This window comes from Cricetulus griseus, chromosome 2, assembly GCF_003668045.3.
Source record: "Cricetulus griseus strain 17A/GY chromosome 2, alternate assembly CriGri-PICRH-1.0, whole genome shotgun sequence".
Lineage (NCBI taxonomy): Eukaryota > Metazoa > Chordata > Mammalia > Rodentia > Cricetidae > Cricetulus > Cricetulus griseus.
The window spans coordinates 19,764,856-19,835,621 of record NC_048595.1 but is presented as its reverse complement, the minus strand read 5'-3'; the positions used below and the strand labels follow the sequence as shown (position 1 = coordinate 19,835,621).

The following is a 70,766-nucleotide window of genomic DNA, read 5'->3' as shown; positions in this document are numbered from 1 at the left end:
AGCAATTTTGCCTATGAGTTCCAGAAGGCACGGAGAGATGCAGCTGGTTCCTGCTGAGCTGTGCAGTGTGTGCTCGCTCCAGTTCTCCAGCCTTAATCAATTAGGCCTGGAGACCAGTCTAACAGGCAGGTGGAGGAGGGGCAGCTGAAGACTGCAGAAGGGACCCTAGGGAATGAGCCACCTGCTCAGCAGCTCTCTGGAGCTTCTGTCCTCATCTTTGGGCCCTCTTGACGAAGAGGCTGCCAGACAAGACACACCTAACTTTGTGCCAAGGTCAAACAACACTCAGCTCTTACAGGGTCCCAGCTGCCCCATTAGACTTCCAGGCTCTCCTGGGGCCACCAACAAACAGTGGCTGATGGGTGTCGTGGCACACACCTTTAATTTCAGAATTTGGGAGGTCAAAGCTAGCCTCAGCTGTGAGTTTAAGGCCACCCTGTGCTATATGAGATCCTGTTTCAAACCACCCTGCATCTCATTTTGAGAAATACCAGTCGAATGTAGAGAGACAAGGAAGCCTGGGGGCAGATCCAAGTTCAACAATGAGTGATGGAAACCTGAAATAACAGAGACCTAAAGATGAGATAAATATGTCCATCTCCATTTAAATGTGTAGGAATACAGGTCGGGTGTGGTGGTGCACGCCTTTAATTCCAGCATTCTTGAGGCAAAGCAAGTAGAGCTCTGTGAGACTGAGATTAGCCTGGTCTACATAGTGAGCTACTATCTCAAAAAAGGGGGTGGGCTGGAGAGATGGCTCAGAAGGTTAAATGCACTGACTGCTCTTCCAGAGGTCCTGAGTTCAGTTCCCAGGAACCACATGGTGGCTCACAACCATCTGTAATGAGATCTGGTGTCACCTTCTAGAGTGCAGACCTACACAGAGGCAGAATGTTGTATATATAATAAATAAATAAATCTTTTAAAAAAGGAATTTAGACAGGCATTGGTGGCACACACCTTTAATCCCAGCACTCGGGAGGCAGAGGCAAGCGGATCTCTGTGAGTTCGAGGCCAGCCTGGTCTTCAGAGGGAGTTCAAGGACAACCTCCAAAGATACAGAGGAACCCTGTCTCGAAAAAACCAAATAAATAAATAAAGGAATTTAGTCCAGGAAGACATGATAACACAATCATTAGGGACCTCCTCTGTCTTATTCCTGAATAGCCCAGCCCAATTTGCCTTCTGTCACATGGTCCAAATTGGCTGCTCCAGCTTCAGCTCCAGCATCGAGGCTACATTTCATCCAGTGAGAAGGAAGAGAGGGAAGGAGAAAGTCTTCTGAATAAGGGAAATTCCTGAATTACACTTTGCCTTATACTCAGACTTGGTCATTTCAGCCAGATCTACTGCAGATCTATTGCAACAAAGGAGGAGTGACATGGTGTGTGTGTGTGTGTGTGTAGCGTGCATGTGTGGTGTATGTGGTGTGTGCATATGTGTGTGTGTGTGTGTGTGTGGTGTGTGTGTGTGTATGTGGTGTGTGCGTATGTGTAGTGTGTAGTGTGTGTGTGTGTGTGTGTGTGTGTTTTGCAGTTTGTGAGTGATGATTTCCAGCACAGAAAAGCATCAAAGTAGCTGAACCAGTGAAAGGAAAATGGTGGGAACCAAAGAAAATTTCCCATCAGACACAGAGAGCTGTCAGCACTCATGAGGCCAGGAGGTCAGTCCTTCCAAGGTCCCTGCAAGGCAGGCCAGACTAGTCTTTGTTTGCTAGACCCAATAGATTGAAAGATAATCTTTGAAGTCAGTGTGGGGAGCTTGTATGTAAGCCCAGCACTACAGGGGCTGAGACAGGAGAGCAGCAAGTTCAAGGTCAGACTTAGCTATATTGTAGGACCCTGACTCAAAAGAACAAATAAAAAGAGTTAATGAGATGGCTTAGTCAATAGAGTGTTTACTTGTACAAGCTCAAAGAACTGGCTAAGATCCCCAGAACCCACATAAAAAGCAGGGTCTGTCTGCAATCCCTGATTGAGGAGACAGACAGGAGGATTCCTGGAGTTTGCTGTGCAATTAGCCTAACCAAACCGGTGAGTTCCAGGCTCAGTGAGAGACTGTCTCAGGAAACCAGGTGAAGAGTGATTAAGAAAGGCACCCAACATTGACCTCTGACCTCCAAATGTATGTGCAACACAGGCACATGGAATCCCACATGTATGTAAACACAACATACACATACACAAAGATAAAGACGCACAGAAGGTTCTGGCCTTGCTGCAAGTTTCAGAGTTGGTAGCATCAGAGCCAAACTTCAAAGCTCTAAGTTAGTTCAATGCTTAGAAACCCAATACCCTCAGAATTTTCCTGTTCTACCCAAGGTGCTGTGTGAAGACCCAGGAGCCTGTGGGTCTGAGAAGTGCAGAACCTGACCATGCTGATGGCTCTGGGCTAGTGCCACAAGAGCATGCTACTGTGTGGGCTCTAAGAATTCAGCCAAGGGCTAAACACAATTATCCAGTGTCCTCTTGCCCCCAGATCTCCAATGTGCCCCTCTCCTCAATGACCCTACACAGCACAGAACAGTAGCCATTATACCCAGGAGGAGGGAGAGGGGAGTGCAGAGGACACAGGTTCAGTTTCCAGCACCTACACGGCTGTTCACCAACTGTCTGCAACTCTAATTCCAGGGGATTCAATAGCCTCTTCTGACCTTCCCAGGGACCAGGCACACACATGGTGCACACACACATGCAAAAAACTCATATAAATAAAATTAATAATTTTTTATATTAAAAAAGAAAAGCATCAAGCTGGTGGGGGTGGCACACGCCTTTAATCCCAGCACTTGAGAGGCAGAGGCAGGCAGATCTCTATGAATTCAAGACCAGCCTGGTCTACAGAGCTCATTCCAGGACAGCCAGAGCTACACAGAGAAACCCCGTATTGGAAGAAAGAAAGAAAGAAAGAAAGAAAGAAAGAAAGAAAGAAAGAAACAAAGAAAGAAGAAGAAAGGAAGAGAAGAAAAGCACCAGTGTGTTCAGTTGAGAGGTGGGCCTCCAGCTTGCCTCTTCTCCACCACGTGTCCCTGGGCCAGTGAGTGGGGACTGAAGGACAAGAAGGTTATGGAAGCTTGTCCACACTCATGCCAGCTGTGAGAACTACAGCTCTCACTAGCACTGCTGACACAGTGGCCACTGGACGCCAGTGCCCGAGGGAAGACTGAACTCTGATCCTCATGCATTTAATCAATGACAAAAGCCATTTTTAAACAGCAAATGAAACATGGTGACTACAGAAAATGAAAAATTCAGAATAAAAAAGAAGTGCACCACAGGCCAGGGGTGTAGCTCAGAGCCGGAGCCTAACCTGTGCAATCCAGGGTCCCGTCTGCAGCACTACCACCAATAAAACAATCGTTTTTCCAGTATTCGATGAACCCTTGTAGTGACTTGGTGCAGTTTGTTCTTTCCCGGAAGGGACTGGGATTTGTGACTGCCCACTCCATCAGCAACTGGCCCTGACTCACCCTGGTCCCTGTCACCAAGACTCAGTTTCCTAAGAGAGTGATGTCAAGCGTGCTGGAACACAGGTGGAAGAATGCCCCGCCCCCAAGTACATCCAGCTCATCCCTGGCCCCTGGGGAATTTTACACACAAGCGTGTCAGACATACTTGAAAGGTCAGTCAGAGCTTCCAGCCATTGCCTAAACCTTTCAACACCTTCTCGCTGTGCTTAGGGAAAACCTGAGGGCTCTCAGATACCATGCCATGCTGTTCCCCCCCCACACACACACACCTGGGTCTGAAGCCTGGCCCCTACATAGTAGCTGTCTTCCTGGACAAGTTGTTCAGGCCTGTGGCTCAGTTTCCTCCTCTGCGGAATGGGACTTTATGAGGGATGAGTATGTTCAGTGGGGTGTTTAAGAGCACAAGTTGCATGTGGACAGGCTGTGGTAAATATTAGCTGCCGTCACTTTTCTTGTGTGCTATTCTTCCCCTTGCTGTCTCCTTAGGACACACCCAGAAGCCTCTACTTTACACACACACACACCCCACACCACACAGCCCCTGATAGCACGCAAAGGCAGACAGACCAAAGCCTCCCCTCAGATGTCTTTCTTGTTTTGTTTTGTTTTTGAAGGGCTGTGCACAGAGGCTCTTTCTGGAATCTTCCTTCTGGCTCATCAGTAAAAATGGGCTTTCCCTGCACCAAATGAATATCTGGAAGAAACATTGGGAATGCCATAATTACATGATATCCAAACAAAATCCGGCTTCCTCAGCATTGACTAGCTGGTCCCCAACTGCACGTGCACCAGAATCACCTCAGAGGTTAAACCCGAACTTGTTGGTCCCTACTCCCCAACCCTAACAGGACAGGTCTGAGTGTGGGCAAGAATTTTCATTTCATGCCTGGTGTGGTAAAGTGCTTTTAATGTCAGCACTCAGGACTCAGAAATAGGTGGATCTCTGTGAGTTCGAGACTAGCCTGGTCTACATAGTGAGATACTATCTCAAAAAATAAAAATAAAATTGTATTTCTCCCAAGTGTCGTGGTCCTATTGCTGCCAGTGGTGGTCCAGGGACCACAGCTGGAGATTCTGACGTGGAAGGGGGTTAATGCTGCAACCGGGCTGTGCCCGGAGAATGTACGACAGGACACTTGCAAACCCAGCCATGGCCCCCACTCTCCGGCTCATGTTCACAGCAACCTGTTCCTGGTGCCATTGGTGTCCCACAGCCTCTGCCTTCATTTCTGTCCTGGAATTGACAGGAGTGAGGGTGAGGAGGAGGGGAGAATATTTCTCCCTGACTGAAGAGCAACAGAAGGTGCTGGGCTGTAGCCTGAGATGCAATAGAAACTGAGTGAGATGAGGTGGGAACCGAGGTGGGAGCTGAGGTGGGATCTGAGGTGGGAATCTGAGGTGGGAACAGAGGTGGGAGCTGAGGTGGAAATCTGAGGTGGGAATCTGAGGTGGGAACTGGGGTGGGAGCTGAGGTGGGATCTGAGGTGGGAACAGAGGTGGGAGCTGAGGTGGGATCTGAGGTGGGAGCTGAGGTGGGAACAGAGGTGGGATCTGAGGTGGGAATCTGAGGTGGGATCTGAGGTGGGAGCTGTGGTGGGAGCTGAGGTGGGAATCTGAGGTGGGAGCTGAGGTGGGAATCTGAGGTGGGAGCTGAGGTGGGAGCTGAGGTGGGAACAGAGGTGGGAATCTGAGGTGGGATCTGAGGTGGGAATCTGAGGAGGGAATCTGAGGTGGGAATCTGAGGTGGGAACAGAGGTGGGAATCTGAGGTGGAATCTGAGGTGGGAATCTGAGGTGGAATCTGAGGTGGGAATCTGAGGTGGGAACAGAGGTGGGATCTGAGGTGGGAATCTGAGGTGGGAGCGGAGGTGGGAATCTGAGGAGGGAATCTGAGGTGGGATCTGAGGTGGGATCTGAGGTGGGAATCTGAGGAGGGAATCTGAGGTGGAATCTGAGGTGGGAACAGAGGTGGGATCTGAGGTGGGAATCTGAGGTGGGAGCTGAGGTGGGAACAGAGGTGGGAGCTGAGGTGGGAGCTGAGGTGGGAGCTGAGGTGACAGATGAAGAAGCTGTGGCATGATAGCTGAGGCAGGGTAGACAAGTAGGGGAAATTATGTGGTCTTGGGAGGGCCCTTACCCCAGAGTCTGGTTGATGCCTCTGGCCAGTTGAGAATCAAGAATACCAACAGAATTAATACTTGCTCAGGACCCTTATTAACTCTAAACCTACAATTTCCTAGAAATCTTACCAGAAACCCCATTTACAGTAACAGGAGTCCCAGGCCCTTCACACAGCCTGAGTGTCTCCTGCCTTTATCTAACCAGATAGTAACTCCCGCCAGCACCTGAATAAAGATTGGGGCAGGGGAGGAGGGTAGAAATCCATTAAACAACAAAATTCCAAATTTTTCTAAAGCTAGTGTCACTGTCAGTCATGAGGGGACAGAGGCACAGCTCCCCACTGTCACCCTCAGCAGCCTGGGGAATTCCCGTAGACCTCAAGGGACCTCAGGCCAGGCCCAAGCAGGGTTTGTGGCTTTCACGCTGAAAGGGATTTGAGGCCAAACAGATTTTGAAGCAGATTTAGAAGTTTTATTATAGGAATTTTTTAAATCGTCTTCAGCACAAGGGGAAAGGGGAAAAGAGACGCCCAGGTGAAATAAGACACAGCCAGGGTGTGTGCTTCTCAGAGGAGAATAAGGGGGAGTTAAGCGTGCCCGAGCGAGCGTGGGCGCAGGCTCCTCAGGGAGAGCTGCCACTGATTTTCGGCCATCCGCACCATTTGATGACTCTCAGGTTACATCTCAAAGGGATGCTGAGAAACCTTCCTTTACTCTCTTTTAAGTGAGATCAGTGAAGTGGCTCTGGAGCAGCCTTAGATAGAACGGCAATCTGAGCCTGGAAAGCAAGAGCCCCTAAGGTCGCACAAGGAGCTGAAGCCTCTCCTAGCGAGGTTCCTGGGAAACTGCAGGCTCATAGCTGGGAAGAGAGAAAGGGCTCGGGCAGGGACAGCTGAAACTTCAATTGGGTTCCAGGGGGGCAGGTGCTATCTCTCTCTCTCTCTCTCTCTCTCTCTCTCTCTCTCTCTCTCTCTCTCTCTCCCCTCCCCTCATGTCTTCTCTCTTCTCTTTTTTCTCTATCATTTTGTCCTGTTCTTCACTACCAAGGTTGCTTGTTTTTTCCCCCTTTGAGAGATGGTGGCCACACTTGGGTATGTCTTTTTTTTTTTTTTTTTTTTTAGTTAGTCTTTATGTTTAATATCTTTCAGTGTGAGACATGTTGACGAACACAGGAGGCAGAAGCAGGCCGATCTCCGTGAGCTTGAAGCCAGCCTAGTCTATATAGTGATTTCTAAGACAGCCGTGGCTACAAAGAGAGACTCTGTCTCAAAAAACAAAAAACATCTTTCAATAAGCTACAAACTGCTTCATACTGGCTTCTCCTGAAAGTCTTTTCTTTGGCAAAGCCAGCTTTACCTCATTTTGAGGCTGTTAAAAAGGATGGGAACTTCTCTGGCTGCCGTGGGAGGCAGCCGTGGCTGCGCTGTGAGAGACAGGTGATGGAGGCTCAGGTGGGAACTCAGTGTCGCTCCTAGTGCAGTTAGCGTTTACCGCCTTGGGTTCTGGGAAGCTAAGTTTTTCCCTGTGATTCTGCCAAGGACTCTGAGGGGCCAGGTGCAGGAGGATGACCATCTTGGCCGTACTCATTCTGAAGTTTGAATTCCCAGAGCTTGCAGAGGGGACCTTTGTTAGCTAGGGCCACAGCTTCCTTCTGAGGGGTGGAGATCTCAAAGGTTTCTTTGTTCTGAGGCCTTGTTGGTTTTGGCAGCCTGGCCCGAGAAGTGTCAGAAGGACACTGGGGAAGAAGGCTCAGGGCTGGTGTCTCCTGTGAGAGCCGGGAGGCCTAGGGCCATGGAAGTAGCAGGCAGGTCTGCGAAGACATGGCAGGCCTGACAGTGCTGTGGGCTCCCTGTGGATGCAATGGGATGACCTTGGAGCCCAAGGATGTCCCTGTGCAGCTGTGTGCAGAACAGCTGTTACTCTTCCTGGGAACCAGAAATTCCCAGTGAAATTCTGCTCACGGAGGCTTCTTGGGAAAAGACACTGTTGCATTGTATGTGTGAGTCGACCCCAAGGCCGCAGCCATGGGGACAGCTGTTGGAATTCAGCAGAAGCCAGAGCCCTGGGCAACTGCTGAAGTCAAGAGCCAGGGATAGCTCAGCTTGCTCAGTGGGCAGGCAGACTGCAGCTAACCCTGGGTTCCCCCCATGCTGTAAGGGCAGGCAATGTCCCTGATCCCCGCCTAAAACAAGGCTCTTTTCTTCAAGTGAGAGGACCACATGCCATCCTGCCCAGGTCAGATGACCTGTCAAAGGCCATTACACTTGGTCCCAGGTTACTGTCCAGCCAATGAGACAAAAGCAAGAGTCGGTGGGGGCTTCTGGGAAGAATTCTCTGCCCTAATGAAAAGAGACATTTTAGGGCGGAGCCATACCCCATCCTTCCCTTCCGGGGAGACTGCCTCAGAACAGAGTTGAGCAATTCACACACTGGAGGCTCCCCAGCCAGACTCTGGGTTAAAAGATAGTTCTGCCTCTTCTGGCAGTGCTGTCTTCCTCAGGGTTCCTGACCTTTCCGGGCCTCATCTTCCTCACCCGGTTGCTCTACTGATCCAGTGGGCAAACACGGATAAAATGGCTGCACGGTTCAGGAACACGGTTTGCTCAGAGTGGCTGTTACAGATTTGGTCATTTGGGATGTAATGCCTAGAGCTTTCTTGATGGTCTCTCATTCATGAAGGGAGGGTGGGATGGCAGAGCTGGGGGTGTAGCTCTAAGGCACAACACTTTCTTTCACAAGGTCCCAAGTTCCATCCCCAGTACTGAAAGAGAAGAGGGAGAGGGAGAGCCTGAGGAGGGGGAGAAGGAGAGTTGATCTGAAGATGGCTTCCTCAAGACTTCTGAAGAGAGTGAAATCCCCTCACAAGGCAAAGTGTAGTTGAGTATTTTGTCTCTTTCAGCCTAACGGGTCCTAGCAATTCACATGTATTTGATTATTGTTTTACAGTAAGAAATAACACGACTGAATCCATTTGTAATCCATTTGTCTTAGGGCTTCTCTGGCTGAAACACCATGCTCAAAAGCAAGTTGGGGAGGAAAGGGTTTATTTCATCTTACAGCTTATAAGAACATCACTGAGGGGAGCCGTGTAAGAACTCATGGCAGGAACCTGGAGGCAGGAGCTGATGCAGAGGCCATGGAGGAACATTGACAACTGGTTTATTCTCATAGTTTGCTCAGCCTGCTTTCTTATTGCACTCTGGCACCACCCACAGTGACCTGGGTCCTCCCAGATCAGTTAAGAAAGCACATCGCAGGTTAGCCCGCAGGCCAGTCTAGTGGGGACATTTCTCAATTAATGTTCCCTTCTTCCCAAATGACTCTAGCCTGTGTCAAGATGACATAAAAAGTAGCCAGCAGGACTAGAGAGATGGCTCAGGGGTCAAGAGCACTGGCTGCTCTTCTAGAGGTCCTGAGTTCAATTCCCAGCAACCACATGGTGGCTCACAACCACCTATAATGAGATCTGGTGCCCTCTTCTGGCCTGCAGGTACACATGCAGGCAGAACACTATACACATAATAAAAAAATAAATCTAAAAAAAAAAAAAAAAAACTAGCCAGAATTCCATGGGATGCTCATACTTATTGATAGAATCCTTACCTAAGAGGTGGCCTTGGTGTTGACTGCTAGTTAGTCTCAAATGGTCAAATCCCTTTCTGTTTCTCTGTCTCTCTCTTTCTAATTCTCTGTGTGTTCACTTGAGTGCAAGTGTGAATTGCCATAGTGTGTATGTGTCTATGTGTGTGTCTGTCTGTCTGTGTGAGTCTGTGTTTGAGTCTCTGTGTGTGTCTTTGTGTATATAAGTCTGTGTGTGTGAATCTGTGTGTGTGTGTGTGTGTGTCTGTGTCTCTGTGTGTGTATGTCTGTGTGTATGAGTCTGTTTGTGTGTGTGTGTGTGTGTGTGTGAGTCTCTGTGTGTATGTGAGTCTGTGTGTGTGAGCCTGTGTGTGAGAGTCTGTGTGTGTATGTCTGTGTGTGTGAGCCTGTGTGTGTCTCTGTGTGTGTATGTCTGTGTGTATGAGTCTGTTTGTGTGTGTGTGTGTATGTGTGAGTCTCTCTGTGTGTGTGAGTCTGTGTGTGTGAGCCTGTGTGTGAGAGTCTGTGTGTGTGAGTCTGTGTGTGTGTGAGTCTGTGTGTGAGTCTGTCTGTGTGAGTCTGTGTGTGTGTCTGTGTGTGTGTGAGTCTGGGGGGGTGGTCTGTGTGTGTGTGTGAGAGAGTCTTTGTGTGTGTGAATCTGTGTGTGTATGCATCTGTGTGTCTGTGTCTGTGTGTGAGTCTGTTTGTGTGTGTGTCTGTCTGTGTGAGTCTGTGTGTGTGTCTGTCTGTGTGAGTCTGTGTGAGAGTCTGTGTGTGAGTCTGTGTGTGTGTGAGTCTGTGTGTGTAAGTCTGTGTGTGTGAGTCTGTGTGTGAGTCTGTGTGTGAGTCTGTGTGTGAGTCTGTGTGTGTGAGTCTGTGTGTGTGTGTGTGTGTGTGAGTCTGTGTGTGTGTGAGTCTGTGTGTGTGTGTGTGTGTGAGTCTGTGTGTGTGTGAGTCTCTGTGTGTGTGAGTCTGTGTCTGTGTCTCTGTGTGTATGTGTGTATGAGTCTGTGTGTGTGTGAGTCTGTGTGTGTGTGCATCTGTGTGTCTGTGTCTCTGTGTGTGTGTGTGTGTGTGTGAGTCTCTGTGTGTGTGTGAGTCTCTGTGTGTGTGAGTCTGTGTGGGTAAGTGTGTGTGAGTCTCTCTCTCTGTGTGAGTCTCTGTGTGTGAGTCTGTGTGTGTGTGAGTCTCTCTGTGTGTGGAAGTCTGTGTGTGTGTGTGAGTCTGTGTGTTTGTCTGTGTGTCTGTCTGTGTGAGTCTGTGTGAGTCAGTGTGTGTCTCTGTGTGTGAGTCTGTGTGTGTGTGTGAGAGAGACAGGATTTCTCTGTGTAGCTTTAGAGCCTATCCTGGAACTCGCTCTGTAGACCAGGCTGGCCTCAAACTCACAGAGATCCACCTGCCTCTGCCTCCCAAGTGCTGGGATTAAAGGCCTGTGCCACCACCGCCAGGCTCATGTATGTATTTTTTGTAGAATTTACTTATTTATTGTATGTGTGTCTTAGCTAAGTTTCTACCACTGTGGTAGTGACTGACTAGAAGCAACACCCTGAGGAAAAGCTCTCCTTCATCTTAGCTCTCAGGTCACACTCCATCCCTGAGGGATGTCGAGGTAGGAACTCAAGGCAGGAACCTGGAAGCAAGCACTGAAGCAGGAGCCGTGGAGAAACACTGTCTCAGAAACAAAAGAAAGAAACAAAGAAACAAAGAAAGAAACAAAGAAAGGGAGATGGGGAAGTAGAGAGAGAGAGAAAGAGAGAGAGAGAGAGAGAGAGAGAGAGAGAGAGAGAGAGAGAGAGAGAGAGATGTCCCACAAGTTTACCTACACTCATGCTTGAAAGCAAGCATTCTTCCAGCCAAAACACCAGCCTGGGCCTGTGGTACTGTGAGTCCTTGCTGTCAAGGTCCAGACCACCAGTCCCTGCCCTTCCTGAATCTTGGCTCTTCAGCTTCTTGGGATGAACTCTATCATCCTTCCATAAATTCCTTTAGGTGAGTTGATCCTTGTCACTGGCCTCCAGATGAATTGCACCAGGCTGGCAGTGGGAGATGAGGACAGTTGGTGGCTTTGTTGAACAGCTTGGCACCTGTGTGACAGCTGGAACTCACTGGGGCTGGGCGCAGAAGAAAGGAGATGTTGGATATTGACAGTTTCATCCCTCTTCAGAATCCCTAGCTGAAAGCAGACATGGGTCAGGTCACTCAGAGAGCTCCAGAAGGCGTAAGAAATGATATGGTTGGCCAACAAGATAGAGCAGGAATGAAGAAGGCACATGATTGTCAAGGCTGTATTATGAAAGAAACTGTGGCTCCAACCTCCCTGCCTTGGACAGTGGCCTTTCAGGGAAACCAGGCATGTCGTGAGGGCGCATAAGCCACCGTGTGGAGTTGACCATGAGGTGAGGAGTTGAGGCCATCGACCTGCCAACCCTGGGAGTGGGCTACCTTCTGTGCAGCTCCTCAGGACCAGTCAAGCCTCCAGGCAACAAGCAAGCCAACTGACATCTTGATCACAGCTTCCTGAGGGATCCCGAGCTGGAAGCACACGGGCTAAGGCTCTCCTCGAGCTCTGCAGAACCAGCCAGGAAAGCCGTGTGTCACTGTCCTCAGTGTACGGTGTGGGTAGATTGTGCCCTGGATGCATGTGACTGAGAGCTGAGGCTCACACAGTGCTGGAATCACTGGAAAGCAGTCATGGATGGGATGATGGAATAAGGTGATGTGGCTCAGCCTTGCCTCAGTGGGACTTCAAGGACCAAGGACAGCCCACACAGAAGTCACAGCTTTTCCTGCTTGGGGAGAAGCAGAGGGCGAGTCCCTCTGCACACGGAGGGAAGAGGTCCAAACCACTGAGAAAAAACGCTAGCTTCCCCCTCTTCGTCAGCTGTGCCCTGCTTCCTCCTTACAAGACCCAAAAGAAATCAACAGCCCCTTTAACAGCCACGTTCCCAGGATTTCTGACAACACCTGCACTGATGGCCAGGAACTGCCTGGCCTCCGAAGAGGTTATCCTTTGTAGTCTTTCCATGAAAAGAAAGAAACTAGAGAACAACAACAACAAAAACAAAACCAAAAAAACCCCAAGACCAGAGCCCAAAACAGAACCCAGACCAGAACCTAAGCCAGAGCCCAGACCAGAACCTAAGCCAGAGCCCAGACCAGAGCCCAGACCAGAGCCCAGATCAGACCCTCCTGCAGTTTCTTAGAGCATTTTTGAAGAAATGAAATATTATCTTTGCAAAACACCCAGGGACTCTCCTGTTGGGTGTCTGGAGTATGGCTGGGCTGTAGCTCAGTGGCAGAACACTTGCCTAGTGTGCACGAAGTCCTGGGTTCAATCCCCAGTGCTGCAAACAAAAACAAGCCACAAAGGAGCCCAGGGTTCTGGCTCAGAGCTGTCCAGGCATGCCTCTCAGGGAAGAAAGCAGAAGGCAAGCTCCCGGCTATGCTCATCATGTGGGCACTTAGGGACCAGAGCCATTTCCCTCAGGGAAAGGTAGGCACAGAGAACTTCAAGGTTGTTTGTCTCCTGCTTCCTCATCCTCCATAAATCTTTTTGGTTCTGGTGTGTGTGTGTGTGTGTGTGTGTGTGTGTGTGTGTGTGTGTGTGTGTGTGTGTTAGACAAGGTCTCAGTCTGTAGCCTAGCCTGGAACTCATTATGTAGCTCAAGTTGGCCTCAGACTACAATTCTCCTGCCCCAGCCTCCTGAGGGCTAGGATTACAGGCATGAATCATCACTGCACCTGAATTCCTTCAATCACTCTTCTACTATGTTTCCACTGGGCCTTACTTCCTCAGGCTTTAGGGACAGCACCTCCCTCCAGACCTGGGGTTCACTTCCCAAATAACCCTACTCTTTTTTCCTCAGATACTCTCCTTGGGGGACTTCCTGAGGCTTGGACACAGTACTGTGGAGACCACTGTCCTGCTACCCCAGTCGCTGGCTCTCACCCTAACTTGCTCCATCCCTGTGGTTGCAGGAAGATTTTCTTCCCCTATGTCCTAGAGTCCGGCGCTTCGAGAAGGACCAAGAAGCTGGAGAAAGCCCTGTCTAGTCCCCCGGAGAGCTCTAGGAACCCCATTCCACAGGTGCCCCCGACCCCTGTGATGACCCCAGCACAGATCTCAGACTGGAGTGGCTGCCCACCACCTCTATCGGTACCACCATCTCTGGGTGGGCTGAGGGGAAAGCATATTCACTCCAGCACTCTCTGCCTGCTGAACTGACATGGGCTAGTTGGATCAACTCTGCAGCCTTCTGGAGCTGGGCCGACCCTGGGGTGTAGGCAGAGTTTTTCATCTAGACCACTGATAAGTTCTGTCCCCTCAGCTGCTGGCCAAAAAGCCAACACCAAGACTCGACATTAATTATAAATGCTTGGCCGATAGCTCGGGCTTATTACTAACCAGCGCTTATAACTATTAATCTATGTGCTGTCGCATGGCGCATGGCACATGGCGCATGGCGCACGGCTTCGCCTGTCCTCTAGCATGTCTTGCTCCCTCTGTATCTCCTGACGATTCTTCTGGCTCCATCCTTTTTCCCAATCTCTCCAACCCAGCTATAGGCCAGTCAGCTCTTTATTAACCAACGAGAGTAATACATATTTGTAGTACAGAGACTGTACTAGGGAGCCATTATTCATGCTGTGGGGCTTTCAGGGCCAGGCCGGGGCAGACAAATGGTGAGACACAGGGGCATTCCAGCCAATCCCCTGATTTCAGTTGCGAGGTTCATGCTGGTAATCTCAGCATTCTGAAAGCTAGGCAGGAGGATTGCTGTGAGCGCAGGACCATCTGTGAGTTGGAGACCAATATCTGTGTAGCTGAGCGGTGGCATCTCCCACAGTCTGGGAAGCCTGAGGGAGAGAGAAGTGTGGGTGACACCTGCCACTGCAGGGTGACAAGAGCCTGAAGGAGGTTACAAAAGCAAAGTCCTTTAGTCAACTTCCAGTGAGGAGAATTTTCCAGAAAGAGAAACACAAAGAGGCAAACCGGAGGCTGAGTGGGTGACACCACGAGGAGGCAGAATTCAGCGAGTGGGGCAGCACAGACAGGAGCTACAGGCAGACATGTCGGGGAGAACTCAGGAGTGTGAGCGTGCATCTACAGTTTCTGGCGCTGAAAGGAATGACTGAATCCGTAACCAGACACATTTGTAGCCCTGGGTAGTCCTGCAGTAGTGCAACCAGACTCCCAGAGGTCAGCAAGGGTCAAAAGCGGGCAGGCCTGCTGGGTGCCTGTCCATGCTTTCCCTCCCCCATAGCTGAGCATTTGCCACAGCGCCACCTGCTGGCCGGCACTAACTGTGGCCAGAATTAGAGGTTGTTGCCTGAACGGGGACTGCCTTGAGATGTCCCCCTGAGAAACTGCCAGTGCCTGATTCATCTTCATCAGAACGGCCACAAACAAACAAACAAACTGGGCGTTGTGGTGCAGGCCTGTAATCATAACACTTGGGAGGCGAAATCAGGAAGGATGGTGAGTCCAAGCTCAGCCTGGGCTACATAGTGAGGCTGTTCATAATGCAAAAATAAAACAAATACGTGCTTTGGAACAGGCAAAGAGGTTTCTGGGTGCCCGTCCTCCTGGAGAAGGGCAGGATGTCATCTTCAGTACTTTTTTTTCTACCTCTTTTGTTTGTTTGTTTTCGAGGCAGGGTTTCTCTGTGAAACAGTCCTGGCTGTCTTGGAACTCACTCTGGAGACCAGGCTGGCCTGGAACTCACAGAGATCCACCTGCTTCTGCCTCCTGAGTGCTGGGATCAAAAGGAGAGATGGCTTAGCTGTTAGGAGCATTTGCTGCTCTCGCAGAAGACTAGAATTTGGTCTCCAGCACCCATGTTGGCACTGCATACATTCCTATGAGAGCACAAGACCTGGTCTACAAAACGAGTTCCAGAACAGCTAGGACTATTACAGAGAAATCTTGTCTCGGAAAGAAAGGGGGGGGGGGGGGGGGGAGAAAAAGAGAAAAAAAAGAAAACAAAAAAAGAATCGTTCTTAAAAATCATGTGGGGCCTGGAGAGATGGATCAGAGGTTAAGAGCACTGGCTGCTCTTCCAGAGGTCCTGAGTTCAATTCCTAGCAACCACATGGTGGCTCACAACTATCTCTAATGAGATCTAGCGCCCTCTTCTGGTGTGCAGGCATGTATGCAGACAGAACACTGTTTACATAATAAATAATCTTAAAAAAAAAAAAAAAAGAGTTCATAGTCTGGCCTGGAGGTGGTGGCGCACACCTTTAATCTTAGCACTTGGGAGGCAGCCGCAGGTGGATCTCTTAGTTTGAGACCAGCCTGCTCTACATTAGTGAGTTCCAGGACAGCCAGGACTACAGAGAGAAACCTTATCTAAAAAAAAAAAAAAAAAAAAAAAGCCCTCCCAAAACAACCCATAATGCAAATGACTCCTTCCCAGGATAGATCACATATAGGAAAGGTCAAACTCTCATTTAAAATTGTTTTACTGTCTAACTGGCTCCTTATTAATGACAAAGTTCACAAAAGACTTTGGCATGAGTTCACTGTTTTATTCGTATAAGGATTATGATTTGACGTTTTTGAAAATTATATTTGTTTTGAGACGGGTGTGGTGACACTCCTGTAATCCCAGCACTCGCCAGCTGAAGGCAGGAAGATCGGGAGTTCAAGGTCATCCTCAGCTAAACAGCAAATTCGAGGCAGCCTGCGATCCAGAAGGAAGACTCTGTCTCACAAAATGAGCACGGAGGAGGGGCCGGGAGGAGAGATGGCTCAGCAGTTAGCACACCGCACTTGCAGAGTTTGTTTCCCACACGTGCGGCTCACAACCAGCTGCAACTCCAGTCCCAGGGCCCCCAAGTCACCTCCAACCTCCATGGGCACCAGGCACCCACGTGGTGCCAGACACACGTGCAGGGGAAACACTCAGTGGTCCTTAAAAAGCTGGGCGTTGGAGGCGCACGCTTTTAATCCCAGCACTCGGGAGGCAGAGGCAGGTGGATCTCTGTGAGTTCGAGGCCAGCCTGGTCTCCAGAGCGAGTGCCAGGACAGCCTCCAAAGCTACACAGAGAAACCCTGTCTCGGAAAACCAAAAAACAAAAAACAAAAAAAATTAGATTAAAAGAGCATTAGTTAGTTTATGTTTATGCCACAGGCTGAAACCCTCGGTGCTGAAGAAATCTGTGGCGTGGCCACACCTTCCTGTCCCCCGGTGTGTTCAGGTGGGACAGCAATAGTCACCTCTGTACAATCCTGTAGGCAGCCCCGTGTATGTGTGTGTGAGTGTTGTGAGAGTGTAGAGTGTCTGTGGCAGACCACCACAGATGGCTGGATCACGTCTCACTACTGATACAACACAGCCCGCTGGACAGCAGGTGCAGTCAATGTACTCAGTGTAGCCCTCTGAGCCTCGGTCTCCGTTTCTGAGAAACACTGCGTGCTGGACCTGTAGATGGCAACAAAAGATCTTCTCCATTCTGTGATTCTCCTGACTCAGCGCACACACACACACACACACACACACACACACACACACACACACGCGTGCGCGCGCGCACTCACACACGTACTCATACACTCACACAGTCACACATACACACTCACACTCACATAATACACACACTCTCACACACTCACACGCACTCACACACTCACACACTCACAATACTCACATACACACTCACACTCACACTCATGCACACTCACACACTCACTCACAATACTCACATACACACTCACACACTCACACTCACGCACACTCACACACTCACACTCATGCACACTCACAATACTCACATACACACTCACACACTCACACTCACGCATACTCACACACTCACACTCATGCACACTCACAATACTCACATACACACACTCACACTCACGCACACTCACACACTCACACTCATGCACACTCACAATACTCACATACAACACTCACGCACACTCACACACTCACACTCATGCACACTCACAATACTCACATACACACTCACACACTCACACTCACGCACTCTCACACACTCACTCTCACTCACACTCACAACTCACTCACACACTCACACACTCACTCTCACTCACACTCACACACTCACACACTTGCTCACAATACTCACATACACACTCACACACTCACACTCATGCACACTCACAATACTCACATACACACTCACTCACACACACAGCACGGAGGGGGCTCTTGGGTAACTTCGGGATGCTTTTCATTTTTCCCGCTAACTTTCTGCTCTCATCTCTCACCTCGTCCTCAGGACACCAACAACAGGAAACAGGTCATTCCCTCCATCCGCAGAGTCACACACGAAGAGTTAACACTCGTGCCTGACTCATGAGTGAGAGGAATGGGGACTGCTCAGCAGAAAATGGTCCCCAACCCTGGAGGACTGACAGGGAAGTCAGGGCACTGGAGGAGAGCGGCTGGAATGACTGGACTTCCTCCTGGCCTCAGAGCAGCGCACCCCTAGCTGGATGGAGCAGGAGACCTGTTTGCTTGCTCTCTGCTTCTGCGCTGAAACCTTCTCCGCTGAGAAGGCCATACTGAGTCCCACACCACCCGGGATCTTGGCGCCACCTTGTGGTTATTTCTGGAACTGCGCATCCAGGTTGAGTCACCTAGAGATCCAAAAGCAAGAGAGTGCCAGGACAATTGTCAGGTCCTGCACCCTCCTTATGCCCATTTTTCCTCATCTCTCGTTCTCCCTTTCTTTTTACTTGTGACCTGGGTATGAAGACCAGGCCTCTTTACTTGCCAAGCAAGTGCTCTGCCACTGAGCTTGCCCCCAGACTTCTTTTCCAATTATTTAGCACTGACTATAGCACCCATGTTCACTTTAGAACAGCTTTAAAGGCCATTGAGGCTCCCACTTTACAGATGCAGAAAATGAGGCTCAGAAAGATGGATTTTTCCCAAGAGCACAAAAAAGCATTTTCTATAGCCGAGAAGGGCAGTGATCCTGCATGTCTGAGCTTGAGACACTTTGTCTCAAATCCAAGTGTTTGGGGTGCTGTAAAAGACCCTGGTCTGGACACTTGGATGTCCTGTCGTCTGGCCTCAGAGCCTGGCAATGCCTTCATTATGTGTCTGTCTCCCACTCAGGACTCTGGGCTTCCTGAGAGTCCAAAATTTATCTGTTTCCGTCAATGCTGTGTCCCCAAAACTCATAATGGATTTCAGGACACATGGTGTGTTGTCAATAAATGTTGTGAATAAACAAGTAAGATGAACAATGACAGGATGAAGAGGAGACTTATCCTTACCCAAGAGGCCTTCACAGTCTAGAAAAGGACAGATTGGTGAAGGGTACCAAATACCATATACCTAGAGTGTTTGCAAGAGGGAGGCACAGTTTTGGGAACCCAGAAGAGGCATGGTGGGGTGCAGGACCTTCAGGACAAGCTTGCTGGAGGCCATCAGAGTGGAGCAGAGACCTATAAGGAAGGGCATAGGGCTGGGGAGACAGCTCGGGTAGTAATGTACTTGCCACACAAGTCTGAGGTCCTGAGTTCGGGTCCCCAGCACCCATGAAAAACACCCGGGCAGCTGCATGCACCTGGGGAGGCAGAGACAGGAGGATCCAATCACAGCTAAATGTTCAGTAAGAGACCCTGCCTAAAAAAATAAGACGGAGCACATTGTGGCTTGCACACATTTGGGAACTGTATGAGTTACTTTTCTATTGCCGAGATAAAACACTGTGGCCAAGAAACCTATAGAAGGAAGTTTTTACTTAGGCTTAGGGTTCCAGAGGATTCAAAGTCCCTCACAGTGGGAACTGTGGCAGCAGGTGGTGGACGCAGATGCAGGGACATGAAAGCTCCCAGTTAAACCGTAAGCAAGACCAGAGCAATAAAACTGGGAATGGCTGAGCATTTAAACTCTAAGCTAACTTCTAGTGACACTTCCTCCAACAAGGCCACATTCCTATGACTGTCTGAACAGTGCCACCAACTAGGAACCAAGTATTCAAAAACCTAAGACTACAGGGCACGCCTCACTAAAACCAGCACATACACATACATTTGTGTGCACCTGCACACATGTGCACTCGAGAACACACACACTCACTGGGCGTTGGTGGCGCACGCCTTTAATCCCAGCACTTTGGAGGCTGAAGCAGGCAGATCTCTGTGAGTTCAAAGCCAGCCTGGTCTATACAGTGAGTTCCAGGATAGCCTCCAAAGCCACAGAGAAAACCTGTCAAAACAAACAAACAAACAAACAAACAAATAAATAAATAAAACAAGGTAGAGCTGGGTGATGATGGCATGCAGCTCTAATCCCAGGTCTTAGGCAGGAGATCTCTGTGAGTTTGAGGCCAGCCTGGCCTACAGAGTGAATTCCAGGACAGCCAGAGCTGCACAGAGAAACCTTGTCTCAAAAAAACAAAACAAAGTGGGAGGTAGTTCTGAAACGGTCCTCTTCCTCTGACTTACACACACACACAAACACACACACACACACACACACACACACACACACACACACACACCTGTACACAGACAGGCCTGCATGCATGTGGGCACTCAGGAACACATACACCAAACATTACAATTTTAGAATTTTAAAATTTTGTTTGATGTGTAGGGTGTTTTGCTTGCATGCCTGTCTATGTACCATGTGCATGCTTGGTTCCTGCAGAGGACGGAACCAGGCATCAGATCTCCTGCAAGTGGAATTACAGATGGTTATGAACCACCATGTGGGTTCTAGGACCTAAACCTGAGTCCTCTACCAGAGCGGACAGTGCTCTTAGCTGTAGAGCCATCTCTCCAGCCGCACTTGTTTTATTTTTAATCATGTGTCTCTTGTGTCAGTGTGTGGATATATGCAGGGGTGGATATATGCAGGTGTGTGGATATATGCAGGTGTGGATATATGCAGCTGTGTGGATATATGCAGGTGTGTGGATATTTGCAGGCGTGTGGATTATATGCAGGTGTGTGGATACATGCATGTGTGTGGATATATGCAGGCGTGTGGATATATGCAGGTGTGTGGATATATGCAGGTGTATGGATATATGCAGGTGTGGATACATGCAGGCGTATGGATACATGCAGGCGTGTGAATATATGCAGGCTGTGGATATATGCAGGTGTGTGGATATATGCAGGTGTGTGGATATATGCAGGTTGAGATATATGCAGGTGTGTGGATATTTGCAGGTGTGTGGATATATGTAGGCGTGTGGCTATTTGCAGGCATGTGGATATATGCAGGTGTGTGGATATATGTAGGTGTGTAGATATATGCAGTTGTGTGAATATATGCAGGCGTGTGGATATATGCAGGTGTGTGGATATATGCAGGTGTGTGGATACATGCAGGTGTGTGGATATATGCAGGTTGAGATATATTCAGGTGTGTGGATATTTGCAGGTGTGTGGATATATGTAGGCGTGTGGCTATTTGCAGGCATGTGGATATATGCAGGCGTGTGGATACATGCAGGTGCGTGGATATATGTAGGTGTGTGGATATATGCAGGTGTGTGGATATATGCAGGTGTGTGGATACATGCAGGCGTGTGGATACATGCAGGCGTGTGGATACATGCAGGCGTGTGGATACATGCAGGTGCGTGGATATATGTAGGTGTGTGGATATATGCAGGTGTGTGAATATATGCAAGTGTGTGGATATATGCAGGTTGAGATATATGCAGGTGTGTGGATATATGCAGGTGTGTGGATATATGCAGGTGTGTGGATATATGCAGGTGTGGATATATGCAGGGGTGGATATATGCAGGTGTGTGGATATATGCAGGTGTGTGGATACATGCAGGTGTGTGGATATATGCAGGGGTGGATATATGAAGGTGTGTGGATATATGCAGGCGTGTGGATATATGCAGGTGTGTGAATATATGCAGGCATGTGGATATTTGCAGGTGTGTGGATATATGCAGGTGTGTGGATATATGCAGGGGTGGATATATGCAGGTGTGTGGATATATGCAGGTGTGTGGATATATGCAGGTGTGTGGATATATGCAGGCGTGTGGATATATGCAGGTGTATGGATATATGCAGGTGTGTGGATATATGCAGGTTGAGATATATGCAGGTGTGTGGATATTTGCAGGTGTGTGGATATATGTAGGCGTGTGGCTATTTGCAGGCATGTGGATATATGCAGGTGTGTGGATATATGTAGGTGTGTGGATATATGCAGGTGTGTGAATATATGCAGGCGTGTGGATATATGCAGGTGTGTGGATATATGCAGGTGTGTGGATATATGCAGGTGTGTGGATATATGCAGGTGTGGATATATGCAGGTGTGTGGATAGATGCAGGTGTGGATATATGCAGGTGTGTGGATACATGCAGGTGTGTGGATATATGCAGGTTGAGATATATGCAGGTGTGTGGATATTTGCAGGTGTGTGGATATATGTAGGCGTGTGGCTATTTGCAGGTGTGTGGATGATATATGCAGGCGTGTGGATACATGCAGGTGTGTGGATACATGCAGGTGCGTGGATATATGTAGGTGTGTGGATATATGCAGGTGTGTGAATATATGCAAGTGTGTGGATATATGCAGGTTGAGATATATGCAGGTGTGTGGATATATGCAGGTGTGTGGATATATGCAGGTGTGTGGATATATGCAGGGGTGGATATATGCAGGTGTGTGGATACATGCAGGTGTGTGGATATATGTAGGCGTGTGGATATTTGCAGGTGTGTGGATGATATATGCAGGCGTGTGGATATATGCAGGTGTGTGGATATTTGCAGGCGTGTGGATATATGCAGGTTGAGATATATGCAGGTGTGTGGATACATGCAGGTGTGTGGATATATGCAGGTTGAGATATATGCAGGTGTGTGGCTATTTGCAGGTGTGTGGATATATGCAGGCGTGTGGATATATGCAGGTGTGTGGATACATGCAGGTGTGTGGATACATGCAGGCGTGTGGATACATGCAGGCGTGTGGATACATGCAGGCGTGTGGATACATGCAGGCGTGTGGATACATGCAGGTGCGTGGATATATGTAGGTGTGTGGATATATGCAGGTGTGTGAATATATGCAAGTGTGTGGATATATGCAGGTTGAGATATATGCAGGTGTGTGGATATATGCAGGTGTGTGGATATATGCAGGTGTGTGGATATATGCAGGTGTGGATATATGCAGGGGTGGATATATGCAGGTGTGTGGATATATGCAGGTGTGTGGATATATGCAGGTGTGTGGATATATGCAGGGGTGGATATATGCAGGTGTGTGGATATATGCAGGCGTGTGGATATATGCAGGTGTGTGGATATTTGCAGGTGTGTGGATATATGTAGGCGTGTGGCTATTTGCAGGTGTGTGGATGATATATGCAGGCGTGTGGATATATGCAGGCGTGTGGATACATGCAGGCGTGTGGATACATGCAGGTGCGTGGATATATGTAGGTGTGTGGATATATGCAGGTGTGTGGATATATGCAGGTGTGTGAATATATGCAAGTGTGTGGATATATGCAGGTGTGTGGATATATGCAGGTGTGGATATATGCAGGTGTGTGGATATATGCAGGTGTGGATATATGCAGGTGTGTGGATACATGCAGGTGTGTGGATATATGCAGGTTGAGATATATGCAGGTGTGTGGATATATGCAGGTGTGTGGATATATGCAGGCATGTGGATACATGCAGGCGTGTGGATACATGCAGGCATGTGGATACATGCAGGCGTGTGGATACATGCAGGTGTGTGAATATATGCAAGTGTGTGGATATATGCAGGTTGAGATATATGCAGGTGTGTGGATATATGCAGGTGTGTGGATATATGCAGGGGTGGATATATGCAGGTGTGTGGATATATGCAGGCGTGTGGATATATGCAGGTTGAGATATATGCAGGTGTGTGGATATTTGCAGGTGTGTGGATATATGCAGGTTGAGATATATGCAGGTGTGTGGATATATGTAGGCGTGTGGCTATTTGCAGGCATGTGGATATATGCAGGTGTGTGGATATATGCAGGTGTGTGGATATATGCAGCTGTGTGGATATATGCAGGTGTGTGGATATATGCAGGTGTGGATATATGCAGGTGTGTGGATACATGCAGGTGTGTGGATATATGCAGGTTGAGATATATGCAGGTGTGTGGATATTTGCAGGTGTGTGGATATATGTAGGCGTGTGGCTATTTGCAGGTGTGTGGATGATATATGCAGGCGTGTGGATATATGCAGGCGTGTGGATACATGCAGGCGTGTGGATACATGCAGGCGTGTGGATACATGCAGGCGTGTGGATACATGCAGGTGCGTGGATATATGTAGGTGTGTGGATATATGCAGGTGTGTGGATATATGCATGTGTGAATATATGCAAGTGTGTGGATATATGCAGGTGTGTGGCAGGTGTGTGATATGCAGGTGTGTGGATATATGCAGGTGTGTGGATATATGCAGGTGTGGATATATGCAGGTGTATATGCAGGTGTGTGGATATATGCAGGTGCAGGTGTGTGTGATATATGCAGGTGTGTGGATATATGCATGTGTGGATATATGCAGGGGTGGATATATGCAGGTGTGTGGATATATGCAGGCATGTGGATATATGCAGGTGTATGGATATATGCAGGTGTGTGGATATATGCAGGTGTGTGGATATATGCAGGTGTGTGGATATTTGCAGGTGTGTGGATATATGTAGGCGTGTGGCTATTTGCAGGCATGTGGATATATGCAGGTGTGTGGATATATGGTGTGTGGATATATGCAGGTGTGTGGCAGGCGTGGATATATGCAGGTGTGTGGATATATGTAGGCGTGTGGCTATTTGCAGGCATGTGGATATATGCAGGTGTGTGGATATATGCAGGTGTGTGGATATATGCAGGTGTGTGGATATATGCAGGTGTGTGGATATATGCAGGTGTGTGGATATATGCAGGTGTATGGATATATGCAGGGGTGGATATATGCAGGTGTGTGGATATATGCAGGTGTGTGGATATATGCAGGTGTGTGGATATATGCAGGTGTGTGGATATATGCAGGGGTGGATATATGCAGGTGTGTGGATATATGCAGGTGTGTGGATATATGCAGGTGTGTGGATATATGCAGGGGTGGATATATGCAGGTGTGTGGATATATGCAGGTGTGTGGATATATGCAGGTGTATGGATATATGCAGGTGTGTGGATATATGCAGGTGTGAGATATATGCAGGTGTGTGGATATATGCAGGTGTGTGATATATGCAGGTGTGTGGATATATGCAGGTGTGGATATATGCAGGGGTGGATATATGCAGGTGTGTGGATATATGCAGTGTGGATATATGCAGGCGTGTGGATATATGCAGGTGTGTGGATATATGCAGGTGTGGATATATGCAGGTGTGTGGATACATGCAGGTGTGTGGATATATGTAGGCGTGTGGATAATTGCAGGTGTGTGGATGATATATGCAGGCGTGTGGATATATGCAGGTGTGTGGATATTTGCAGGCGTGTGGATATATGCAGGTGTGGATACATGCAGGTGTGTGGATATATGCAGGCCTGTGGATATTTGCAGGCATGTGGATATGTGCAGGTGTGTGCCAAGGCCAGAAGAGGGTGCCAGATTCCCCAGAGCTAGAGAGACAGACAGTTGTGAGTCACCAGCATGGGTGCTGGAAAATGACCTCAGGACTTCTGCACAAACAGTAAACACTCTTTGTTTGATTTTTTTGTTCTTTTATTTTGGTTTGGTTTTTCTTTTTTCCTTTTCTTTTATTTTTTCAATCCAGGGTTTCTTTGTGTAGCCCTCCTGGAACTCGCTCTGTAGACCAGGCTGGCACCCAGAGATCCACCTGCCTCTGCCTCCGAAGTGCTGGTACTAAAGGTGTGCACCACCACCACCGGGCTTGGTTTACTTTTTCAAGACAGGGTTTCTCTGTGTAGTTCTGGCTGTCCTGGCATTTGCTTTATAGACCAGGCTGGTCTCAAACTCACAGAGATCCACCTGCCTCTGCCTTGAGTGCTGGGATTAAAGGTGTGCACTTCCGCACCCGGCTTTACACTCTTAACTGCTGAGCCATTTCTCCACACATACACCCACCCACACACCCACCCACACACCCACACACACACACACACACACACACACACACACACACACACACACGAGTAATAAATGAAATAAAAATGAAAAGTGGGGGACTCCAGGGAAAGGCATGAACCTGGAGAGATGTCCATCATGATTCCCGAGTCAATGAAGAAACAGGGGGAGGGAAGACCAACAAGGGATTTGATCTAGAAAGCCACAAAATCAAAGTCTTCCTCTGCCGAAGCCAGGACTCCTCCTGTCCAGGTAAGAATGCTGGGAAGATGAGATAGATCCATAGCACCGAAAACCTGAGACTGAGCACAGAAACCGCATGCATTTCCAAGGCATGGCCATCAGGGGCCAGTAGAGGGCCCCGGAGAAGGCATTGAGACTTTTGCTAAAGTGTAACTCATTCTTTCCCCCCAGCAAGTGCATTTTAAGCACCTACTATGATCCAACAGTCAGGAGCATGGGAGCCGCAGCAGATGACAACCTAACCATTTGCATACAAGGGCATGCACTCTCATTGTGTGTTCGTAATGTAAGAATTCCAGACATGTTCTTTTTTGAGAAATACAGCCTGATGTTTTCATTTATTTTAAATCCCACATTGCTTGTTTTGTGCATGCAGAGGAGAGGGGCATATGTGCCACTCACTGATGTGGGAGGCCACAGGACAACTTTCCGGAGCTGGTTCTCTCCACTATGCAAGTTGTGGGACTCAAACTCAGACTGTGAGGCTTGGAGGCACCTAACCTAATGAGCCAGCCTGCTTGTCTGTATTTCTGACAATTCTTAGAGCTGCAGGAGGACCAGCTAGACATGAAAATGCACAAAGCAGGAGAATTGTGAGTTTGAGGCCTGGGCTTCCTATCAGGAGCTTGTGTGTGTGTGAAAGAGAAGAAAGAAGAGAAGGGGACGGGAGATAGTTTGCAATTTCAAATAGGATCAAGTGGAAGACATATTGCAAAGTGACCTTTGTCCACGTGTGTGACACACACCTTAAATCCCAGCACTTGGAAGTCAGAAGCAGCTGGAGCTCTGTGAGTTTGAGGCCAGCCTGGTCTACATACCAGGGTTCCAGGCCAGCCTTTTTTGTTTTGTTTTGTTTTTTGTTTTGTTTTTCAAGACAGGGTTTCTCTGTGTAGCTTTGGAGCCTGTCCTGGCACTCACTCTGGAGACCAGGCTGGCCTCGAACTCCCAGAGATCCGCCTGCCTCTACCTCCCGAGTGCTGGGATTAAAGGTGTGAGCCACCAATGCCCGGCAAAGAAGTGTTATTTCTTTGCTGCAATTGTGTTTTATTTTTATTTTTTTTAATTAATTTATTAATTTTTGCATATGGTGCCCTATCTGCATTTTCACCTGCAGGCCAGAAGAGGCATCAGATCCCACTACAGATGGTTGTGAGCCACCATGTGGTTGCTGGGGATTGAACTCAGGACCTCTGGAAGAGCAGTCAGTGCTCTTAACCTCTGAGCCATCTCTCCAGCTCCCAGGCCTGCCTTAGCTACATAGTGAGACCCTGTCTCAAAGACAGAGACCCTTGTGGTTAGTTAGTGGCAAGCTCCATCCTCTGACCTTCAGACAGGCTTTATTTGTATAAGCAAGACATCACCACACTTTGAACAGGAATTTCAAAGGATGGGGGGTGCAGGTCTGAGGAGCTCTGAGGAAGGGGTGTCTCAGGAAGAGAGGAGGGCAAACACAAAGACCCGTGGCTACATGGGATGCCAGTGGCAAAGTTTTTCAGTGGGTGGAGGGGGTCAGCAGGACAGGGAGGACCAGATGTGGGACGGCCAGTGATGCCAGCAGGAAGCAGTGGCATGGGAAAGAGGAGGCGCAGGACCGCCCATTGCCAGCTTTGAGTTTGTGTTCCATTCCCCGACCACACCCCCCTGTGGTGCAGAGGAATTAATATTTTCTATAAATCCTGTAATTATCCTGTGAATAGCACAATTATGGTGCATTACATTGTGTGCTCGTTCAGAGTGTTCATTTGTTACATGTAAACATTCCAAATGTGCTGTGTTCTCGGCAGTCTTTTTACTCTTTTGTTTAATATGAGGGAAACCTAAAATGAGAAGCAATGGGGGGCTTTTCTTGACCTCCAAGAAGCCCTGGAGGGGGAAGGCTGGCACTCACACCCACACACAAACACACAGCTTCCCACCCTCACCATATCCCTCACTCATACACAGAGCCCAGCCAGAGCCGAGGACTGAGACCTACCTAGTCCCCTGCCTGCTCAAGGTGACCTAGGGCAAGTCACAACATCATTTTCCGCTTTCTCTCTCTCCCAGCCCTTGACACTTTAACACAACTCATTTGGCGTTTGTGATCCTTAACTACAAAATGGGGCAGAGATTAGTGTGCCCATTTCTCAGACAGGTAAACTGAGGCTCCAAGAGGTATCTGCTCAAGGCTGCTGAGCTTCAAGTCTGAAGGAGTCAGGACAGGGATTAGGAAGCCTCTGTGGCTTAAAGGAGAACAGAAAGGAGGTGAAATGGGGACTCGGTGGTGTAAGGCTTGCAGAGCCCAGGGTTGTCCTCAGCAAGACAAGAGAATGAAGTAGAGAAGGGCAGAAAAAAGCTGTCACCAACTCTCTGGGGCGCTGAGGTCTCAGGCCAGCCTGGGTTTAAGTCTCCTCACCCCCACATTTATTTATCTTGACTCAAGGAGGAAACCTGGAGCCTGGGCACAGTGTCCACAGTGGGAGTGAAACTGGCTCCTTCCTACCTTGTGATGCTGTCTGTAGCGCTGAGAGGTCCAGGTGAAACCACTGCCCTTGTTATTAGTATTGTTATTATTATTATTATTCTGTCTTACCGAGTCTTGTGATCCTGGAGAAGGGCAGACAGGATGGGAGGTGGCCCCTCAGGTCGGACCAGCCTGGCCACAGCTGGCTGTTGGCAGCTACTTGTGCCTGCTCTTTCCCTCACTCCTGCAGGTGTTTTGTCTCTTTGGTTTGGTTCTCTGTCTTGGAACCAGCGATGAACTTGAGTTCCTGATCCTGTTGCCTCCATCTCCGGGGTGCTGGGGTTACGGGCAGGCGTGTACCTCCATGCTTGGTTGAGGGTGTGCAGGGCATTGAACCGGGGCTTTGTACCAGACAAGCGCTCTAGGAACCGGATCACCACAATCCTGCTGTGGTTTGCAGGAGCAAACTCATCCTCTACCATTTCCTGAGGTCTCCTGAGTGAAGCCAGCATGGGGCTTGGTTCCCACGCTCTCCTTGAGAGCATGGCAAGTACTTTCCCCACACCAGAGGGCTGACAGGCACTCATAACACACATAGAAATTAGGCAAAGAGCAGAGGGGTGGCACACACGGTTTGAGCCTAGCACTCTGGAGGCAGAGGCTGGTGGCTTTCTAAGTTTGAGGCCGACCTGGTCTACAGTGTGAGTTCCAGGACAGCCAGGACTACACAGGGAAACCTTGTCTCAACTTCTCCTGGCCCCACCCCATCCAAAAAAAAATAGAAAAAAAATAAAGAAATTAGGCAAAGGGCCAGTGGAGAAAACCAGAGGCAGTCCCAGAAAGGCGCTCTGAAGGGATCCAAGTTTAACCTATGCTGGCCTGCCCAGCAGCAGCCATGGAGAGCTCACCCCACTGCAGCTTATGGAGACCCCCAATCTCACACTGGCCAGGCTTTTGCTCCAGAAAGATCTGCAGGAAGTACGTGAACCTGCTTGGAGTTCTGTGTCCCTCATTTGTGGCTCCTGGGGGTGGGGCAGGGTTACTGTACCCTCCCATGGGCACCAACCTGGGCACCCATGCCTACCTTTGCCCTTGGCCATCACTGCACTAAGTATCAGCTCCCTCTGATATCCCAGCCTCACCCAGAGCAGCGGACCTTGTCTCTCGTTAGCTAATGGGCCAGAGCCTGAGCACACCTGGACACAGGAGGCGCCCCATAGAGATGACTGAGAAAGCAAATGAAGCCCATACTGAGTGAGAGCTGTGGAGGACAGGACAGGAAGCCCCCAGGAACAGGACAGGAAGCCCCCAGGAACAGGACAGGAAGCCCCCAGGAACAGGACAGGAAGCCCCCCACCCAGGCAGCAGACCTCCGTTACTGAGCACAAACTTCTTACTTGGATTCTCTGAAGAGCTAGGCAGCCCTCTAGAGTTGACCCAAACTAAGGCAAGGCATGAAGCCTCTGAGCCTCCCCACTTATCAGCCATGCTGTCTTTGGGGAAGAGAGCATGTCCTTGTCCCTGAGAAAGGGACACTGAAATAAAGACTAAAGATAAAGGATGAGAAAGAACTTTGCAGGAAGAGGGAGGCCTGGGACAACAGTGACAGAAGCCAGCTAAGAAAGGCCAGGTAACAGGAGTTGGGAGCCTAGTTAGTTTATCCTCAAATCAATCCAAAGCCTTGAGCGGCTTCCTTTGGGAGGGGCGCATCAGCTTGGCATCCCCAGGAGAGAAGGGTTGTGGTGACAGCTGAGAGACAAGGCACTTACTGTGTGAGCCTGAGGCCCGGAGTTCAGGTTCCCAGAATCTGCAGAGGACCAGATGCTGTGGTACACATCTGCCATCCCAGGGCTCCCATGGACAGATGGGACAGAGACAGGAGAATTCCTGGGAGCTCAAGGCCCAGCAGCCTCCTGTAAGCAGTGGTGAATCAGAACCCTGTCTGAAATAAAGTGGAAGTCGGGGACCGACATCTGAGGTGGTCACTTCTGCCCTCCACCTGCACACCATGACACACATGTATCAAATATGAACAATCATGAATCGTATGCATGCAAGTTACATGGATAGTTTAGTTTAGTTTAGTTTAGTTTAGTTTAGTTTAGTTTGAGGCAGGGTCTCACTGTGCAGTCCTGGCTGGCCTGGGACTTACTGTAGACCAGACTGGCCTTGAACTCAGATATCCGCCTGCCTCTGCCTCCCGAGTGCTGGGTTTAAAGGCGTGCGCCACCACCGCCCAGTGCACTTTTATTTTCAAGAGGGAGAAGAGCTGGCTGAGGCGAGTGGGGAGCCCACAGTGAAGCGTGGGAGATTCAGCTGCAGGATGAATGTGTGGCTTGAGTTGCTTCCTGAAGAAATGGAAGGGAAGAAGCAGAAAGCAGGACATTGGGGCCTTGAGACATCCTCAGTGCCAAACCGGGACCTCTACACACTAAAAGGCAGAGCCAGACCCACAGGGGGCCAGACATTCCTACAGAGCCTGTGCCTGCGCCCAGGGATCCCTGCTGGGAGGGTGAACTGGAAAGGATCCCCCACAGCAGGAGCTGTGAGGCCGAAGTGACTCTTAGTAGTGACCCCAATGGAGATATGGAAGCCAGATCTGCAAACCTTAAGACTGGGGGAGGGGTGGTGGTGGTAATCTTTTGAAATTACGACACGCTGTTGTCATCTACAAAGGGGCTAGGACATGTTCATAGCTATCCTGGGACATATGTGGCCCAGGATATTTGGACACTCTTTCTAGACTTATTTTGAAATGCTCTGCCTGTCCCATCCCCACCCCCCCACCCCCGTGTTTGTGGGATATTCATGGAAATCAGGCATGTCGAGGAACTGCCCTGGGCAGCCTCAGCTGTGCATGCTACTCAGCCTGGTACACAGTGAGCACCCACCGAACGCCAGCTGCCTGGGGCAGGGGGAGGTGGGAAAGGGACCAGTCTCAGGAGAGTCTCTGCTTTCTTGGGGCCCCTGGCCAAGATAGAAACCAAGTCAGAGAGAGAAGATGGGGTGGGCTTGGGACATGCCCAGGCTGTGGGTCTGATGTCAGCTCCCAAAGAGTCTCCAGGACCAAGGGAGAGCGGTCAAAGAGCAAAGAGAGTGGGGAGTTAGAAAGGGGTGCTTTAGGACCTCGGAAACTGCCTGTGAGAACCAAAACATGAGGACCAGGAAGGACTCAGAGAACAGCAGTCCTGAGCTGCCTGGGTGGGGCGTGCTGACAGGAGAGGAGATTCCTGAGGGTTGAGACTCTGCTGGGTAGTCAAGGAGGGGTTAGGAACAAGCCCTCTGTGGAACAGCCAACCATGTGTCCTGCCCTTGTACCAATGTCTGGAACCCCTTTCCACTCTGAGTGCCCAGGTTCACACCTATAAGCCCTGACACCCCACAACCCAGTCTCCTGAGGCCCCTTTCCCCTGAGGAGCTTCCTCCCTGGAAACTGCTCTTCAGCCCACATTCAAATCAGACGACAGGAAAGACTTCCTTACGGGGAGAGGCAGGAGACCTGGATACATCAACTGTTCCGAGAAAAGGAACTGGGTGCGGAGAGGCAGGAGACCTGGATACATCAACTGTTCCGAGAAAAGGAACTGGGTGCGATGACTTCTGAAGGCTGTCCTCTAGACAGAAGCTGGCTGGGAAGAGCTGAGCAGGATGCCTAGGCAGGACAGGAAGGGCAAAGTCACAGAGAGGAGGTAGGTACCTGCTGGTAAACAGAGCCACAGTCTGGAACCAGACTCAAGTTAAAATCAAAGTAAAAAAATTAATTAGCCAGGCAGTGGTGGCACACACCTTTAATCCCAGTGTTTGAGAGGCAGAGGCAGGTGGATCTCTGTGAGTTCAAGGCCAGCCTGGCCTACAGAGTGAGTTCCAGGACAGTCAGGGCTACATTGTGAGACTTTGTCCCAAAAACAAAATAAACCAAAAATCTAAATATTTGACAAAAGAAAGTTACAGAAGCAGACTCTGCCTGAGGGCTTCTTGTCACAAGACATGGCCAGGTTCTCACTTATGAGGCCCCTATGACAGCTCTTTGAGTCCCCATTTTACAGATGAGCTAACTGAGGCTGGGTTTCTGGTTTCAGCGTTGGGGTCACTTGCTAGACTAGAACAACTCAACCAGTACTACTATGTTTCTGTTGTTTTGGTTTTGGTTTTAGTTTTTGAGACAGGGCCCTACACTATAGACCAAGTTAACCTGGAACTCACAGTAATCCTCTTGCCTCAGACTCACAAGTGCTAGGATTAGGCTTCTGCTAACGCTCTTAACTGTTCCAGGATGTTGTTTTCCTCTACTACAAAAACAAAGAGATAGTGAGGCAGGAGGATAGACAGAATGACCTCCTAGGGGCTCTTGGGATCCTTGAAGTCATAGTCACATCCACTGAACCCAGAGCCTGTGAAGATTCCCACCGAGTAAGCGTGCTGGGGCACAACCAGCATCTTAAGTAATTACATGTGAGTGCCAGGAAGTGACCTCACTGCCAGCTGGATACCACCACTGCTGTGAAGAGACACGACAGGAACAATCATGGCGGCAGCAATGGTGACATCAACAGTGATGTGAGCCAGGGGTGGAAAGGTGATGGCTGTTAGATCTTGCTTCAGTAGGAGAAGGGACAAAGCTGGTAATGAGGAGGTGGCGGTTCTGGCGATGGTAAATGGTGGTGGCACATCCTAGCCTCCTTGGACAGATGACGTGTGGCGGGCACTGTGGCTCAGTGTTTAAACTCCTGAGACACCCTCCCGGCTGGAGAGTTGGACAGATGACCACTCCATTTCCTCCCCTGCAATGGATCAATCCAAACAAGAAGCAGAGGGCAGAAGCGGGGCGCTAGCCTTCAGGTACTTTCTTTGTTGTAAAATAGGGATAGTTGGTTAGTAGAGGTCTAGACTTCTTGCCTGAGCATGCATGACGCCTTAGACTCTATCCCCAGCACAACAGAAAACGTGTGTGGCAATCCCACCACTCAGGAGGTGGAAGCCGAAGGGTCAGGAGTTCAGGGTCATCTTCAACTACATAGCGAGTTTGAGGCTGGCCTCAAACATCAACAGGATGAGGACGGCCACCAAACACAACCGGCTCTTAGAAAGTCGGATCACTCTTGGCTGCCGCTGCCATTGGGATTTTATCTTCTATTATTTCCTGTCTCCCTCCAGCTGTTTACCAGCCAGCAAGTGCAGGCTTTTCTGCAGAGCCACCCCGCGGCTACTAGTGACGTCAGTGGTGGCATTTAGGAGTTCAGCTTCCTGCCTGCCCAACTCCAGGTACAGTGGGGAAAGCCGTGGTGGGTAGGTATCTTGGAGTCCCAGCTTTCAGGGCCCTGGAGTGAAGTTTCCAGGTCAGCTCGTAGCTCTGGTGTTATTTGTGGCTTTCTTGGTGGGTCAGCGCTGTGCAGTCTAGAGTTCACTGCTGGGGGTCTGGTTTGTTCATGTGTGAATTCCGGCTTCTCTGTATTAAATAGCTGTCTACCCCGAGCGTCTAGAATTGCAGGTCTTCAGAAAGCTGAAGCAGGAGGAGCAGAAGCTGGCGGTCAGCCTGGGCTATAGAGGTAGATCTTGTCTCTAAAACAGCAGTAAATGGAGGGACCAGGCAGTGTGCCTAGGCTAGGAAGTGATGCTGAGCCAGCAGTCCTGGGCTACTGAGGTGGGTGGGAGGGGCTGGGGAGCCCTGTGGAGAGGGTGGGGTTGAAAAGTTGGCCTTTCTAAGCTAAGGGTTTTTTGTTTTGGTTTGTTTTGATTTTGGTTTGGGGGGTATTTTTTTGGGGGGTTTCAAGACCTGGTTTCTCTGTGGTTTTGGAGGCTGTCCTGGAACTAGCTCTTGTAGACCAGGCTGGTCTAGAACTCACAGATATCTGCCTGCCTGTGCCTCCCGAGTGCTGGGACTAAAGGCATGAGACACCACCACTGCCCGACTCTAAGCTAAGGTTGAGAGAATGAAGAACTAGACAGGTGGGAAGACTAGGGGCAGGTGTGTCTCAAAGTCCCCAAAGCAGGAACAAGCTTGCTGCATTTGCAGATTAGAAACATGGTAGCAGAATCCAGAGCATAAGGAGACAGGAACAGGAGGAGAGGAAGACAAAGACAGCCAGGGGAAGACCTAGCATTCTGTTCTTGTCCACTGGAAGCCAGTCAGTAAGGGTGTCCTTTGATAAAACGAAGGACACATCCTCAGGAATGACTGGATAGAGAAGGGGAGCAGACTAAGGTGGGGTCCTGCCACACAGGTGGGCTGCTGTCTCTTCAGGACACCACTGACTAGAATGGGAGGGGAGACGGGTACCGTTAGGGTAATATCCAACTGTCTTATCCGGAGATGCGGTGTAGTCCTAAGTGACCTGGTTTCCAATTGGCCTTTATGTTCTTGGACATTGTCAGCTGAGGAACTGACACTTCTTGTCTCTGAGACTAGAAAGGGGAGTCTCAAGTGCCACAACCGGAAGAGCAACTAAAGCCCAGTAAAGTGGTTACAACTACCTTCCCACTAACAAGCACCCTAACCCGGCCGGTCACCAAGGGACCCAGCCCCTCCCAGAGCTGTTCTTGGGACACAGCAGGGGGCATGCTGGGATGTGATGGCAGAAATCAGCTGTGTCAGGGACTTTCAGTTACTGTCTTCAACCAGGGGTTTCTCAGGATACATAACTCTGAACAGGGTCCTGTAGACCGTGGCAGAACTGACCCACACTTGTCCAGCTGTCCCTAGGCGGAGCCAGAATGATGTCACTGGTCTCTGTAAGCAGCAGAAGCAAATGAAGATGGCAACGACAGTCCTGAGTCCCTGGCAGGTGTGTTCTGGGGTGGGTGCTTAGGGAGAGGAAGAGGTTCCTAACTCTCGCCTGATGTGAGCCACCCCTCCCCCACTGCCCTCCAGCCTATTCACCAGGAGCTTGCACTCCAGCCCAGGAGCTCCAAGCCACTGCCTGACTCGATCTTCTGGAGCAGGAATCCTGGGCTGGATCTGGGCAGGGAGGGACCAAGCAAGATTGAGTCTCCCTGTTGCCTTATCCTAGCCTAGGATGAGCCCTGACCGTGGTCTCTGAGCCTGAGTATGTTAGAAGGGATCTTTCGAGGCCCAGACATAAACTCTTCTGTTCCAGGCTGGGGCCTGATGGGTCTAGAGAAAATGTTCCTACCTCCATCTGAGCCAAAAGCACACCCCAAGCTCAACTTTAAAATCATGACAAACCTGGCCCATGACTGCAAACAAGCCCCAAGGGTGGCTGGCTCAGCATCTCACCTCTGCAGTTGAGGCCTGAGCCTTCTGCCTGGAAAACCAAATATGGAAAACTAAAGCCAATTAAAACCATGTATGGTGTCATACACCTGCACTCCCGGCACTGTGGAGACCCAGGCAGGAGGATTAGTAGTTAGAGACTAGCTTGAGCTACATAGTAAACCTATGTCTGAGGAAGAAAGAACAAGGCTGGGGGTGTAGTTTACTGGCCAAGTGCTTGCCTGCCCCAAATGTGTTAAAGCCAAGTTTGTTCCCCAGTACCACAAAATAAACAGACAAATAAGGACCAATAAACCCCTTATGCCTCGTCTCCTTCTTTATGACACGTTTGTCTTAGGAAGGAAAGCCTAAAGGTCAAGTACACTTTCTGAGGCATTGGGTCCCTTCCCTCCCAGCCAGGCTCCTGGGAGCATTCTTACCCTAACCTCCTGACCTCCTGTACACACACTGCCCCCTGGGAGCTGGTAGGAGACAGACTGATGACATAGAGGTTGTCTGAGAGTCTAAGGAGTGGGGTGTGGCACCTTACCTGACTGACAGGAGAGCAATGTCTTCTCCTCTCAGGCCTCCAGCTCTGACATCCAAAGCTAAAGGTCTCATGCCATCAGAGCCCCACCTAAGCATGACAAGGCTTTGACAGTGCAGGTCCAGGACACCCAGGAAACATTTTGGTGCACTCCAGCATGTAAGGTTCAAACTCAGACCCACTTCCTAGCTCAGAAACTGTGTGTTCGTGACTTGGTGTCTCTGGGCCTCAGCTTTGCTGTCTGTCAAATGACAGTAACAGGAAATTGGTGAAGACAAAATGTGATGGAAGCAAGAAAGCCCTTTGGGGCCAGCAAAATGGCTCAGCGGGGTGAAGCGTCTGGTTATACAACCCTGAGGACCCAGGTTCTGTGGCTGGAAGTCAAGTAAGAGATAAAGATGGAGTTGAACTGAACAGTCATCCTTGGACCTCCACATGCTAGCATGGCAAGCACTTACCCATCATGCAGACTATTACTATCTTTTATTATTTATTTAGTTGTTTTTTGAGCCATTCCCTGGTTCAGACACAATTTAAAAAAACAAAATATTCTAAATAAAAGGTTTCAAATTATACGTGTTGTGTTGACAGTGTGGGTGTTTGCATGTGTGTTAGCGGGTATCTTCGACTGTCTTGGATCCCTTAGATCTGTAGTCATAGGTTGTTGTAAGTTGCCTACTGTGGATGCTGGAAACTGGACTCGGGTCCTCTGAAAGAACAGTAGGTGCTCTTTCTTCTTCTTCTTCTTCTTCTTCTTCTTCTTCTTCTTCTTCTTCTTCTTCTTCTTCTTCTTCTTTTCTTCTTCTTCTTTTTCTTCTGAGACAGGGTTTCTCTGTAGCTTTGGAGCCTCTCCTGACACTCGCTCTGTAGACCAAGCTGGCCTCGAACTCAAGAAGATCAGCCTGCCTCTGCCTCCCGAGTGCTGGGATTAAAAGGGTGCACCACCACTGCCCGGCAACAGTAAGTGCTCTTAACCACTAAGCCATCTCTCCAGCCCCCTTGAAATTTTTTATAATTAAAACAAAGACTTTGTAAACTGTAGAGTGTAATACTCCTGGGAACGTCAGCAGCTGGTTGCTGAATGGACGAAAATTTCATTCGCCAGCACAGTTCAGGGCAGGGACCATACTTCTCCAGCCACACACTGTGCGCAGAGCCTCCCCAGGACCAGCTCTTCGCGGCTGCCTTCCTGCAAGGAGATCAGGATGGGGACATCTGGGTCTCCTCGGACTTCCCACTGCGGGGACCTAGACCAGACAGTGCAGACGATGAGCAGAGGAAGGAGAGACCGGAGAAGAGAGCCAAGAGAATCCATGCTAGCTCCGGGATTTACCAACCCAAACTGGGACCAGGCAGAGGGTGGAGCGGTTGGGTGGGGCGCTGAGGCCCCGCCCCTATGACGTCAATGCCCGGATCTTCCTCGCCCGCGGTGCGTTCCTAGCATCCACGACTCCCGTGGGAACTGCTGTGTCTGCAGCTGGTGCCCAGCCATGTAGGTGCGGGGAATGAGGCTGGAGCGGCAGGGCAGGCCCAGGACGGAACTGCCCCTCACTCTGGGAGGGGATGGCTCTGGCCAGAGAGTCTTACAGGGGATTGGACGCCCTCAGCGCCGCGCCACCCGCTGCAGCAGTGAGGCTGGCGGATGGGGTGAGGTGGGGTAGAGTGGGGTGGGGTGGGGGGGGTGGGGGGGTGGGGTAGGTGGAGTGGGGTGGGGTGGGGTGGGGGGCTCTGCCTCCAGCTAGCGGAGCAGCAGCCGGGCAGCCACCAGTGGAAATGTGCTCTCAGCTCCCTCCGCAGGCTGCGAACTTCAGAATCCGCGTTAATCGGTCCCCATGTGACTCTTAGGCATGCCTGTGACAAAAGCCAGCCTGCCTCATACAGATCTGAGACAGAGGGACACTGTAATTACTTTCCAGTATTTCTTTACATTTCAGTTAAGACATGATCTCTCTGCCTCCACCCTCTCCTTCCTCTTCCTCTTCTCATCCTCCCCCCCACCCCCACATGGAGCCTGGTGTGGTGACACAAGCCTGAGATCCTAGTAGTTGGGAGAGGGTCAGAGTTGTGTCCTCCTGAGACCCTGCCTCCTCCAAGCCCACACCCCAAACTGAGAGCGCATTCATGGGCTCTTGGGTATGAATTTAGTTCTACTCTTGAAAGATGGGTTGCAACGTTTTTGTTAGAGGGGCGGTGGAGCCCCGGGAAGGCGGAGGCAGCCTGGTCTACAAAGCAAGTTCCAAGACAGCAAGGGCTGTTACACAGAGAAACCCTGTCGGGGGCCGGGGGAGGGGGGCAAAAGTAGAGGAGCCGTGGGATCACCGAGACCAGAGAACCCATTCCTGAGCACTGGCTCCTATTTTCAGTCCAGGAGATAGGTGCCAATTGTCACCTTCAGGTGCCTCGGTTTCCTCATCTTACTCACCTAGTCTCTCTACCTGCTTCCTCTGCTTGGATGGCCCGAGAAGCGCTCATGGGAAGGAGGGCCTTCACTAGTTGCCCAACTGACAGAAGTGAGATCAGGCTCCTTCCTGGACCCTGCCAGCCACTGTCTAGTCTTCATTCCTCCTGTGCTCCCTCAGGGCCTGCCTTTCCCTCTTATCTCCATCTCCCTACTTTCTCTTCTTCTCCACCAAAATGAACAGACATACCACACCTGTCTGAAACTTGACCCAGATTAGCAAATTGATGCTGTCTGGAGATTGTGGGCAGGTCTTGAGTGCTGAAACACTGATGTCTCACACCAGCCCCTTGAATGGTGGTACACGGATGTCCCACGCCACTCCTGGGAGTAGCTAGCAATCCCATGCAGAGAGAAAAACCCAGTCATAGCAATGGGGAGTGATCTGCACCCAGGCCACAGAGCCCACTGCACCAGCCTTCCCTGACTGGAGAACAGGTGTGAGCGTTCTGACTTTAAGAAGGGCCCCATCTCAGGAGATCTGGTTAAGACCACACTTCACGATTCCCTGCAAGGTCTGGTTTCTTCTGGGGTTAAGGAACAGAGCTCAGTTGGTAGAGTGTTTGCCTAGCATAGGTGAGGTCCTGGGTTCCATCCCTAGCATCACATGAACCACAAGCCTGTAGTCTGAGCACACCCAGAAGTAGAGGCAGAAGGATCAGAAATTCAAGGCTGTCTGTAAATTCAAGGTCAGCATAGGCTACAAGCGACTGTCCAAAAGACAAAAGAGGAGCAAAAACAGAAAAAAATACAGTATACAAGTTCCTCAAAAAAATTTCATTGGAGAGATGGCTCCTGAGTAAGAGCCCAGCTGTGTGCTTCAAAGAACCAGGTTAGATTCTGAGCACCCAAAAGGCAGACCCCTACTGTCTGCAGCTCCCACTGTGACACCCACTTCTGGCCTCCACGGGCACCAGGCATGAAAGTATAGCACACACACACACATGCAAGCAAAACACCTATACACATAAAATAAAAGTAAAATTTAAGCCGGGCTGTGGTGACACATGCCTTTAATCCCAGCACTCCAGAGGCAGAGGCAGGCGGATCTCTGTGAGTTTGAGGCCAGCCTGGTCTACAAAGCTAGTTCCAGGACAGCTAGGGCTGTTACACAGAGAAACCCTGTCTCAAAAAACAAAAACAAACAAACAAAAATACATTTGAAAAGAATGAAAGGGGCTAGTGAGACAGCTGAGCAGATGAGAAGGATTCCTGCTACAAGCCTGACAACCGGAATTCAATCCACAGCCCAAGACCCACAAGGCAGAAGGAGAAAACCAACTCCCAAAAGTTGCCCTCTGGCCTCTACTGAAATGTGGCACACAAGCCCATATCAATGACTACACACACACACACACACACACACACACACACACACACACACACCACATACACACACACACATACACTCACACCACACACACACCACACACACACACCACATACACACACACACATACACTCACACCACACACCACACACACACACACACAAATTGTTCAAAAATCATAAATAGAATTGTAATATGATCCCACTAAGTAATGCTGGAATTGAAATGAGTGTGTCAAGAGACATCTGCACCCCATGTTATTGTAGCACTGTTCAAAGAGCCATCCACAGAATGGATAAAAAAAAACTTGGTTTTGGGGGCCGGAGAGATTGCTCAGAAGTTGAGAGAGGGCTCTTCCAGAGGCCCTGAGGTCCTGAGTTCAATTCCCAGCAACCACATGGTGGCTCACAACCATTTGTGATGAGATCTGGTGCCCTCTTCCAGCCTGCAGGCAAACATGCAGGCAAAGCATTGTATATACATAATAAATGAAAAAATCTTTTTAAAAATTGGTTTTATATACACACAGTAAAATATCATTAAAAGGTAAACTCCTGTCTTTGTCACTACATTAATAGAAAGACAAAACCACATGATCTCATGATATAGGTGAGAGATAGCTCATCGGTTCAGAGCCTAGCCTGACATTCTGGAAGACAGGAATTCACTTGGGCAGCTCACAACTTCCTGTAGCTCCCCCTCCAGGGAGTACCCTGCCCTCTTCTGGCCTCCTTGGGTAACACACACACACACACACACACACACACACACACACACACACACACACACACACAATTTTTAAAATTAAATCTTTAATCCCAGCACTTGTGAGGCAGAGGGGTCTCTGTGAATCCCAGGCCAGCCTGGTCTACAGAGTGAGTTCCAGGTCAACCAAGACTATGAAGAGAAATGCTGTCTTGAAAAGTCAAAAATAAATAAAAATTAAATAAATCTTTTTTAAAAAAAGAGCTGTTCTCATAGAAGTAGAAAATAGGGGCTGGAGAGATGGCTCAGCAGTTAAGAGTGCTGTCTGCTCTTCCAGAGGTCCTGAGTTTAATTCCCAGCAACCACATGGTGACTCACCACTATCCATAAAAATATCTGGTATTCTCTTCTGGCCTGCAGGGATATATGCAGGCAGAACACTGTATACACAATAAATACATCTTATAAAAAGAAAAGAGGTAGAAAATAGAACAGTAGTTACTAAAGAGGTTAGGAGAAGTTGAAGAAGGAAGAGAAGAGATTAGACAATGGGTACCAAAGCTAGCTCACAGCTACAGGGGGATTAAGCTCTGATGTTGTGTTTAAACAGATTTGAACCACAGTTAACAGATGTTATGTAATAGATTATTATGTATTATGATTATGTTTATTGTTGTTTGGATTGGTTTGAGTTTGGGTTTCTCTGTGTAGCCCTGGCTGTCCTGGAACTTGATCTGTAGACCAAGCTAGGTTCGAACTCGGAGATCCACCTGCCTCTGCCTCTACCTCCCAAGTGCTGGCATTAAAGGATGTGTGACACCGCTGTCCTGTCACATCATGTAGTATGTATTTCCAAATAGCTAAGAAGGGGATTTCGGCAAAAAGAAATGAGCAATGTTGCATGTGAAATTATGTGCTGATGCCCCTGATTTTATCTTTGTCTAATATAGACATATATCACTCTATAAATATGTACAATTGTATGCTGATGAGAATATTAAAAAGAGGCCAGGTGTGGTGGCTTACATCTGCAATCCCAGCACTCTGGAATTGAAAGCAGGAGGGTGAGAGCCAGCATTGGTTTCTTAGTGAGTTCAAGACCAGCCTGGGATACACATCTTAAGAAATGAAAGACAAAAGGGGGTTAAGGGAATGGCTTAGTGCCTGCTGCACAATTGTGAGTACCTGAGTTCAAACCCTAGAGTTCAAACCCCAGAGCCCATACAAAAAACTGGGCCTGTAAACCTAGCAGTGTGGCAGGCAGAGACAGGAGTAGCTTGTTGATTGTTAGAAACACAGAAAAGATGCAAAGGACCTGAAGATGTTCCTTTAGACACCACAGATGACCAATGGGCACTTGAAAAGACATTACCAGCTCCAGAAAACTGCAAATCAAAACAATCTCAAAGGTCGGTGAGGTGGCCCAGAGGGTAAAGGCAGGAGGCGGCGTTAAGTCTGACCACCTAAGTTTGATCCCTAGCTTCCACAGAATGGAAGGAGAGAACCAAGTCATACAAGTTATCCTATGGCCTCCACATGCAAAGCCTTCCTTCCCTCAATAAATAAATTTAATCAAAACACTGAAACAATGAGATACCATCTCACATGCCTAAGATGCTGTAATAAAAGAGACCCATAGCAACAAGTGCTGGCCAGGAGGTGGAGAAATCTGAGCTGTCCTACACTGCTAACCGGAAGGGAAAATGGTGAGATTGCGTTTGGAAGACAGTCTGGCAGTTTCTCAAAAGGTTTAACAACAACAACAAAAAATCCCTTAGCAATTCTATCTCTGAGAACACACCTAAAAGAAGCAAAAACAAATAGAGAAATGGCTCAGAGGTTAGGAACTTTGGCTGCTCTGCCACAGGACCCGGTTCGATTCCCAGCTCCCACATGGCAGCTCACACCTGTCTGTAACGGTCAGTTCCAGAGATCCGACACCCTCGAACAGGAAAAACACCAAGGCACATAAGGTAAAAATAATTTTTAAAAAAAGAATGAAAAAACACATTGATGCATTCACAGCTTTCTTCATAATAGCCAGGAAGTGGATCCAACCCAAATGTCCATCAACTGCTGAGTGGGTAAATAAAGCAGGCACTATCTGTATCAGAAGAATATACTTGGCGGGAAAGGGATGCAGAACCAGGGTGTAGCTGGGTGGCAGAGCAGGTGCTTGGTTTGTGTGTGGAAGAGAAGAAGTGGGAGGGCTCAACCACCTGCACTGAAGAAAAAAAAAAAAAAAAACGACTTGTTACAAGCTACATTACAAATGATTTTTTTTAAAAAAAAGTAGTGTTTTTGCTTTATTCTGCAGTTTACATATGAATCCAATACATGGTTTTCTTTTTTTGTTGTTTTGTTTTGTTTTGTTTGTTTTTCGAGACAGGGTTTCTCTGTGTAGCTTTGGAGCCTATCCTGGCACTCTCTCTGTAGACCAGGCTGGCCTCGAACTCACAGAGATCCGCCTGCCTCTGCCTCCCGAGTGCTGGGATTAAAGGCGTGTGCCACCAACGCCCGGCACCTGGCACAATTTTAAAAAGCAAAAAACACACTCTCAACAGACGACACATGAGCTTGTGTTGAGAAATATTTCTGGAAAATGCCAAAGTGGCCAAAGGAGACCCAGATTTTGTCCCTGATGCCCCTGTTGATGCCTCACAGCTGAAGCTAAAAGGAGCAGTGGAAGCTGATATCAGGTCCCCATGACTTGGGGTGTGGCATTGCTCCGTGAGGGGTCGAGGTGTCTGTTGATGTCCTCCAATCTGTGCTTGTGGGTTCTGGGTGATTCTTCAATATCTTTTCTTCATGTTACCACTGCATCCTGACATTTGCCCAGGCTGAGGCCGCTGGTCCAGGCAGCACTGCATTCTGACATTTGCCCAGGCTGAGGCTGCTGGTCCAGGTAGGACTGCCGCTCCTCTTCCTTCATCTTTTTGTTCTTTACACCACTTTGGGGGGTTTTGACTTTTTTTTTCTTCTGCATTGAAATAAAAAACTGTAATGCTAAAGAAAAAGAAAGAGAAAGAAAAAAGGAAGGGAGGGACTGGAGAGATGGCCCAGAGATTAATAGCACTGGCTGCTCTTCCAGAGGAGCTGGGTTCAATTCCCAGTACCCACATGGCGGCTCACAATTGTCTGTAACTCCAGATCTGACACCTTTACACCAATGCATATAAAATAAAGTTAAATAAATTATTTTTAAAAAAAAGAAAAGAAAAAAGGAAGGGAGATAATGTGGGAATTACCAATACGAAGTCAGGTAAAAATATAAGGGTACTTATTAGGGAGAAGCCTTACTTGCAGAGTGACCTAGACAGCTGGCGGGGCAGGAGTAAGTACAGCAAGCCGATGAAACAGAAGCAGGGCAGGAGTAAGTACAGCGTCCACAGGAGTAAGTACAGGGACCATGTGTGCGCCCCTCACTCTTAAACCTTCCCTACTTCACCTGTAGCCAGCCCCTAGCAGGCGTGGCTACCGTGTCCCCTACAGGGAGAAGAAAGAAAGGTAAAAAGGAAAAAAGGGCTGGGTGGCACATGCCTTTAATCCCAGCACTCAGAAGGCAGAGACAGTCAGATCTCTGTGAGTCAAGGCCAGACTGCTCTACAGAGTGAGTTCCAGGACAGCGAGGGCAGCACAGATAAACCTGTCTTTAAAAAAAAAAAAAAAAAGGTAAGAAAGAAAATTGAGGATTAGATTTAGCAATGCAACCTTGAATCTGACAAAGGCAGTTTAGGTGAAAGGGTGGAACCAAATGTCTCCCTTGTACTGGGATCCTGGGCATGTACTACCACACCCCAGCTCTTTGGAGATTATGTCTTAATGCAGATTAGAATGATCCAGTCAATGAGAGAGGGAAAGTCCTGCCACCAGCGAGGAGAAGGGACCCGGATGCTCAAGGGAGGGGAAAACAGGTGCATCCCTGCAGCGGGAAGGGAGGTTGAGCCCAAGCACAGAGGCTGGAATGCGCATGCACGGAGCAGGTGTTGGGGATGGAAGGAAATATCCTTCAGATTGGTCTGTTTTCCTAGGGAAAGGAGAAGAGGACACAGGAGAGAATTTGGAGTTGAGAAATGGAAGGCCTGTCCCTGTTCTCTAGGACTGGAGAGAGTAGCTGGCTGAGTCACTCGATAGGTGGTGGGCCTGATGTTACAGTGAGATCAGCAGGGCTGTGTCCCTCCGGAGCCCCAGTCAGGGTGTGGCTTTGCCAGGTGGAGGCAATTTAATGATGGTGGAACAAGGGGGTGAGGGCGAAATACAAGGGAGTGATTACAGCGATGGCCATGGACCCTGAGCCGGTTAAGGGGGAATCAAGGACATGAGGGAGTCCAGGGACAGTGAGAAAGGGGGACCCGGTGGGTGAAGCAGCCAATGGAGTTGGGGCTGTATGAGTAAGCAGAAGAGATGAGAGGTGACGCTGCTATCAACGGTATACAGGCTAGGGGTACAATTAGCAGTAATGACAATGTCCATTACCTTGGCTGTGAGGACATGGAGTAGGCTGGAGGCCAAGAGCCACAGGAAGAGGGGATGGGCGAGCGACACTGGGAAGGATCACCTGTGTGTAATTCGGCTTCCCAAAGTCACCCTCTCAGGTGAGGTCCTCTCTGGGCCTTAGGCCTGGAGTTCAGCCAGACCTAGGTATGAAGTCTCTCTAACTCTGAGGCTCCACACAAATGACTTCGTTCCTCTGGCCTTGGTTTCTCCTCCTTTGAAGTGAGCGATTTAAGTTATTGGGTCATGAGATTATGTTCTGAGATCTGATGAGGCTTGGTAAGCATACGGCAGGGAGCATGCTTGTGGTGTGGGTTTATTAAGCAGCCATTCATCAGCATTTCCAGAATGCTTTCTTCTGGGGTCCCAGAGCAGAGGTGCCAATGTAGCGATCTAGCCTCTCAGATGCTATGCATGGGAGAGCCTGCCCCTAGTTCACTCCCATCTGACAGAATAAGCAGCTGGGGTCCAGACAGGCAAAGAGATTGCTTTCTATCACTACAACTCTATTATCACGGAGAATATAGCTCCCTTTTAAGATCAGCTGGAGTCATAATTAAGATGGGAAACGTGTCCAGGCACCTAGCAGAGGCTCACCTATAACATCCCGAAGCCAGCTAGACTTAGGATGCACCCAGGGTGCATTGCCTTCACTCATTGGGATACTTTGAAGCAGGTTTTAATGGAAACAAAAGGTCTCACTGGGCACACCTGTTGTGTCCTCCCTCTCTTGGCCTCTCTACATTCCCCAAGTCACCCCTAAACCCACTGGGCAAACACGGAAGGCATCAACTTTGTGAATGGAAGTGTTGACAGAGGGTGATTCATAGAACATGTGCTGGCTAATTGCTGTGCCCAGTCCAGACACAAGGACAGAGATTTGGATTTCCTTACAAAATTTGATCGAGTATATAAGAGGGGCACTAACTACTCTGGCTTGTCCCTCAATGGTTTCCAGCCTAGCTGGTCCACCTGGGGCCTTCAGGCTTCTAATACTATGTGGTCTGGTATCTCTCTGACTGCCCGGGCTCTTCAGGGACAAACACAGAGAGGTAGGGCAGAGGGGGCCAAGCAGAGATTCGCCACGCCAAGGAGCTGCCCCTGGATGAGCCTCTCAGCTCCTGCTCCCCTTTTTAGGTGTTCTTTCCTGTGGCCCTATTTTATTTTATCTTAGCCCATCATATGAAGTGTCTTGTTTACTTCTCTATTGTCTTTCTACAGTCAAAAGTTCTAAAAGGACAAGGACATTGCCTGCCCTATCTCAGGGTTCAGCCTAGCATCTGGCACCTAATAAGTTCCTTGTGTACATAGGGAGTGTTGACTGAAGAATGAATACATGGAAGGATGGATGTTATGGGTGATGCCAGGGCTGTGCCAAGCATGACCGTGTGACCTGTGCCAACTCTGAAGAGGAGGGGCTGGAAATACAGTCAGGAGACCTGGGTTCAAACCCTATACTGCCAATTAGTGGTTGTATGACTTTGGACACATCACTTGACTTCTGGAGCCTTAATTTCTTCATCTGCATATCTAGAAAAATGATCTCACCTGCTGAGGCTTAGTTTCAGGAATGAATGGTCACAAATGTAACATGATTTGGTGCATAGTAGAGGCTTAAGAAATGTTAGTTGCCCCCCCTTCTGTTGGGGGATGAGAGGAAGTTTAAGTGACAGTGGGACTTAGGGATATTTTGGGTTGGTTTTGGTGCTTGGGGAATAGACTCCGGCACTTGCACTAGTGTGTGCTAGCATTCGGAGCCCTAGGTAGGAGAACACTATGGCTGGACCTCAAACACTTTCATCAGTGGCCCAGGGTTCTGAGATAAGTCAGCCAAAAGAGCTCTCATCTTTATTTTCCCCTTTTGTGGCCTTGAAGCCTGGGCTTCCAGCATGCTAGGCAGGCAATCAACCACTGAGCCACATCTCCAACTCCCCTTTATTATTTTTTGAAGACAGGGTCACAGGGAGGTGGTGGCATACACCTTTAATCCCAGCACTTTGTTCTCTGAGTTGGAGGCCAGCCTGGTCTATAGAGTGAGTTCCAGGACAGCCAGGGCTACACAGAAAAACTGTCTTGAAAATCAAAAAGAAAAAGAAAAGGAAGAAGAAAAAGAAAGAAAGAGGAAGAAGAAAAGGAGGAAGGGAGGGACAGAGGGAGAAGAAAAAGAAAAATAAGAAAGAAGGAAGAAGAGGAAGAGGAGCCATACTCATCCCTTTATCTGTTTGTATTCATCAAAAGTATATATAATAAAATAGTGGGCTGTCAAGATGGCTCAGGGAGCCAAGTGGTGGTGGCACATGTCTTTAATCCCACCATTTGGGAGGCAGAGGCAGGTGGCTCTCTTTGAGCTCCAGGCCAGCCCCATTCTAGAGAGTAAGTTCCAGGACAGCCAGGCTACACAGAGAAACTGTCTTGAAAATCAAAAAGAAAAAGAAAAGGAAGAAGAAAAAGAAAGAAAGAGGAAGAAGAAAAGGAGGAAGGGAGGGACAGAGGGAGAAGAAAAAGAAAAATAAGAAAGAGCTCCAGGCCGGTCCCATTCTAGAGAGTAAGTTCCAGGACAGCCAGGCTACACAGAGAAACTATCTCAAAAAAACAAAACAAAACAAAAGCAAAAAACACCAACCAAACAAACAAACAAAGATGGCTCAGGGAGTAAAGGATCTTGTCACCAAGGCTGAGAACTTAAATTTGATCCCTGGATTACACCCCCTACACACACACACACACACACACACACACACACACACACACAGAGTGAATAAATGTAAAGAATAGTAATGGTGCGTGGCGTTGATTCCAGCACATGGAATGCAGAGGCAGGTAGGTGTCTGAGTTCAAGGCCAGCCTGATCTGCATAGTGAGTTATAGATCAGCTAATGAGGCCCTGTCTCCAAAGTATAAAATAAAATAACAAAGAATAAAAATGTTAAAATAGCAACCAACGTCTCTGGGGAGAATACATGGGCATTGCTAAGGCTCACCGGGTGAGCACATGGTGCCTTCTCTCGGGGTTTCCAGGAGAGGGAAACAAGGGTAGCATGGTGCTGGGGCTGGCTTCCAGAAAGAAACGTGTGTGTTCTGCTCTGAGACAGGCTAAGCTGTGTTCTCAGATCCTGGGGTGTATAGCTGCTCCTAAGTTTTGATTCCTCTTCCACGGTCATGTTACTCCTTAGCCTGCCTTATAGATCAGGAGGATGTGGAATTTGTTATGTTATTGGGAGAATGACAAGAAAAAACACTGCAGTTATGAATCAGGGTTACGATTTTTCCTCCTCCCCACGTCACATGTATTTAAAATCTGAAAAAAAATGTAAAACTGGGCAAATTCAAAAGTAGCAATAAGTCTCAGCATCTATGATCTGTAAAGAGAGAGAAGAAAAACAGAAATATCCATTCCAGAAAGGCCCTGGATCTGCCCAGATGGAGCGGAGAGGGGATGTTGCATAGATTTTTACACCTCCATCAGGACCATAACGGGCACTCACACGCTACATGATGGTTGGTAATAATGTCCTCTCTCTGAGCAGATTGCACCTCACCTAAAATGGAACGTGTACGTCAGGCACGCTGTGGTTCGAGGGGCCAATCAAGGGAATAAATTAGAAAGCAGCCGCCTCATTAAACAAGGCGACCTAACTTCACAGAGACCTCCCTCCCTCCTGCCGCTGGAGGGCGCTGTCCCTCTAGATCCCGGCAGGCTCGGGCCAATCACAGGCCGCAGAAGTTCTTTAAAGACCAAAGGAGGGAATTCAGCCGGAGAGAGGGGGCGGGGAAGGGGCGTGCCTTTCAGCCAATCAGAATCCCTAGGAGCCGGTACTCCCGTGAAAAACTGGGTGGGCCAATAGTAGGGGCGGGACGAGAGGCGGGGCGGCTCCCGCTGTGTGACAGCTGTGCCGACCAATGGCGGTGCGGCCCGCGGCCTATAAGACTCAGCTGGGCCCCATCCACCTGGCTCTGAGGTCTGTTAGTCCTAGCCGCCGTCGGAGGTGTCCCCTGGGTTTGCCTCGCCGCCGCCGGGCTCCGCACCCCGCCCCCAGCCTCGGCCGGTGCGCAGACACTCTCACTACTCTCCTCGACTTAAGCATTCCCGGGTTTCTGCCGTCGGGGCGCCGGGGCCGGGCGGATGATGCCGTCGGAGAGTGGAGCTGAGAGCCTGGAGCGGCCAGCTGCGCAAGAGGGGACGGACGAGTCCTTGGCATTGGCCACGGCTGGGGCGGCCGGCGGCGGCCCGGACCCGGAGGCCTCCTCGGCCTCTCCGGGACGACACCAGAGCCGGCTGAGCTGGCCACAGGTGAAGCGGCTGGACGCGCTGCTGAGGGATCCGATCCCCATTCACGGACGAGGCAACTTCCCCACGCTGAGCGTGCAGCCCCGACAGATCGTGCAGGTGAAGGGGCGCTGGCGGGGGCGCGGGCGGGGCGGGGGCGGGCGAGGGGGACGGTGCTCTGCCGCCAGACACCTGGAGTCTGCGATTGGCCCGGCCACTATGAAACTAACTAACTAAGGAATGGGAACCGGGGCTGCCAGCTCTGCTCTCCCCGCACCCTATTGAGCTTTCCTGCCCACAGTCTTGGGGAGTCCTTATCCCCTGGGGACCACTCACCAAGACCCAGGCTGGGAGATGAGGAAGCACTAGATGGAGGCATCTCTCTATCTGCAAGCAAAGGCAGCCGCCAATGAGGAGTGCGTGTGCTTTGTTCCAAAATAGCTTTCTTCCTCTACTCCACATCCTTGGACCTCCTGCACCCTCAGGGTTCCAGGGGCACTGTCCTTAGGTTCCCACAGCCCTTGGCTCAAGAAACCTTGGCTAGGTGAGACAGTTCAGAAATCCTTGGGAAGATTCATGCCTCCCACGTGCTTTGGCCAGACCCGAGATCCCACCCCTGAAGATAGCATCAAATTTCCATTTTAGGTGTTCCTCCTCCTTTAAGACTGGAAATGACCCCAAAGCACTATCCACCTCCTGAGGATGTTTGGGGAAGGCTTTAGCAGCTGCTCCCTCCATCAAATTCCATCTTCCTTTTTCTTAACCCTGTATGACCTCAAACTTACTCTTTGGGGCTATAGCCCGAGCGCTTCGGTATTCTGAAATATCAAGGGGGTGCCTGTTCTCATCCCCCGCCCCCATTCCAGCTGAGGCCTCAGGTAGGAGGTGAGCTGCTGCCTAAGACTACTTTGTATGGTGGAGATAAAACTCGGGGGATTCCGGGGGTTCCCCGGGAACAGATGGTACAGGTTCCAGAGTTAGCCACCACTCCCCTGACTCCCAAGTTCAGCATCTAGATCTTAGGCGAGTCCAATAATAGAAACCAGAAAAGTCTAGTGATGCTTCCTGTGTGTTATTGCCACTCATGGACTTTACACACAAACCAGGTAAAGCTGGACATCCCCCTGCTACTCTGGCCTCCAACAGAGAGGGAGGGTGGCTGCTGGGGATTGGTCTTACCCTCCCTTCCTAGGAACAAGGAATGAGACAGAGGGGGCAGGGATGGATTCTCCTGGGCTGACTCACTGGTTGTCCCAGTGGAGCTGGCTAAAGCATTCCTTGCTTGCCCACTGTTGTCTGGATTATTAATAAGCCTGCTTTGACTTGTTTTGTTTTGAGGCAGGGTCTTCCTATGTTTTGCCTGGCCACCTTCTCAAACTTGTAGGCCCAAATGATCCACCTGCCCCAGTGTCTTGAGTAGCTGGGATTACAGGTGAATGCTTGTTTTTCTCTTGAGGAAATACCATAGTCCCAGGCATGCAGGGATGCAAAGGTGCTGCCCAGAGTGATCACACCTCAGCAGGAACAAGTATCTAAACTGACACTAAGGGCACAAATGTGACTGGGTACCAACCTCTGTCTCCTAGTCACGTGAGGGCGCCAATTTCATGGTATGGCCCCCTAAACTAGGGGTATCCCAGAACAGGGAACTGTTGGCTGTGGAGTAGGGAGGTGGCAGAGGCCTCAGGGCTAGACTGAAGTTGGGTGTCTGGGTTCATTGTTTATTCCCTCAGCTGGGCTTCATGCCCCCACCCCATCTGTGCAATGGAAGTGGATTTGACTACTCAGCAATATCCTGTCTGGTTCCAGACTCCCAAGGGAACATGGGCCTTCGCCTGCCTATGCAATCAGTCTGTCTCCTGGTGGGGATCCACAGCTAGCAGCTTTAAAAGCTGTGGGGATATTAAGGATCTGGGGAGGGAGGAACTTTCAGGGCTTCTCCCCAGTGCTTCCTGGTTCAAGAATGGAAGCCTTCTACCTTTGCACCCAACAGGGTCTTCCCTACTGCAGCAATCTGAGCAGCTAGAAAAATACATCCTTGCTTGTGCCTGGCTAAAGGGACCCCTTCTTACTGGATCCCCTTCTCTAGTTCTGGAGACCGGGTTCTAGTTCAACTCAGCCACTTACTGTGCTTGTGACCTTGAACAAGTCATTTGCTTTCTTACCCCAGAGAACTGAACTAAACGATCTGATCTCTCCAGCAGCAGCCAGAGGGCTTGCTCTTGCAAGCTTTGCAACTCTTCAGTCTTCCCAAGGTCTCAGCAGAAGCCCTGGACAGAGCAATTTGGGGAATTGGGTGCCTCAGGACAGGAGAAGGAAGCTACAGTCAGTGCCCCCTCCATGGTTGGAAAGTCTGATTTGGGAGGCTGCAAGCTGCCCTGCAGTCCTTGGGTGTGGCAGTATCTGGGGACCGCCTGTCAAACTGGCAATAGTCATACCTGGGAAAGAGACAACTGACACAACTGGCCCCATGGCCCTGACGCAGGGGATATAATGAGGGGATTGCTACGTCCTCACTCACCTGGCTAGATGCCATGCCCTGGAGTGGGCATCAGCTGGGGAGCAGGAGTTGGCACTAAGGCCCAGTCAGCTCACCTGAGACTCACGGAGGGGGATGGTCTCTCACTGGCTACCTGGGGACAGTTGCTGGGGTGTGCAATTGAAAGTTCACATGCTGGCTACAGGAACTGGCCCTATTTGGCTAAAGCCATTCCCAGCCCCCACCTTCCCACCACCACCTACTCTGGGCCTTGGTAATTTGTAGTGGTGCACCTGCATTTCCTTCCCTTAGGAGATGGAGGTACAGGGATTGGGAGTTCAAGGACAACCTCAGCTAGTTTGAAGCTAATTTGAGCTACTGAGACTCTGTCTCAAATGTGTGTGTGTGTGTGTGTGTGTGTATGTGTGTGTGTGTAATGATAGATGATAGGTAGGTAGGTTGATAGATAGATAGATAGATAGATAGATAGATAGATAGATAGATAGATAGACAGGAGTGTGGAAATTGGTTTAATTTTGACATTTGGTCTTGCTATATATATATATCCCAGGTTGGTCTCCAATTCTGAGAGATCCTCCTGTCTCAGCCTCCCAAATTCTAGGATTACAGGCATTCTCTGACATGCCCAGCTGAAGTTTTGAAAGGGCAGGATTAGAATACAAGTGTATTGTCTGCTGTTTCTGAAGCCTGGGCCTGAATGTGGCAGAGAGGAGGGTAGGCTGTGCTGGGGAGTAGGGGGCCATGTGTAGAGAGTGGGTTTAGCAGACATGACCTCCAGGTTCAATCCTCACTCGGCAGCAAAACAAAGAGACAGGCTTGGAATTGGCCATAGCTGGGTTTGATCTTAAGGATGTGACTTCACGTCTGTGAACCTGTGTCCCCACCTATACCATGGAGATCATGAAGATCTATCCCCGTAGGTTCATGTTTGGTTGATTGGTTACTTTGGTTAGGTTTTGGTGCTGGGGATGGACTCTACACACATGTCAAGCATGTCCTGTGCAGCCAAGCCGCACCCAAGTCCCCTCCCCCACCATGGATTCTGCTGAGGTCCTGCATCTGGTACTTACTAAATACCTAACCCTGGCACTCCTCCCTTTCCCACCCCCATTGCCATTGCCTTCCGGAAGTCTTCCTGGAGGGAGCCGCCCGCCTCAGATTGCCCCACTGCAGCTTGCCTCCTCAGCATTTACACGCATTCTTCCTTCACAGTAATTCCCTGGGAGGCTGGGGAACAACCTGCCCCAGAGCTGCGCTGACTTGGCAATGAGGCGGGGTTGCAGAGTCACTGAGGGCAGGAATGCTGCCTGGTCACTTTCAGGACACCCATGTGAAGGGCTTGGGGTTGCTGAGAAACCAAATGTCTGTATCCACCCCCAGCTTCACTCCTCTCCCATGAGTGACACTGCCCAGGGCTCCAGCTAAGAACCAAGTTCCAGAAGACTCACAGGTGTCCCGGTCATGTTCCCATGCCATCACCCCTGGGGCTCCAGGTGGGGTCCTCCATATCCTCCTGCCTCAGCCTCCTAAGTGGCTGGGATTACAGGCCTGCTCCGCCACTCCCAACTCAGCCCTATCATTTCTGAATGGCTTCTGCTCATGTAGTATTTGCTTCCCTGGAACCTTGTGAGGGCAAACAAACAAGCAGAAAAAAAAAAAAAAAAAAAAAAAAAGTATGTGTCATAGTCAAGAAAAGAACAGGGCTGGAGAGAAGGCTCAGCAGTTAAGAGCACTCGCAGTTCTTGCAGAGGACTGGCTTCTATTCCTAGCACCCACAGGACAACCCACAACCACTATAGCCCCAGTACCAAGACTCTGAAGCCCTCTTCTAGCCTCCATGGATGGAGTTTATGTGTACATGCAGGCAGAACACACATATACATACATTAAAAAAATTTAAAAACTGAAAACAGCTGGGTGTGGGAGAGCACCCCTTTCTCCCCAGCACTCAGGAAGCAGAGGCAGGCGGATTTCTGAGATCAAGGTCAGCCTGGTCTACAGAATGAGTTCCAGGATAGTCAGAGCTGCTACACAGTGTAGTGAGACCCAGTCTCTAAAAAAAGAAAAATAAATAAAAAGATGAATAAAATTAAGTCAAAATTTTAAAAATTCAAGGGCATACATGGACTTGTGAATCTAACCAACCTGGGTTCCAGTCTTCGGCTGCCTACGCCACAGCCTTGGCTGTGTCATTTTACACTCCTTTATCTGTCTTCTGGGATAGTAGTCCTCAAAAAAGGTTTGCATGGGAGTTGATGTGCAAAGGCAGGTGGGGTGCTAAGCAGCCCATCACGCAGTGCCTGGCGAGATACCAAGTGTTTGCCTTGCCGTGTTAGGAAGGGCAGGTAGCATGGTGGGAAAACCGAGGCTCTGTGCTGAATGCCCAGCTCTGTATTTCCCAGCTGTGTGACTTTGGACAGTTCTCAGGCTGCTCTGTGCCTCTATTTCCCAACCTGAGAAGCAGGAATATACCTTGCCTCATCAGGTTATTATGAAGATTAAGTGAGGTTGTATTTTAATGTAAAGTGCTTCGTAAGTTCTCAGCTTGCATTTGTTATTTTTATTGCTCTTCTGAGTCACTCCTTTCAACTGGGCCCTTCTCCAGATTGGCAAATCAAGGCTTTGTAAGTTAAAAGACTTCACAAAGACACAGAAGCTGGTAAGAGGTCAACAGTGATGGGTGGTAGCATGATTAATCAATCCTGGAAGTCCTTGGTGCAGACCTGAGAGGCCCAGGCACCTGACCCTTCTCTCCTCCCCACCCTCCCCTGTAGGTGGTCCGCAGCAGCCTGGAGGAACAGGGATTGCATGTACACAGTGTGCGGCTGCACGGCTCAGCCGCCAGCCACGTGCTGCACCCTGAGAGTGGCCTAGGCTACAAGGACCTGGACCTGGTGTTCCAGATGGACCTGCAGAGTGAGGCATCCTTCCAGCTGACCAAGGCAGTGGTCTTGGCTTGCCTCCTGGACTTCCTGCCAGTGGGAGTAAGCCGGGCCAAGATCACGCCAGTGACACTCAAGGAGGCCTACGTTCAGAAGCTGGTGAAAGTGTGCACAGACCTGGACCGCTGGAGCCTCATCTCACTGTCCAACAAGAGTGGTAAGAACGTGGAACTCAAGTTCGTGGACTCCGTGAGGCGCCAGTTTGAATTCAGCGTTGACTCCTTCCAGATCATCCTGGACTCCCTGCTGCTCTTTGGCCAGTGTTCTCCCACACCGATGTCAGAGGCCTTCCACCCAACTGTGACAGGCGAGAGCCTATACGGGGACTTTGCTGAGGCCTTGGAGCACCTGCAGCACCGTGTCATTGCCACACGAAGCCCCGAGGAGATCCGTGGTGGTGGCCTCCTCAAGTACTGCCACCTGCTGGTGCGGGGCTTCAGGCCAAGGCCCAGCACTGATGTTCGGGCCCTACAGAGATACATGTGTTCCCGTTTCTTCATCGACTTTCCGGACCTGGTGGAGCAGAGGCGCGTTCTGGAGCGCTACCTGGAGGCCCACTTTGGTGGAGCAGATGCATCCCGCCGCTATGCTTGCCTTGTGACACTGCACCAGGTGGTCAACGAGAGTACAGTGTGCCTCATGAGCCATGAGCGCCGCCAGACCCTAGACCTTATCACCATGCTAGCCCTCCAGGCGCTAGCTGAGCAGGGCCCCGCTGCCACGGCTGCCCTGGCCTGGCAACGTCCGGGCTCTGATGGGGTCGTGCCAGCCACGGTTAATTACTATGTGACCCCCATGCAGCCTCTGCTGCCCCGGGCTCACTCCTATCCCACCTGGCTGCCTTGCAACTGACTCTCATCCTGGCCAGGAGGGAATGTGCACCATGGGGTTGGGGCAGAGTCCTCAGGTATGTGTGGAGGATGTGACCAGACACAGCCCACCTGTGCCAGCGGGCCGGGACTATAGGTCTGGGCCTTTGAACAGATCAGATTTTCCCTGTATGAGGTTCCTATGGGCTTAAAGCCAAGTCAGGTTCTTGACAGGAGGACCCTTTGGTCATCCCACCACACTCTTGGACCTGCATGACTCGGGTCACGGACAAAGTCAGCTCTGGGGTGCGGGAGCAGTCTCCGTAGCAACACCTTCGGTTGATTTCCATGACCTAGATGGGGTCAGCCCACAGGGACCCAGAAGCTCCTTTGCTGGCTAAAATATGACGTCATGTGACAGGATACTCACTTGGGGGTCTAGCTGAATGACTCACAGAGCCTGGTGGCCCTTCACTGACCATTAGGAGGAGGTAAACTAAGGTATAAGGTAGCTCCCTGGATTTTTTGAGAGATGGGAATTCAGTCTCCTGGGACTTGCATGGGCTTCTTGAGTTGCTGAGGTATATAGTGAACAGGTTCTAAAGAGCCAGGAGAGGATGTAACCCATACACCTCCCAGTATGTCACCCTCTCCCTTCCATTGTGGCCTCCCAGGAACCCTGCTGTCTGGGCACTTAATGTTGGAGGCTGCTGGGTTCAAAGTTGCCAGTCAACTATGCCCACCCCACTTGCTTGGTTACAGGATTTTCACACAGGGGGAGGGAGGCCTGACCCATCTCTCTCCCCATCCCTCTGGACTGGTTGCTGTGTTGCACTCTTCCCACCAATAAAGATTGTCTACACCGAGCGAGCATAACTGTATGCTGTCTCCCGGGGTAAGGATCTCTATGGCATAGGGCTGGCACTACCTCCCCAGGCTGAGTCTGACCTGTATTGTGTGAGGAGCCAAGGAGTGGCTGTGGTGTGTCCCTCCTGTCCACAGCTTGACAGCTATGAACTGGGAGTGTGGCTGGTCTCCATGTTGCCTCAGCAAGTCTAGACCTCTTGTGTTAAAAGGAACGCATATCTATCTCTCCAGGTTCTGTCCTTGGAGACCTAGAGGCCTGAACCTGGCCTTTGGTGAGGAGGTGTTCCCAACTATCTCCCCAGGAAGCAAGCAGAGTGAATCTGAACTGGAATGAAAGCTGGGACTGGGGGACTTGGAGGATCCCCCAGACTCCAGGTAGGGTCTCCCCAGCAAGTAGACATGGGTATGCTCTAGCTTATTGTAAACAGGTTTCCTGGAGAGGCGCTGGGTCTCTCTGAACCCAGCTGGGGCCAGCTAAGTGGTCCAGCAGTGCCAGCTTTTTGGGGAGCTGTTCCCTCAGGGCATTGGCCACTCACCTCTGGACGCTGCCCACTGTTTACCCTGCCTCTTTGATCTGGGTATCCCAAAGCCTTGAACACATTCAGCCTCATTAGGCTGCTCTGAAGTGGTGACTTTGATGGTTCCTGTCAGGGTGGAAAAAATTAAAGCAACAGAGGCGGCCCCAGGTCATCAGAGGGAGTCCTCACCTGCTCTGTGGGTTTGGCTAGGTGCCTCAGTTCCTTCTCACTGCTCTAAACAGCTGGAAGGGGAAATGAAAAGGCTCTATCCCACCCAGCTGTGGCCACCTAACTAAGGCTCTCAGAGAGAACCTACCTCCCAGTTTGACTATGTAAGCCTGAACCTGAGCTGGAAGCAATGTAAACACAGCAGGCTCAATGGGTTGGGGTGAGGGTTCACCTGGACGCGCTTGGTTCAGATGAAAAACCCGGAGGTCCTGGTCTTTGTGTGTATGCACTGTCTGAGCTCAACCATATGCCTGTTATGGTTCTGGGTCTTAGGATCCCTACCCTTGTGACAGTTACAACCTAATAAGGTAAACTGTGGTCTTAGGAGGTCAGCAATGCATAAAAATGTATGTAACCAGGGACTTCAATTCACACAAGGTGCCCCTCATTGAAAGATGGTATTCGATTGAACAAAGGCTGACAGGTTCTGGGAAGTGAGCCATGTAGCTGTCTGGAGAAAGTGTTCTGGGCCAAGGGAACTTGTCTGTGAATGCACACGTGCCCTGGCAGGCGTGTCTGAAGGAGGGCACGTGTGCCTGAGGATGTCTGGCCGCTCCTGTGTGGGTGTGGGTACTCTCTGGAGCCAGTACACACACGTGCATGGATGGGAGGAAGTGGGGTGGTGGTGGCTGAAGTTCACAGCAACAGCTGTCTAGCATGATTTATTCCAGGCCAGATGCTATGCTTGGGTATTACGCCCAAACATCACTTGGAGCTGCATCCTTCTAACAACGCCAGAGAATAGTACTATTTCCATTTTAGAGACAAAAACAGGCCAAAGTGGTCCAAGAGGTTTGTCAGACTCACGATGTTGCACCCCACCCCTGCATTGTAATGCCACATGAATGATGGTGACAAGTTTGTCTTCTGTGCATATGTGGCAAGGCTCAGGCTATTTTCTGTATGACGGGCACAGTGTACTAATGTGCCAGGACATACATTTTCTTGATGTATCTGTGCCAGTAGTCATGGCTTGGGGTGACTGTCTGGGACCTGTTGTGGCAACAGCACACCTGTGAGCCTGTGGGTGTGGTGCGTTGTTTCCCGGTGTGAGAAAGACACTCTGTACCTGTCATTGTTCTTGTGGATGCTAGGATGTGCAGGCATCAGGAATTTGGAATCAGTCAGAGGACAGCTGAGGGGACAGAGTCGGGCCCTTCACCTTCTAACCGATGTCCCAGCAACAACCCACTTACCCCTTCCCTTCCAGTATGCAAGTCAGAGGGCTAAAGCTTCGGTGATGTAGACTTGAGAAAGGGCACCCCAGGCAGGCACATGGTATGCTTGCCCTCCAGAGCCACTGCCCACCCTTCTGCTCAGGGCCCTGGGGAAGCCGTTGGAGGGAGTCAATGGCTCCCTTGTTCTCAGCTTCCTGCTGTTTGTGACCAGGAGAGGGTGTTTACTCTTGTCCCTCCCTCCCTCCCAGGCTGTCATGGTTCACACCCTCAAGCAGCAGCAGGCAGAACCCCTGCCTCCCTCCCGCTGCAGGCCCAGCAGTGGGGAGCCACCATTCTTGGGAATTATTCTCTGAAGATCGCTCTCTGGAACCCAGGGCCTCCCACATTCTAGGCAAACACCTTATTACTGAAGTCACATCTCCAGTCCTGTTTTTTGGAGACAGGGTATCCCATGTAGCCCAGGCTAGCTTTAGATTCTTCCATCTTCCTGCCTCAGTCTCCCGAGTGCTGGGATTACAGCCATATGCCGCCAGTCCTGGCTCCCCCTTTATTGGTTTCTCAGGTGTACCCCACACCTTTAGAAAGAATCCCTTCTAAAAAAAACTCTCCCAAGTTTAAATGTGCCCGCCTCCTGAGGAGACCTCAGTGGACAGGCGGTTGTCATCCACTGCCACAGTCTCCCAGGCTCTGCAGGTGTCACCCGGTCTCTCCACATGTGTTTCTGTCTCTGGGGCATCTTCAGCACACCCTTGTTAACAGATTTCCCCAGGGTCAGCTCTGAGCCAACTCGAGGGAGAAATCTGTAAGCCAGTCCCCAGGCCCAGACTGCCAAACAAACCAAACAAGCCCTCCAGGAGCTGTCCACCGAGAGAGACGACCCACCCAGAGGACACTGGACACATGAACCTCAAAACTACATGGGTTAGCCTCACATTACTGAGATTTATTCTCCCCGAGTGTATACAATTGGGGACTGAATCGATATACAACCACATTACAGGAGCCTCTAAGTTCCGGGCGGGCGGGCGGGCGGTGTGTGAGGAGATGTGCCTCCTTCCCTCATCAGGACTTTGTGCATTAACTTTGCTTGGAAGTCTGATGTTGCCTCTACCTCATCCTGAGAAAGAGGTGTCCCCCTAGGAGGCAGCAGCTGATTGTCAGCAAGCAGCCACAGGTAATGTCCTCACTCGCATGGGGAGGACAAAGACAGTGGGTGAGGGGAAATGGGGGTTTCCTACACCAGAGATTTGCCTCCTGCAGCTATTGGACATAGTCATGATAGGGATTCCAGCTACACTATGACTTGTGGTGATGGGGACTCCTTCTGCATTGTGACTTGTGACAGGGACTCCAGCTACACTGTGACTTGTTTAAGAATGAGGACTCTGTCTTTAAGAAGAAATCCTTCTCATGGTCACACCGGCCATGTTTGCTGCACACTCGGCTAGCTGACAGTCTCTCAGGTCCCTGTATAAACAAAGTAAAATGCAGGGTATGGAAAGCAATTCAGAGTACACCAAGTCCCCAGGCCCCAGGCCCCTGCCACTGTAAAGGCTCCTGAGAGGAGGGTGCTGAGACTGGGTAGAGGCAATCCTGGAAGTCTTCCTGAGGGCGGTATCCAGAGAAGGAGCGGAATGCAGAAGTCCAGACCCAGAAAGTGGAGGCTCTGAGGAGCTGGAAGAACAATGCCAAGAGCCTTAATTACCTTTTGCAGAAGCTGCCCCACCCCACCCAAAACCGTCTACATCTGTCTCCTTGAGAAGGACTACCATGGGGAGGCAGGGCAAGAGGGTTTGCTATGGAAGGGGCTCGGCAAAGCAGAGGTTCCCCTGAGTCTCTGTCCTTGGCTGGGATCCCCATCAGTCTGAGCAGCTGGAATGGAATGTCCCTGGAATGAAGAGCCTGCCCCTCTCCCCAGGGCTGTCCCAGAGATTCCCAATATGGTGGTGCTCTAGAGCCTCAGTTCTCAACCCTCCTAATGCTGCCACCCTCATGCTGTGGTGACCCCTGACCACAGAATTAGTTTCTTTGCTACTCTATGGCTGTAATTTTACCACTGCTATGAACCGTATCTGTGTTTTCCAATAGTCTTAGGCAATTCCTATGGGAGTCTCGACCCGTAGATTGAGAACCCCTGCTCTAGAACCACCAAGGTTTGCATTGTTCCCCCAATAGAATGTTATCTTTGGTGGTCTGTCCTGGGCAGAGGGGTTCCACCATTCACAGATCCCCACTATGAGGCACTTAGTAGAACTTTTTACAACCAGAAGTTAGCTCTTTAGTGTTCAAATAGCTCAAAATAATTGATTCAAGAGTTGGGGAGAGGGGCTGAAGAGATGGCTCAGTGGTTAAGAGCACTGGCTGCTCTTCCAGAGTTCAATTCCCAGTAACCATATTGTGGCTCACAACCATCTGTAATGAGATCTGGTGCCCTCTTCTGGCCTGTAGGCATACATGCAGGCAGAACACTGTACACATAATAAATAAGTAAATCTAAAATAAAATAAAGACAGATCTAAAAAACAAAAAAAGAAAAAAGAAAAAAGAAAAGATTTAAAGCCCAGTGGTGGCACACATCTTTAATCCCACCACTTGAGGAGGCAGAGGCAGGCGGATCTCTCTGGGTTCGAGGCCAGCTTGGTCTATAGAGCAAGTTCCAGGGCAGCCACGGCTACACAGAGAAACCCTGTCTCAAAAAAAAAAAAAAAAAAAAAAAAAAAAAAAGATTTAAAAAGAGAAAGTCGCACAGTTCAATTCACCCCAAGACCAAACTTCGGGTCTGTTCTGTTCTACTTTGGGCCCTTCTGCCTGCCATAGTACATGCCATCCTAGTCTCCTGCTGCCTGGGCTCTTTGTTCCTTGGCTCCAAACAGCCCTGCCTAGGTCTTCAGGGAGGGGAGACAGCCGGAAGCAAGCCTCAGCCATGCATACAGCCCTGAACATCTTTGGCCCACCCTTGCCATAAGCCAGGTATGTTGAGTCAGCTTGACTCACCCCCCAGAACCCAGACAACCTGGCAAAGGGTGTGTCCAGTCCCGAGTGGCAGGTGTAAGACACACTTCTCACCTCCAGAATCTCATGCCTCCCTCCCCAGGACTGGGCCCACTAAGAATGAGAACTCAGAACTCCCCCAAAATGGTGTGTCATTAGCCCACTGAACTTATAGGTTCTACACCTTTGAGAAGCTATCTGTCCACCTCAGCCCTCAGACACATCGGTGGCCATGGAGTTAAAAGCCTTGCTTTGCTGAGTGTTTGAGAGAATGTGAAAAATGGGTCTAGAGTGTTTGGCACAGTACCCAGTGTGAAGGAAGTGGTTCATTTATTCCAGAACTATGGGTTCTCTGGTCTCATCACTTCTGGCCAGGGTGTAGTCAAAAGAATAATGGGGGAAGCGATAGGCTGGGAATTTCCCAGCTTTCCTAAATACTTCCCTCCCTGCCTAGAGTCTCTCCAGCTGGGAGACGCCAGGGCACCTGAGTGGTTCTCAAGGAATCAAGCTGTCAGCACAAGACACTGCCCACTGCAGGCCTGGAACACCTTAGTCTGGACCTGTCATTTCAGCCTCATGTCTAGGAACCACCTAGGTTGTTAGGTGGAGGCAGTTCCCAGTGCTGTCATCAGCGTAACAAATCTGTGAACACAGAGCCGACTCTGGTGGTGACTCGGGTCAACAGTGGAAGTCTTTTCCCAGGAAACCTTTCCTAGTACATTCTCTCCTTGAAGTCAGGGTCCCCTCTGCGTCTCTTCTAGAGTTGTGCTCCCAGGAGTGATAGATGCAGATCAGGACCCCAGCCTACTCACGCTGGAAGTCATCACTGGAATCACTCCTTCAGTAATGGGCCCCAAGGACAGCCACCTCTGCTTAGTCTGGAGACCCTTACAGCCCAAAGCCAGAAAGCCCCAGGACCACAGGGAAAGGGGATAACTGAGGACTGGACCACACCAAACAGAACACGCTCCAGGCAGGCCACGCCCCAACTCTTACTAAGCAGCTCCACACTGCCCTCTGGTGGCACTGCTAAGCTAGCTGCTGGACCAGTCAAGAAGCAAAGGGGCTTGTTTCTCTCCTGTTTACTGAGCACCCAGATTTACTGGTTGACATAACCTCCTCATTGCAAAGATCCCCAGGGTCCCTGAACTCGCCCAGGCTGCAGCCCAGGGGCCATCAAGAAAGTATTCAGCCCGAGCTACATCAGGAAGTCATGTAGGAAGAATGCTTTTGGCTCAGGGGTACAGTAATGTTAGCCAGTCTAAAACGTAATTTCTGCCTGGCGCACACCTTTAATCCCAGCACTCAGGAGGAAGAGGCAGGTGGATCTTTGTGAGTTTGAGACCAGCCAGGTCTACAAGAGCTAGTTCCAGGACAGCCTCCAAAGACACGGAGAAACCCTGTCTCGAAAAAACAATAATAATAATAATAATAATAATAATAATAATAATAATAATAATAATTTCCAGGGGCTGGGGATGTAGCTCAGTTGGTAGAGGGCCTGTCCAGCCCTGGGTCCAACACTACATAAACACAACATAGTGGGGTGTTCACCTGAAACCCCATGATTTGGTAGGTAGAGGCAAGACATCAGAAGTTCACTGTTGGGGCCAGACAGGTAATTCAGCAGGCAAAGATGCCTCCGCCACGCCTGACCACCGGAGCTCAACCTCTGGCACCCACATGATGGAAGAGAGAATGGATTCCTGCAAGTTTCCACCTGACCTCAGCACAGCACCTTGGCACATGCATGCCCCCTATGGATAAAAAGTTCAAAGTCATCCTCTGCTATTTATGGAGGTTAAGGCAAACTTGCCTCAAAAAACAAAATGATAAAATAATCTGGGCCTCAATTAGGTCTCCTGGGAGGTGACATCCAGGAAAAGCTACCTGGAAGAGGTCTGGAAAGCAAGCCCTTCAAGGTAGAGACCCTCCAGTGCGTGTTTCCTCCTGAAACCCAAGGAGTAAATGGAAATCGTCGTCTTCTGGAGGAGGAGAGAATGAGGCCAGACCTGAGAACCCTACACAGGGTCCTAGGAGGGCCAGGCAGGGTGAGGAGGTGACGTTAGCACAGCACACTAACATAACCTGAGGTTCAAGTCAGTGAGTTCTGTGTGCCTTGGCCAAGACTTTCTTTGTGTGTGTGTGGGGGGGGGCTGGCATCTGGAAGGGGAGAGGGTGGAGGGAGGGGCCACAGCTGCCTGTACCTCTCTACCTGTCCACCCACCATTCTCCAGCAAGTGTCATCTCTATGTATCCACCCACTCCACCTCTAAATCAGGTCAAAACTGATTACAACGAATCCCAGAGTCTGCCCTAACTGCGGTGGTAGAAAGCACTCTATGCCATTAGCTTCTCCAGATCTAGTGCCATCCCTGCAAACCTGAAACCAGGCAGTCCTGGCGGTAGTCCAGTACTGAAGCCTGAACGCCAACTATGTCACCTCCAGGAAGTCCTGTGTTCTCTGGGCCTCAGCACTCTAGATAACCCGAGAGGCTTCAATAAGTCCTCCCTACCCGGGGAGGCCAGGACATGCCAGAGTCCCCACAGCCCTGGCCCCGTGGTGGCTCCCTTGGAAGCTCAGCTCTCCAGCTAAGAAGGCTTCAGGAAGGCCTTTTGAGAACCCAGCCAGTAAGTCTGTGATGTGTGGAGGGGAAGGCCTGGTGGGGGTGGGGTCACCTGAGGACCCCTGTCACAATATACCTGACTACTTCAGGACAACAGCACGGCTGTGACTCGGACATCTTCCTCTTCCACAAGCCTGACAGGAGGGACACTATTCAGAGAAGGTGTGACTCCGAGAGGGGGCAGCATTGTTCAGGGTCACTGTAGACAGGGTCCAGAGGGTGGCTCTCCTTAGCTGAGATACAGTGAAAAGGGCACACACAGGCTCTCTGTGGCACGTGACCTTGAGAAGTCCCTTTTCCATTCTATAAAATGAGGGCTTTAAATCAGCTCCTGGCTCCCGGGGTGAGCCAGCACTGGGATGAGTCTCTAGTTGTGATGTAAATGATGAGTTCGGAAAAGAATCCTTCACCCCAGTTTAGCCTCCCCACACCCCTGCCAAGAAGCGGGTATACCCACTTTACCACTGACAGTGGCTGCCATCAGATGCAGGGAGCAAGGCTGCAGCCAGGCCACTGAGTGGGGACAGAGGAACGGGGCCTGAAGGGCATCTGGTCAGGAAGAAGCAGGCGGCATTTCCAGTCTGGCCCTTTAAGGCCCCCCTTTCTGGAAGCTGATGCCATGCCTGCCCCCTTGGGGCTGTTAAAGAGTATCACCTGGCTCCATCCCTGGCAGAGCCATCTAAGAGATACTTGGGGAGGGCTGCTAGTTAAGCAGGTGATAAACATTCCATTTTGGTCTTCTCCATCAGGTTACAAACACAGGTAACAAAACTATGAGGAGTAGGAGAAAAACTGTCTCCTAGAAGCAGAGAGGCCTACTATGGGGACAAATCTTCAACCTCTATGGGACTTTGTCTCCTCTACTGGGAAACAGGGGCTCAGAGGAGGAGAAGCCTGTCATACAGCCCCGAGGCAGCCCTCCTTCCATCCTGGGACCTTCTTCCCTCCCCAAGAGAGGGAGCTGGGCTGTGTAGAAACCAGCAGCTTCAAGGGCAGGACTTTACTTACAGTCCCAAGGGACCCAGGGGAACCCACACAAGCACAGGTGAGGGATGGCAGATGCTGCAAGATTGCAGCAGGCTCCAGCTGGTTAAAGTTTGCCACCAAACCCCTTCCTGAAGCCTAACACCCTCCACTAACTAGTTCTGCTCTGCAAGGGGACTTGGCACTGCCATCTAACCCAGCATGGGAGAAGAAACCACGGAAAAGGCCGGACAGTTCTATCAGGGCCCCGCAGATGCCGGACGCCCCAGAGATGGGAGATCCCGGGCACAGACACACTGTACCCCAGAGAAAGCACCAGTCAATAACACCTCACCTCTGTCTCACTTTCAGGGTCCCTTGGCCCGCGACCGTCTGCTCCGAGTAGATGATGCCGTCCATCTAGCCAGCACCCGGACCTGTCGGTCGGTCCGTCCGTCCTTCCGCGGGTCTCAGGAGCCCAGGGGTCCCGGGTTCTGAGGTCAGCGCTGGGGGGAGGCGGGGCCGCGGGGCGGGCTGCGGCGGAAGGGCGAGTCGGGCTCCGGGCAGTGACCGCGCCGCAGCCGCCCGGCGCCCCAGGGCACGCAGCTTCCCAGGCCGAGGGCGGATGCCAGCAGCGCGGGGGGACGACCCCGGCGGCCGCGGCGCGCACCCTTCTTGAGACGCGACCCGTGCGCCGCCAGGTAGAGCTCGGCCTGGGCCACTCCGCCGCTCAGGCGGCTCAGGCTCTCGGCGCGGTGCGCCAGGCGCAGCTCGGCAGCCAGAAAGACTCGGTGCAGCTGCAGCACCCGGCTCTCCAGCTCCGACACCAGGCGCCGGCGGCCCTCCACTTCCAGCAATCGCCGCCGCGCTTCTGCCAGCTCCAGCGCGCGGCCCCCGGCCCCTGCCGCCGCCGCCGCGCCCCCGCCCGCGCCCCCAGCCGAGCCCGCGCCCCCGGGACCCCCACTAGCACCCTGGCGCCAGCGCTGCAGCTCCTGCCCCTCCGCCCGTGTCTCGGCCGCCTCGGGCAACCGCGGTGACTGAGTGGGTGTCGGGGTCGAGGTCGGCGATGGGGGCGGGGGCTGGAGGGACGGCAGGGGCTCCCGGGGTGGCGGCGGGGGGGACCCCGGTTCTGCCGTCCCTTCCTGGGCCCCTGGGCCACAGGCGCTGATGCGGCAGCCCGGCATCCCCCGCCCCGCGGCGGCCCCCGGCAGTCGGTGAGCTGGGAGGAGGAGAGACGCGGGGCACGAGACGAGGGAGAGGCGGCTGCACAGCCCACACCCAGGCCGCTCGCACCGCCCAGCAACTTATAGCAGATGGGGCGGAGCGATGGGCAACACAGCCAATCGGGGCTTGCATGTCCTCAGCCGGCCACGCCCTCCACCGGGAAGCCGGTCCCCAAGCTCCTCGGGTTCCCGGCCCTTCTCCAAGGTTGGCCCTGTTTGGGTATCACCCCAAATTTGGGGTGGGTAAGTGGCGGTCACTTTCTTTGCCTGGACTCTCACAGCAGTAAACTTCATGGTGATGCTCGAAAGTCATACATTTCAGCGTCCACCCAGAGGAAGGTTCGGGCTGAGCGTCACCCCGCCCCCCTTCCCTGTCTGCTCGACAGTGAGAGCCTGGCCTAGAACTCAGCGCTCAGGACTTTCTCCTGGGCCACAAAGCTCTCTAGGACTCCCTCCCCCATCATTTTGGGGTTGTGAGGGTGATTAAGGTAGAGGGATAACTAGCATCCACAGAAGGTTGGACATGATTGGATTGTTTGAACACCAGGAAGGCACTTGCAAAGCAAACATCACAGCCGCTACGGCTGGGTCCTCCAACTTTCCTGGGGCCCTTAGAGAACCCCACGGTGTGCAAAATTATTTTCCAGTCCCAGCCCTGCCTGTGTGTGCACCTGCCAGCACACAAGACACTTTACGTGGAGGAGGAAACTCAGAAGAAGCCGCGATGCCCTGCTCAAGGTCACATTGTGGGATAGTGGACGGAAATGAATAATCCCAACCATTCATCAGAACCCTTTTGAGATACTCGGATTCCTCCCCTCCCCCAGGCGCTCGACTCTATATCTAGGATTTTAATCATCCTGGCTCTACCCAATTTCTTTCCTCCACAGCAGAAGTCCTGCTGTTCTCACATTGGCCCAGACTCCAATGTATCTACTTGAATGTGCCATCAAAGATGGGAGGGGTCCGTGGTGGGAGGGGACAAGATCCGGAGGGCAGGAAAGCAGCTTTGAACCCCAAAAGGAAGGACTGCAGCGGCCCTCGGGTTTCAGAGAATCTGCCAAAGGTGTGGCCAGCGCCTGAATCTCAAAGAATCTGAAGAGGAAAGCCTCGGTCCCTCCTTTCAGCTGACCTTCTCTAAGTGCTTACAGGCGCCTTTTGATTGAGTTACTGCGGACTTGTGGGCATGACAAGTCTCTGGAGAGGCAGCTCACCGAGCCAGGGAGGAATCGGAGTTAGATTCAGAGAAGAGAGAAGACTCAAAAGTAGAAAAGGGGTGTTTAGTGGACTGGAGTTGCTCTCAGAGGAGAGACAGACTGGGGGTGATGACTCCGCGAGAGGATGATTCTGCGAGAGGAAGAGGAAGGGGCCAGTCAGCTCAGTGAGCTCAGTTCAGTAACAGGACCAGGCTGCCAGTTAATCGATGCCTAGGTATGGGGGGGGGGCGGGGCACGACACAACACAACACAGCAAAGTGGGCAAAGGGAAGCCCAGGGCATGGGAACTCAGAGAGTCAGAGGGTTCAATGAGAATGAGGAAGGCTCAGGAATTGCTAGGTTGTCTCCACAAGAACGAATGCCCCCCTCCCCCATGATGGCATCCTAAATATGGGTAGCTCTGTTTTGAGAACAGCTTTGGGTCTCTCAGTGGGAAAGCATCTCACCCAGAGAAGCTTGACTGATATTTTCTGTGTCAGGTAAATATCTGCTGCCAACTCCCCAGATGAATGGAGGGACTGATATCCACCCCCCCACCATGCCACCGCCAAGTCCCAGCATCCCTCCCATTCCTTTATGGTGGGTGGCACAAGTCGGTTTCCAGCATTTCCAAGGTGGAGGCAGGAGGATCAAGAGATGAAGACCAACCTGAGCTACATGAAACCCTGGTTAAAGAGAGAAAGGCCAGGAATGGCAGCCCATGCTCTTCCTTCTAGCACTGGCAAGCAGAGGCAGAAGGATCTCGGTGAGTTTGAGGCCAGCCTGGTCTACATAGTGAACTCCAGGGCAATCAGAACAAAACAGAGAAACTCTATCTCAAACAAACAGTAAAGATGGAGAGAGAGTGAGGAGGGTACAATAATGGTAAGGCTATCAAAAAAAATAGTAATAAGGAATCATTATCTAAAATGACATATAAGTCTATCTGTATACACATACATACATAGTTTAATTAAAAATTTCCTGCCTGGTCTGACAATGCTATACCCAAGAGCCATAGAACATCTAACAAAACCCCCAGTACTAAGCTTCAGAAGCCCCCTTTGAAGTTGCTGGTCAGGGTAGTCCAAAAGACTCCTAAAACATTATAGGCTATGGCTATTGCCCTTGGTTGCTTCCAGGGATTGAAGGTGAGTCACTATTGCCAAAGGCACTACACACTTTGGACACAGGACCCAAAGTATCCAAGCTAAATCTGACCCGAAATCCTCCTCTCTGAGGATGGTACCATGCAAGCTCCCAAGGGAGGGAAGCAACCAATAGTCCTATCCAGCTATGATGCCTATGAACTCTTAACACTAAGGTTGCATATCTTGGCGGTGACCAATAGCTTTCTGGAAACCAAGTCAATTACCCCAAGGTAATGAGGTCATAGATCTTGAGGAGGATCTGCAACTGCCATTTTACTAAAACCAGAACAATTTCTGACTGCATATTCTAAATATTTATCCTTATTCCCACAGTAAGTATAGCTGTCACTCCTCATCAAAGAAACTTTGACGGAGACCCGGGCCAGCCATGATTCATCAGCTAAAATCACTTGCAGCACAAGCTTGACAATATGAGTTGGATCCCCAGAACCCACAGTGGGCTAAAAGAACCAACTCCTGTGAGCTTCCTGTGTGCCACACTCACACACACATCAGACACAGACATGTAATGGCAACAATACATAACTTTTTAGAGTTAAAAACATTTTTAAGGTGTCTTACTGTGTAACCTTGGCTAACCTGGAACTGACCATGTAAACCAAGCTGTACTTGAACTCACAGAGATCCTCTTGCTTCTGCCTCCCGAGTGCTGGGATTAAATGCTTTTATCATCACACTGAGCAATCAATATTTTATTCTTATCCTCTGAGGTATTTTATATATGTGTATATATGTAACACACATATATAATATATACATAAACAATATATGTATTTGTTTTTTTCATTATTGGTGTGTCTTCCTTGATGCTGGAATCCTTTGACATTTATTAGAGTACTTGGGTCTAAAAGCACTCTCGTGTGTGTGTGTGTGTGTGTGTGTGTGTGTGTGTGTGTGTGTGTGTTCTAGATATGAAACCTGGGGCATTGTGCCCAATAGGTAAGAGTTCTACCACAGAGATATACCAGCATCCTAACAAACATTTGCTTGAATTGGGGAACGATGGAAGCAGGGACCATCAGAACTGGGACATCCCCTCTGCACTCATTCATTCATTTCCTTTTCTCTCCCTCACTCCTCAGTTTGATGGCCTCTTTCTCTGCTGACTGACTGATGGGACAGGAGGTACAGCCATAATGGGATGAACCCTGCCTTGGTGACTGCAGGGGACAGGACACACAGACAGGTGATTGGATGGCAGTTCAGTACCATTTGTACCTGCATGGGAGAAACACAGGCTCCAGGAACACGTTGCTCAATGAGACCAGCTGGGAAGATGAGGTGAGGGAGGTGGTGTTTCAACTGGGAGCTGCAGGATGAGTCAATGTGAGTAAAACAGAGGAGCAGGGGGGGCAGATTGGGGTAGGAACGCCATGTGCAGGCCAGCAGAGGCAGGGCTGCCAACTGCCCGTTTTCTCGCCATCTTGTTTAACTCTGCATGCTCGGGAGTGGACAGGGACCACAGCTAGCTACCTGTTAGTACCCTCCTAGCCCAACAAGCTGAGTACCTTGAGTGAGGGCTTGAGGATGTGGCTTAATTGGGAGAGTGCTTGCCTAGCTAGCATGCCTGAGGTCCTGGGTTAGATCCCAGCACCAAACCCCAGCGCCAAACACATTAACCAGGTATGGTGACCCAGCCTGTAGTCCCAGCATTCAATTCAGGAGGTAATTCAAACCAGATCGACACTCTTTTTTTTCTTTTTTCTTTTCTTTTTTTGTCTCTTGAGACAAGAATAATGTCTCACCATGCTACTCTGATGACCTGGAATTTACTATGTAGATCCACAGGCTAGACTTGAACTCACAAAGATCTGTCTGCCTCTAACTCCCTAGTGCTGGGACTAAAGGCATGTGCCACCATGCCCAACCTGAAAAAGTGACTTTAAATTTTTTTGAAGTTCTATGAGGTAAATTTTTATTTACTTACTTATTTACTCTCTCTCTCTCTCTCTCTCTCTCTCTCTCTCTCTCTCTCTCTCTTTGTGTGTGTGTGTGTGTGTGTGTGTGTGTGTGTGTGTGGAGAGGGGACTGTGAGAGGAAGGGTGGGTAGCAGAAAGTGTGCCTGTGGCCCTAGCCAGGTCCCTCAATCAGCTGAGCATAGGATAGGACAAGGGACCAAGGCCTGAGGAGTCCACTTCTATTCCAGCCTAGAAGATTCCAGTCCCAGCATGAAGCTCCAACCCCACCTCACCCCCACCTTTTGCATCTTCCTGGCAAGCTGGCCTGACACCCTCGAGGATGTGATGGCAGTTTAATAATTTAGCAGATGCAGACAAAGATAGCAGTTCTGAAAATAAGGCAGCCAGGCCCCAGCCTCCAGCTCCCCTTTCCTGTCCCCAAGGTTGCCTCACACACCTGTCAGCACCCCCAGCTGCCTGTGGACACTTCGTCTTCTTCTCACCCTCTTCCCTGCTTTCTCTCACCTGCTCTTTCTTTCCTTCTCATCTAAAGAGCTTTGGAATCCATTAAGGCTTCAAGGAATCCTGCCTTGGGTTTCATTCACATCTGCTTAAGCATGGCCCTTCTCTCGGGCCTCTGTTCCCGCATTGGTAATATGAGGCCTTTGGTTCCTAAGGGAGGGGGATGGTACAGGAGACTGGATGT

At 50.3% G+C, this 70,766-nt stretch overlaps 2 protein-coding genes across 12 annotated transcripts; one reads left to right on the top strand and one right to left on the bottom strand.

Moving 5' to 3' along the window:
• The first annotated feature begins 48,804 nt into the window (after positions 1–48,804).
• LOC113833865 (terminal nucleotidyltransferase 5B) lies at positions 48,805–56,054 on the top strand. The gene is made up of 2 exons (XM_027399571.2): positions 48,805–49,068; positions 54,223–56,054. The coding sequence occupies exons 1-2, from the start codon at positions 48,805–48,807 to the stop codon at positions 55,240–55,242; spliced, it is 1,284 nt and encodes a 427-aa protein (XP_027255372.1). The 3' UTR covers positions 55,243–56,054.
• Positions 56,055–58,912: 2,858 nt separating this feature from the next.
• On the bottom strand, positions 58,913–65,872 carry LOC113833866 (TMF-regulated nuclear protein 1). 11 transcript variants are annotated; one of them, XM_027399579.2, is made up of 6 exons: positions 64,927–65,871; positions 63,685–63,841; positions 63,365–63,460; positions 62,872–62,966; positions 62,536–62,738; positions 58,913–59,664 (listed from the first exon to the last, which is right to left on the bottom strand). In XM_027399579.2, the coding sequence occupies exon 1, from the start codon at positions 65,753–65,755 to the stop codon at positions 65,072–65,074; it is 684 nt and encodes a 227-aa protein (XP_027255380.1). In that variant the 5' UTR covers positions 65,756–65,871; the 3' UTR covers positions 58,913–59,664; positions 62,536–62,738; positions 62,872–62,966; positions 63,365–63,460; positions 63,685–63,841; positions 64,927–65,071. The 11 variants fall into 11 exon arrangements, with proteins under 11 accessions (XP_027255380.1, XP_027255381.1, XP_027255378.1 ...); XM_027399580.2 differs by having other exon boundaries at positions 62,536–62,966; positions 63,685–63,742; positions 64,927–65,872; XM_027399577.2 differs by having other exon boundaries at positions 62,536–62,966.
• Positions 65,873–70,766: the final 4,894 nt, after the last annotated feature.

Excerpts from the sequence above, each read along its gene's own strand:
- LOC113833865 (XM_027399571.2), top strand. The coding sequence starts at position 48,805 with ATGATGCCGTCGGAGAGTGGAGCTGAGAGCCTGGAGCGGCCAGCTGCG. Across the intron at positions 49,069-54,222 it reads AGCCCCGACAGATCGTGCAG|GTGGTCCGCAGCAGCCTGGA; the intron begins GTGAAGGGGCGC and ends CCTCCCCTGTAG.
- LOC113833866 (XM_027399574.2), bottom strand. The coding sequence starts at position 65,755 with ATGCCGGGCTGCCGCATCAGCGCCTGTGGCCCAGGGGCCCAGGAAGGG.